Source organism: Bombina bombina, chromosome 6 (genome assembly GCF_027579735.1).
Source record: "Bombina bombina isolate aBomBom1 chromosome 6, aBomBom1.pri, whole genome shotgun sequence".
In the NCBI taxonomy this organism is placed as follows: Eukaryota; Metazoa; Chordata; class Amphibia; order Anura; family Bombinatoridae; genus Bombina; species Bombina bombina.
In genome coordinates, this window is record NC_069504.1 from 938193740 (window position 1) to 938265828 (window position 72089).

The following is a 72089-nucleotide window of genomic DNA, read 5'->3' on the forward strand; positions in this document are numbered from 1 at the left end:
GGTTTAGGGGTTAATACATTTATTATAGTTGCCGTGGGGTCTATTAGTGGCGGTTTAGGGGTTAATAACTTTATTTAGTTGCGGGGGTTCCGGGGGCGCTGGTATAGGGGGTAGAACAGTATAGTTAGTGTGGGTGCTTAGTGACAGCTTGTCAATAAAGCTGTAAAAAAGCCGAAGAGCAGCGAGATCGGATGAGTGATAACTATCACAGTCCGCAGCTCATCGCTCCGTACTTGGAGCGCTGCTTTTTGACAGCTTTTTTGATAATTTTGGCAAGATTTTTCAGGTCCGCGGCAGTGATGGTAGGCGAGCTTAGGCGGGCGTATTGGGCCGGCGAATGAGGTAAGTAAACATGTTGATAACTAGGCCTCAATGGCTGTGTGAAATATAACAGTGTTCTGCACTTCCATTTCTAAAAGAAACTGAAAAGCCCACAATTTCAGATTGAAATTATCTTTTTTTATTACCATCTCAAAGTGTTCAATGTATATTTTTATACATTGGGATTATGGGCGCAATATCATGGATACACATGCAGAGAAAAACATTTGACCTGTTTCTGATAGGAATATGGTTATAATTATTTTTATACATGGGGATTATGGGTGGAATATCATGGTTACACATCCCAAGTAACATATTTGACCTGTTTCTGATAAGAACATGGTTATAATTATTTTACTACATTGGGATTATGGGTGAAATATCATGATTACACATGCCAAGTAACCTGTATCTGATAAGATTATACGGATAATTATTTTTCTACAATAGGGGTTATTGGTGCAATGTCATAATTGCACATTACAGGGAACATATTTGACCTGTTTCTTATACAAATATGGTATCATTATTTTTTTCTACCTAGGGATTATGGGTGTAATATTATGGTTACACATGCCAAGTAATATATTTGATTTATTTCTAATAAAATTTTGGTATAAATATTTTTATATATAGGGATTCTAGGTGGAAAATTTTGGTTACACATGCAAAGGAACATATTAGACCTATTTCTGATAAAAATATTGTTATAATTATTTTTCTAAATAGGGATAATGGGTGAAATATCATAGGTACACCTGCCAAGGAACATGTTTAACCAGTTTCTGATAAGAATATGGGTATAATTATTTTTCTACATTGGGATTATGGTTGGAATATCATGGTTACACATGCCTAGAAACATATTTGACCTTTTCCTGATGGAAACATGGGTATAAATATTTTATACATGGCATGGGTAACAATGATGTATCACCCATAATCCCCATAATTGACCTGTTTCTGATACAAATATGGGTATAATTTTTTTACGTAGGGATTATGGGTGAAATATTATGGTTACACATGCCAAGGAATATATTTGATCTATTTCTGGTACAAATATGGTTATAATAATGTTTCTAAATGGGTATTATGGGTGGAATATTATGATTACACACTCCAAGTAACATATTTGACCTGTATATGATAAGAAAATGGGTATAATTATATTTCTACATGTGGATTATGGGTGCAATATCATGGTTACACTTGACAAGTAACATATTTAACCTGTTTCTGATAAGAAAGATGGGTATAAATATTTTTATATATGGAGATTATGGGTGTAATATCATGGTTACACATGCCAAGTAACATGTTAGATGTTTTCCTTATGGATAGTTTTTATAGATATTTTTATATATAACGTGATGAATATAAACACTCACGTAATGGTAAGTCAAACGCCAGGTGAAAAGATACAATTCCACAACATTAAGGACTCTATTTATCATCATAATTCTCCTACTTTGGAGCCTATAATTACGCTGTTGGATTTATTCTCTGATTTATCAACTCAATTTACACCAAAAAATGATGAAATGCGACCGCAAAATTCTGCCACTCTATTCTCTCTCACCAGGGCACACAGGTGAGCCCAATACAGCATAAAAATGCTGTATTTTGATAGTATTTAGAGAAATACTCCTAGGTAATCGCTGAAATTCATATTTATCATTATTTAGCGCCAAAGGAGATCCTAAAATTCTTCTATAAATCCAACTGTGAAAGTACTCCATAACCATTGTGGAGAGCATTGAATTTACTCCTTTATTTTCTTCAGAGAACATGGAGTTCTTTTTGATTTTTCCCTGAAAATTGTCAAAATGATGGAAATATGCCTTTACAGAGACGCCAAAGAGTTCCAAGATTGTTTCTGCCCGTTGTGGACTTGAGGCATTATCTGATAAAGAAATTAAGTGCAAATTTCGGTTAAATCGTTAGAGCATACTAAGGCCTAGATTTAGAGTTCGGCGGTAGCCGTCAAAACCAGCGTTAGAGGCTCCTAACGCTGGTTTTGGGCGCCCGCTGGTATTTGGAGTCAGTGATTAAAGGGTCTAACGCTCACTTTACAGCCGCGACTTTTCCATACCGCAGATCCCCCTACGCCATTTGCGTAGCCTATCTTTTCAATGGGATCTTCCTAACGCCGGTATTTAGAGTCGTTTCTGCAGTGAGCGTTAGAGCTCTAACGACAAGATTCCAGCCGCCTGAAAATAGCAGGAGTTAAGAGCTTTCTGGCTAACGCCGGTTTATAAAGCTCTTAACTACTGTACCCTAAAGTACACTAACACCCATAAACTACCTATGTACCCCTAAACCGAGGTCCCCCCACATCGCCGCCACTCGATTAAAATTTTTAACCCCTAATCTGCCGACCGCCACCTACGTTATACTTATGTACCCCTAATCTGCTGCCCCTAACACCGCCGACCCTGTATTATATCTATTAACCCCTAACTTGCCCCCCACAACGTCGCCGCAAGCTACTTAAAATAATTAACCCCTAATCTTCCGACCGCAAATCGCCGACAACCTACGTTATCCCTATGTACCCCTAATCTGCTACCCCTAACATCGCCGACCCCTATGTTATATTTATTAACCCCTAATCTGCCCCCCACAACGTCGCCGACACCTACCTACACTTATTAACCCCTAATCTGCCGAGCGGACCTGAGCGCTACTATAATAAAGTTATTAACCCCTAATCCGCCTCACTAACCCTATCATAAATAGTATTAACCCCTAATCTGCCCTCCCTAACATCGCCGACACCTACCTTCAATTATTAACCCCTAATCTGCCGACCGGAGCTCACCGCTATTCTAATAAATGTATTAACCCCTAAAGCTAAGTCTAACCCTAACACTAACACCCCCCTAAGTTAAATATAATTTTTATCTAACGAAATAAATTAACTCTTATTAAATAAATAATTCCTATTTAAAGCTAAATACTTACCTGTAAAATACATCCTAATATAGCTACAATATAAATTATAATTATATTATAGCTATTTTAGGATTAATATTTATTTTACAGGCAACTTTGTAATTATTTTAACCAGGTACAATAGCTATTAAATAGTTAAGAACTATTTAATAGTTACCTAGTTAAAATAATAACAAATTTACCTGTAAAATAAATCCTAACCTAAGATATAATTAAACCTAACACTACCCTATCAATAAAATAATTAAATAAACTACCTACAATTACCTACAATTAACCTAACACTACACTATCAATAAATTAATTAAACACAATTGCTACAAATAAATAAAATTAAATAAACTATCTAAAGTACAAAAAATAAAAAAGAACTAAGTTACAGAAAATAATAAAATATTTACAAACATAAGAAAAATATTACAACAATTTTAAACTAATTACACCTACTCTAAGCCCCCTAATAAAATAACAAAGCCCCCCAAAATAAAAAATTCCCTACCCTATTCTAAAATACAAATATTACAAGCTCTTTTACCTTACCAGCCCTGAACAGGGCCCTTTGCGGGGCATGCCCCAAGAATTTCAGCTCTTTTGCCTGTAAAAAAAAACATACAATACCCCCCCCCCAACATTACAACCCACCACCCACATACCCCTAATCTAACCCAAACCCCCCTTAAATAAACCTAACACTACCCCCCTGATGATCTTCCTACCTTGTCTTCACCATGCCAGGTTCACCGATCCGTCCTGGCTCCAAGATCTTCATCCAACCCAAGCGGGGGCTAGACATCCACTGAAGAAGTCCAGAAGAGGGTCCAAAGTCTTCCTCCTATCCGGCAAGAAGAGGACATCCGGACCGGCAAACATCTTCTCCAAGCGGCATCTTCTATCTTCTTCCATCCGATGACGACCGGCTCCATCTTGAAGACCTCCAGCGCGGATCCATCCTCTTCTTCCGACGACTAGACGACGAATGACGGTTCCTTTAAGGGACGTCATCCAAGATGGCGTCCCTCGAATTCCGATTGGCTGATAGGATTCTATCAGCCAATCGGAATTAAGGTAGGAATTTTCTGATTGGCTGATGGAATCAGCCAATCAGAATATAGTTCAATCCGATTGGCTGATCCAATCAGCCAATCAGATTGAGCTCGCATTCTATTGGCTGTTCCGATCAGCCAATAGAATGCGAGCTCAATCTGATTGGCTGATTGGATCAGCCAATCGGATTGAACTATATTCTGATTGGCTGATTCCATCAGCCAATCAGAAAATTCCTACCTTAATTCCGATTGGCTGATAGAATCCTATCAGCCAATCGGAATTCGAGGGACGCCATCTTGGATGACGTCCCTTAAAGGAACCGTCATTCGTCGTCTAGTCGTCGGAAGAAGAGGATGGATCCGCGCTGGAGGTCTTCAAGATGGAGCCGGTCGTCATCGGATGGAAGAAGATAGAAGATGCCGCTTGGAGAAGATGTTTGCCGGTCCGGATGTCCTCTTCTTGCCGGATAGGAGGAAGACTTTGGACCCTCTTCTGGACTTCTTCAGTGGATGTCTAGCCCCCGCTTGGGTTGGATGAAGATCTTGGAGCCAGGACGGATCGGTGAACCTGGCATGGTGAAGACAAGGTAGGAAGATCATCAGGGGGGTAGTGTTAGGTTTATTTAAGGGGGGTTTGGGTTAGATTAGGGGTATGTGGGTGGTGGGTTGTAATGTTGGGGGGGGGTATTGTATGTTTTTTTTTACAGGCAAAAGAGCTGAAATTCTTGGGGCATGCCCCGCAAAGGGCCCTGTTCAGGGCTGGTAAGGTAAAAGAGCTTGTAATATTTGTATTTTAGAATAGGGTAGGGAATTTTTTATTTTGGGGGGCTTTGTTATTTTATTAGGGGGCTTAGAGTAGGTGTAATTAGTTTAAAATTGTTGTAATATTTTTCTTATGTTTGTAAATATTTTATTATTTTCTGTAACTTAGTTCTTTTTTATTTTTTGTACTTTAGATAGTTTATTTAATTTTATTTATTTGTAGCAATTGTGTTTAATTAATTTATTGATAGTGTAGTGTTAGGTTAATTGTAGGTAATTGTAGGTAGTTTATTTAATTATTTTATTGATAGGGTAGTGTTAGGTTTAATTATATCTTAGGTTAGGATTTATTTTACAGGTAAATTTGTTATTATTTTAACTAGGTAACTATTAAATAGTTCTTAACTATTTAATAGCTATTGTACCTGGTTAAAATAATTACAAAGTTGCCTGTAAAATAAATATTAATCCTAAAATAGCTATAATATAATTATAATTTATATTGTAGCTATATTAGGATTTATTTTACAGGTAAGTATTTAGCTTTAAATAGGAATCATTTATTTAATAAGAGTTAATTTATTTCGTTAGATAAAAATTATATTTAACTTAGGGGGGTGTTAGTGTTAGGGTTAGACTTAGCTTTAGGGGTTAATACATTTATTAGAATAGCGGTGAGCTCCGGTCGGCAGATTAGGGGTTAATAATTGAAGGTAGGTGTCGGCGATGTTAGGGAGGGCAGATTAGGGGTTAATACTATTTATGATAGGGTTAGTGAGGCGGATTAGGGGTTAATAACTTTATTATAGTAGCGCTCAGGTCCGCTCGGCAGATTAGGGGTTAATAAGTGTAGGCAGGTGTCGGCGACGTTGTGGGGGGCAGATTAGGGGTTAATAAATATAACATAGGGGTCGGCGATGTTAGGGCAGCAGATTAGGGGTACATAGGGATAACGTAGGTGGCGGCGGTTTACGGAGCGGCAGATTAGGGGTTAAAAGTGTAATGCAGGGGTCAGCGATAGCGGGGGCGGCAGATTAGGGGTTAATAAGTGTAAGGTTAGGGGTGTTTAGACTCGGGGTACATGTTAGAGTGTTAGGTGCAGACGTAGGAAGTGTTTCCCCATAGGAAACAATGGGGCTGCGTTAAGAGCTGAACGCTGCTTTTTTGCAGGTGTTAGGTTTTTTTTCAGCTCAAACTGCCCCATTGTTTCCTATGGGAGAATCGTGCACGAGCACGTTTTTGATGCCGGCCGCGTCCGTAAGCAACTCTGGTATCGAGAGTTGCATTTGCGGTAAATATGCTCTACGCTCCTTTTTTGGAGCCTAACGCAGCATTTGTTTGAACTCTCGATACCAGAGTTAAATTTATGGTGCGGCCAGAAAAAAACCCGCGGAGCGTTAACAGCCCTTTTACCGCCGAACTCCAAATCTAGGCCTAAATCTTTATTTGCTGATTAAACATGACATTGATCCCAGAACTAAAAGAACAAGGGCAATATCAGGACTTTTTTGCATTTTTTGGCAACCAGTTCTTTTCAGGGTGTATCTAGTGATGTTGTGGCATGAGTCAGCCTTCATTTTGCTGCCATTTAAGGATTGTTTTGAAATCTATTCTCAAGCATCTTAAAAATGTATTTATGTTCCCAGAAATGTGCATGAATGACATACAGTAAAGTCATAATTTTACCAAGTAGCTGGTATGCCCAATGGTCTAGGTGCTATTGATTGCACCATCATTAAGGGAGGAGCAATATAGGAACCGGAAAAGCTTTCATTCACTAAATGAACAGGCTGTGTGTGATTCTAACCTTAGAATTTGGACTGTCCATTCAGGATTTCCAGGTTCATGCCATGATTTCCACATTCTGAAACAATCAGCTTTATTTTCTGCATTTGAATGTGGCGACATGCCACACGGTTGGCTATTGGGTAAATATGATATTATTTTACATTTTTTAATTCTAAATGAAATGAGGAATACGTGTTAATGAACATAGTATTGATATTACAATTATTTATTTATTTCATTTTAAATTTTTAATATGTTCAATGAAATTTATATATAAAATTCCATTAATAGATTTTTAAATTATGAATTACTTGTTAATAGTTCATTCTAGATTTTAATTCTTTTGAATGTGTAATTGACTTTATTTTTTATTTAAATTGTTTAGATGATAGTGGTTATCCATGCCGACCTTGGCTGTTGATCCCAGTCCCAATGCCTCATACCCGAGGAGAAATCAAATTTAATGAATTACACCGTAGCACAAGAAGTGCAATAGAGAGAACATTTGGGGTTTTAAAAATGCATTTTAGAGTGTTGGATCGATCTGGAGGAGTGTCCCAATGATCTCACAGAAGATCTTTATGTCCCACAAGACATTGTAAGCAGGCACTCTACCAGGGCAGGTGTACAAAATCATTTGGAAATAATTGAAAGATATTTTTCCTGTAAGTGTTTTTATATATATATATATATATATATATATATATATATATATATATATATATATATATATATATATATTTTTTTTAAATTACTAATATTTTTTTTCTTTCATCATCACATTGGATTTGAATTATATTATAATAACCATGTTTTTTCACGTTTATTTATTTTTTTCTTTCCATGTTTGAAATACATTTTAAATTTCTGTGTGATATCTATGTTGTTACCTTGACTCATTAATGTGAATAATAAAAACTGTTCTGATTTCACAATTTTTTATTTTTTTATTTTAATTAAAAATAATTAAAGCGACACTGAACCCAAATTTTTTCTTTTGTGATTCAGACAGAGCATGAAATTTTAAGCAACTTTTTAATTTACTCCTATTATCAAATTTTCTTCATTCTCTAGGTATCTTTATTTGAAAAGAAAAATGTAAGTTTAGATGCCGGCCAATGTTTGGTGAACAACCTGGGTTGTTCTTGCTGATTGGTGGATTGATTTAACTTACCAATAAACAAATGCTGTCCAGGGTACTGAACAAAAAATATCTTAGATGACTTATTTTTCAAATAAAGATAGCAAGAGAACGAATAAAAATTGCTAATAGGAGTTAAATAGAAAGTTGCTTAAAATTTCATGCTCTATCTGAATAATGAAAGAAAAAATGTTGGTTCAGTGTCCATTTAACATTTTCGAAAATAGAAGAATACTGTATTTATGATTATAAATAATGTAACAAAAATAAAATATTGACACAAATATAACTTTCAAACAAACAAAGCTTAAATAAAGTTAACCTCTTAAGGACATATGACGGAATTTTTCCGTCATAAAACAATTGAGCAAACTGAAAGCTGCGTCCTTAAAGGGTTAAAGACAACAAAGTAAAAATACTTTTTGAACTATTCACATCAAAATCAATTTTTGGGTGGATCAATTCTGCGATCTACGATTCATTCTTTCTAAAAAAAAATTATAGTAATCACTCTTTATTTTAGAATCACGTTGCAGAATATTATTCCTTTCTTTCTGCAATTGCAGTCATTCCTTAAAAAATACACTTTGTTCATTTCTAAATGACAAAGCCATATCTGTCAATGTCTTAATGTCATTGGGTCTCTCTGTTACTTGAGGCTGTCTGACTTCATCTGCTGTTTCCTCAATGTCAAATTCATTGACCATTCAATTCTCTGGTGTATTTAATTCTGGGGGTGATGGTCCCTCCTGTGTGTGTCCCTCTATTTGGGTCTCTTCATCATCGTCTTGATCGATGGTATCCTCTATGAGAGGTTCCAATGTTATTTCTACCTGTTCTTCTTTTTTAAGAAAATAAATTTAAGTTAGTAACAATATGTATCTAAACCAAAAGTATTACAATATTTCATACATACCATGGTATAATGCTATTGAACTGCCTTGCATAGTTTGTAGCAATGCTCTAATACCTCTTGAGAAAAAAAGTATATTAAAAACTTTTTTTTTATATTTCTAACTACGATTTATTTATCTGTGCACTATGTTTCATAAATAAATTTCACATTTGTTTTAAATTTTTGATTTTTATGCATCATGGTCAATGGATTTTCATTTCAATTAATGAATGAAAAACATTTCAATGATCCAAATTTATCAACAAATTTCAAATTTTAGAAAAAAAGTTATTATACTAAATTGTGAAGGTGACTTCCAAATGCTATTGCACTAAAAACTTTTCATAAATTGTCAAGGTCAACCTTTGTTTTATTTTATTTTCAATTTTTCTAAAAATCTTTTTTTTTTTTAAATCTTTTTTTTATTTTATACTAACAATAAACTGAACATAAAATGGAACATAATCACTTCAATTTCAAAATGTTTGCAGGCATTGCAAAATAAAAAATTTTTAACCAATAGGTATTACATTTTATCTATTCATCTGCAAAATTTCATACATTGGTATTCACAACAGGTTAACTTCTAAAGTTGAATTTAATGTTATCGATTTTAAAATCTTGAAAAAATCTTCAAAAATTCACTAATATTACAGTCATTTCTCAAGGTACAATAATTTAGCTTCGATAAAACATATGTTTATCATTAATAAAAATATTTGCAAAAGAACAATTTGAAATTGTTTATAAGATTGCAATCGAAATACGATTATAATCTATATACAATTTTGCAATTATTCTTAATTATTTATTTTTTTCAATTGATTTAGAAAAGAATTTCACATAGAGCTTAAATATTGTTATTCTAAAATATACTAAATATATACAGAAAAGAAAAATATTTTTTGAATTACTTACATGCACTTTGTTCTCTATCAGTATTTCCATGAGAAGTTGACACGTGGCTCCTGGGATGTACTTTCATGAAGAAAAGGTTGATCCTTCTGTGCATGGAACTCATCTTCCACACGTACATCATCATGTTGTTCTACACATATAAAATAAAAGTTTGTCACTTATTTTTGGAAAAAAAAAAAGAATTACCTCTAAAGTCTATTGTGTCCGAAGGAACTTCGAGGCCCACCACAACTGCATCACCCATCCTAGCATAGAGCACTTGTTCAAAATCAGTTAGTTCTGCCCTGTATCCTGGGCCTCCACCAGTTCCTTTTGCAGATTGTTTTTCTTGGCATACCTTTTTCTTTGATGTTCTTTTGGATATTGTTAATCCTCTCCCAACAGGCCCTTACATTCTTCAGAACGCTACCTTCGGCAGACATTGATTTACTGATTTGTGACCATATTGCCCGCTTTCCATGTGGGTTTACAGTTCTTGCCTGGTATCCAATTATCTCTTCATAATGTTCCACCACTAGTTCAACCAAAATACAATTATGGCGATGGGTAAACATCATACTTCTACCACTTTAAGGTCGTTCCTGATTGCACTGATGCCATCTTAAAATAGAGCTGTTAAAGTGCGCAAAATTGAGATTAGAATTCTTCAATAGTAAACTTTCCGTTATAAGTGCAGTTTTAAACAATGTATCGGTAAACGTTATAAAAAGGGCATAAACGTTATTTTTCTGGAAAGATCCCTATGTCGCATTTAGGTCTATCACAGTAAACTTATTTTTTATTCTTTTCCGGTCATGTGATATCTTTTGATTTTATAATGTCATGTGAAAAAATATTAATAAATATGCTTCCATTTGTTGCACAAGTGTATGTAAAAAGTTAACATTTCCATAAACACGACTAGACTATATTGATACAATAAATCTTACAAAAGCAGAGGATGTTAATATAAGTTACAATTAGTTTAAGTACATATTAACACATACTTTTAAACTTTGAAATGTAACAAATGATAGCAAAAGAACTTTAAGATATTGAATTATTTTATTACGCACAATTGCACATTTTTAAATAGAAATTACTTCCGTTATTTTGGTACAGCATTTTAGAAATTGATAGCTTAAGAGCAAGAGGGCACGATCAAAGAAATTCTCTATTGGGGAATTGTTAATAATTTCCTATACCATGGAAAAATATTTTCCTAAAAAAAGAAGGGGAATTTATACTCTGGATCAGGATAGGAGAAATAATATCCTTTGTGAAATGGTGCAAAGAGTGAAGTGTATTTCAGGACAGAAGAGGACAAGAAAGCAATGCCTCAAACGGTAAAATGATTTGTACTGGAGGCAATCCAAATTAAGGACCCTTATCCGTTGTTACTTGCGCAAATGTAAGCCTTAGACATATTTGATATTTTTTTAGATTACTATGATAATGAATGTAATTTTCATTAGGAATCAAGTAAAAATTGTTAGAATAGTCAAAATTTCATTAATCCTTTATCTAGAATAAAATGTATAAGTTGTTTCAAAAGTGAATTAACAAACATTCTTTTGCTGATAGCAACTTAACAAGATTAAAAATATATTGGTGTCATGTAATAGTGATTTGAAACTGTAGACACTGTCTCCCTTGAATAATGATAATATATTTAAGTATGTCTGTTTGTATAAGTATGTCTGTTTGTATGTTTTAGCTATTTGGACTGTATTATAATCAGCACCAAAGACAAATGTGTTTAAATGTTTGTAACCTCAAAGAATTTTTGGTGTGAACAGATGTTGTGAACATACTATATTCCCAATCTTTGAAAGAGAGTAGATTAAAAAATGATTATATACCTTGAAATGTTCATAGTATAAATGGTTTGTAAATGTAATGTATTTTATATATAATAAAAAAAATATTATACATGCTTTTCTAAAAAATATGTTTTTAATTTTTATATTATGTTGTAGTCAAAAACCGTAGAGCACCAAGATATATATGCCCGATAGATGAAAAGTCTTTGAGTTCTGGTGGACAGTTATACCCATTGCCAACAGTATTTATGGATAACGAGGGGAATGATACACCAGGTATTTATAAAAACGATCAATTGTATGTTAGATTATATGAATAAATATTCAAAATAAAATAACAATATATATTTTTTTAAAAGTCAGACAAAGGCAACAACGTCAGGAAAGGCCAATTATCGAAAACAATTCAAATGAAGCAGAATATGTTGAATTGCCAGCTATGGAAGGTAAAACTGTATATTTTTTCTTTTGTCATTTAAATTATTTTTGAATTAATAATAATATTTGTTGGATACATTTTAGATGAAGCAGAAATTCAGAGAGAGGATTCAAATCATGAGGGAGTGGACAATAATAACGATGAGAGACTACAAGAGGATGACGTTTTTTAGGATAAAATAGAGGAAGTGGTTGTGCAAGAAGATTTACAACATAGTAAGTAATAATATTCAGACTAAAATTTAAGGCTAATAACACCTACATGTAAAATATGTAAAATTCAAGTTCTATGAATTTAATTAAAATAAATTACAAATTGCTGATGATTTTATACTTAATAATTATATATATATATATAGATAGATAGATAGATAGATAGATAGATAGATAGATAGATAGATAGATAGATAGATAGATAGATTGATAAATAGATAGATAGATAAATATATCTATATATTAAATTGATATTTATTTATAAATATAGATAGATTGATAGATATATAAATAGATATATAAATATGTCTATATATTAAATTGGTATTTATTTATAAATATATATGTATACATAAATATATATATATATATATATATATATATATATATATATATATATATATATATATATATATATATATATATAGAGAGAGAGAGAGAGAGAGAGAGAGAGAGAGAGATTGTTGAATGATAGGTATGTGAGAAAATGGAGAAATATATCTAATATATCTATCAGACAAAATAATCGTAAGGTAAAAAAATATATAATTTTATATTTGACAGCTATGCAAAAAGAAGTAGTGGCCAGAGAGGTCTTTGATGACAACAAATCCAATGATTCTTCAACAACCATCAGTTATGACTGGGGTGAGTATATCAGACATGTGTTTTCCTTTAATAAAGAGATAAAAATGGAGTTTGAATGCTTTATAACCAAAAAATGTAATTTCGTATACTTACATTTTTTCAGTTTATCTTATTATGGTAAGATAAACTTAAAAATATGTCAATGTTTATAACTATGTATATTGATGACCCATTAAATTAAATTAAATTAATAATTTTATTTATTTAATTTGATATGCAATGTAAACATTTTTTTTTATTATTTTAATAAATCATTTTCATATTTCATTATTTTTTTTTTACAGTTCCTGAAGATCAAAACATTGTGATTAATAAAAAACAATTATTGGAGGTCTTATTGAAAGCTGAAACAGGACTCATGGAGAACTACTCCACATTGCGTGCAATGCGGCTTAAAATAGAAAACATGTGAAAGAATATTAATATTCTTTTTATGAATGTGAAGGAAACATTATTTTATTTTTTTATAATGTAAATAATAAAAATGTATGGTTTAAAGGTGTATTGGTGCCCTAATCAATTTATATTAAGATAAGAGATTATCATTGTAAAGACAGCATTATCAGAACAATGTAACACAAGGGAAATTTGATTATATATTGCAAAAGTCAGCAGGGGGTGTATTGAGGGTCAAAGGTATTAATATGTAAAAACCAGGAAAAAAAATTAATTCATAAGCTTTATTAACAATGGGAAAAGTGGTATTTAACAATATTTAAAAAATATACATTAATGATTCTGAAAGTATTGGTTTTTAATATAAAGGTATTAAAATCTTGATTTATCAGGGCAAAGGTTAATAGAAACAATAAGATTTAAATGTAATAAAGATTAATTAAATGATATAGCTTAAGGCTTGTAAAGCCGGAACATGTTAGCTGTTTGTTAGGGACTGTTGTCCTACCTTGATATTTTGGAGAGTGCATTCATTTTCCTTTTAACTTTGTAACCTAATAAAATGGAACTTTTATATTGTCAGTCTTTGTCAAAACTATTTTGTTCTGGATATACTTTTGCCGGATAGACAAAGACTGACTGCCCTCCTGGTGACAGCCAGGTATTAGAGCCAATTATCCTGGCTGCAAGCTGCTCCTTCTCCCTGATTGGCTGATGAGAGAGACGTCAGGAAACGAAGGAAGATGCCAGAGTACAGACCTACTTGGCGCATTACCGGAAAGACTGCTACCATTTGGACGTGAGGATCTTCACACAGAGTGACCGGATGGGAAGCCCTGATACGAGGGAGTAACGTTGAAGTATCCATACCGACTTAGGTGTCCGACATTCGGATATCCTATTTTTCGGTGGACATTTCTGGTATTTGAATAGGAGCAGTGCAGCACTTTTGAACAGCAAGCATTAGGTAAGAGAGTCTCTTAAGGCTTTTGGGGAATGCTTTTATCCCTAACTGTATGGGCTCTATAGTAAGCACTAACTGTGGACCTTAGAGGTTAATATTAATTGCATTAATCTTTCTTTCACTGGCTGTGGTATACTAACATATTTACACCCAGAGTGTTGTTTCAAGTAATTTTCGCCCCTTTCCTTTTCTGATAAAAATAATTATAACCATATTCCTATCAGAAACATGTCAAATGTGTTCTTCTGCATATGTAACCATGATATTGCACCCATAATCCCCATGTATAAAAATAATTATAACCATATTCCTATCAGAAAGAGGTTAAAATATGTTCATCTGCATGTGTAACCATGGTATTGCACCATAATCCCCATGTATAAAAATAATTATAACCATATTCCTATAAGGAACAGGTCAAATATGTTCCTCTGCATATGTAACCATGATATTGCACCCATAATCCCCATATTACAGAAATAAAACTAATATTTTCCTTGAAATGTGTAACCCATAATCCCCATGTTTAAAACATCTATTTTCTTATATGTTTCTGTCTCTGGGGTTTAAGATTACTTTTAATGAACCTTTCTTTTATCTCCTTATACCTTCACAGTGTCAGCTTCACTTACGCTCACTAACCTGTAGTGATGTCGTGAACCTAAAAAAAAACCATTGACTTCAATGGGCAGGCGCATTTTTAAAACCACAGGGACTCTTTCTGGCCACAATAGTGATGGAAAAGTTGTTTCAAGGGGACTAACACCTGGACTGTGGCATGCCGGAGGGGGATCCATGGCAAAACTCCCATGGAAAATTACATAGTTGATGCAGAGTCTGGTTTTAAGCCACAAAGAGCATAAATCACTTAACATTCCTAAATTGTTTGGAATAACGTGCTTTAAAACATCAGGTATGATGTTGTATCGATCAGGTAGTGTAAGGGTTACGCCCGCTTCACAGTGACAGACCAAACTCCCCGTTTAAAGGGACAGTCTACACCAGAATTTTTATTGTTTTAAAAGATAGATAATGCCTTTACTACCCATTTCCCAGTTTTGCATAAATAACACATTTATAATAATATACTTTTAACCTCTGTGATTATCTTGTATCTAAGCCTCTGCAAACTGCCCCTTTTTTCAGTTCTTTTGACAAACTTGAAGTCTAGCCAATCAGTGCCTGCTCCCAGATAACTTCTTGTGCACGAGCACAGTGTTATCTATATGAAATACGTGAACTAACACCCTCTAGTGGTAAAAAAACTGTTAAAATGCAATCTGAATGAGGTGGGCTTCAAGGTCTAAGAAATTAGCATATGAACATCCTAGGTTAAGCTTTCAACTAAGAATACCAAGAGAACAAAGCAAAATTGGTGATAAAAGTAAATTGAAAAATTGTTTAAAATTACATGCTCTATCTGAATCATGAAAGTTTATTTTGGCCTAGACTGTCCCTTTAACGCACCGCAAACAACTGCAAACAGTCCATTTGCACAACCACAAACTCCCCATTTGCACAAGGTTGGATACCAAGCTAGCCATGTCCCGTTCCTTGTCCTCACTGATATCATTGAAGGTCTCTTCCTCCACCCAGCCATGTACAACACCAAGGGTCCCCAAAAGTTGACAACAAGCCCCCTGGGACGCCTGCTGTGTTTGGTCTTCCACCTCCTCAAAGCCACCTTCCTCCTCTGACTCCTCTTCTTCAGACTCCTCTCTCTGCGTTGCCTCTCTCTACGTTATTATAAGGTGTGTTAAGTAGTACTATTCCTATAAGTTAAATCCCTGTTCCGTCCCCTATTAGGGGACGTGTATATGGCATGGATTTTAGGAACCGGGAGATGGAAAAAGATGCTTGGTCGGTCCTCCTACTTCAAATATGGGGCACTGTGCGTGCAATCTAATGTGCCACCAGATAGGAGTGGTGTGTTAACTAGTACTATTCCTATCAGTTTAATCCCTGTTATGTGACTTTTTTATTGGTTTGGTTTTTGAAGCCACAGTGCTGCACCAGAGGCCAGAAAAATTAGGCATGTACACATGCCTGACAAATAAGGTATTGTTGCAGCCGCTGCTGTAGCAGCAGCCAGAAAAATTGATGTTTGTTTCCCAGGCAGAAAGTGCCCTAAAACATTGCGGCTTGAACCCTAGTTGGTATAGGATAAGTCACGCAAGTCACCCGGCATTCGAAGATAAAATACAGCAGCGTGTGGACCATTTTTAGCCCAAGGCAGCTCATCTCATCAGGCCTTTTTTACTCGAATGTATAACCCAATGTCAGTCCCTTCGGGATCCATCCCTCATTCATCTTAATAAAGGTGAGGTAATCTAGACTTTTTTGACCTAGGCGACTTCTCTTCTCAGTGACAATACCTCCTGCTGCACTGAAGGTCTTTTCTGACAGGACACTTGAAGCAGGGCAGGCCAGAAGTTCTATCGCAAATTGGGATAGCTCAGGCCACAGGTCAAGCCTGCACACCCAGTAGTCAAGGGGTTCATCGATCCTCTGAGTGTCGACATCTGCAGTTAAGGCGAGGTAGTCTGCTACCTGTCATTCGAGTCGTTCTCTGAGGGTGGACCCCGAAGGGCTGTGGCAAAGCATAGGAGTTAAAAAGCTCTGCATGTCCTCCCTCAATAACACGTCTGTAAAGCGTCCTGTCCTTGCCGGCGTGGTCATGGGAGTCGTAGGATTACTTTCACCTCTTCCTATGTTAGATTCCCGTTGTGCTGTGACATCACCCTTATACGCTGTGTAAAGCATACTTTTTAATTTATTTTGGAACTGCTGCATCCTTTCCGACTTGCGGTAATTCTGTAACATTGCAGGCACTTTATGCTTATACCGGGGGTCTAGTAGTGTGGACACCCAATACAGGTCGTTCTCCTTCAGCTTTTTTATACAAGGGTCACTCAACAGGCACGACAGCATGAAAGACCCCATTTGCACAAGGTTGGATGCCGAGCTACTCATGTCCCGTTCCTCGTCTTCATTGATCTCACTGAAGGTATCTTCTTCCCCCCAGCCACGTACAACACCACGAGTACCAGATAGGTGACAATGAGCACCCTGGGATGCCTGTTGTGGTTGGTCTTCCTCCTCCTCCTCCTCCTCAAAGCCACATTCCTCCTCTGAATCCTCTTCCTAACAATCCTCTTCCAGCATTGCCGCTGGTCCAGCAAGCGATGCTGATAAGGCTGTTTCTGGTGGTGATGGTGACCACAACTCTTCCTCTTCACGCTCATCTATGGCCTGATCCAGCACTCTTCGCAGGGCACGCTCCAGGAAGAAAACAAATGGTATGATGTCGCTGATGGTGCCTTCGGTGCGACTGACTAGGTTTGTCACCTCCTCAAAAGGACGCATGAGCCTACAGGCATTGCACATGAGTGCCCAGTAACGTGGGGAAAAAATTCCCAGCTCCGCAGAGGCTGTCCTAGCACCCCGGTCATACAAATACTCGTTAACAGCTTTTTCTTTTTGGAGCAGGCGGTTGAACATTAGGAGTCTTGAATTCCAATGTGTCAGGCTGTCGCAAATCAAGCGCCTCACTGGCATGTTGTTTCACTGCTAGATATCGGAAAAGTGCGCCATGGCCGTTTAGGAATGCCTTAATTGGCCACACACCTTCCTGGCCTGCTTCACGATGTCCTGTAAGCCTGGATACTTAAGCACAAAGCGTTGTACGATCAGATTACACACATGTGCAATGCACGGCACATGTGTCAACTTGCCCAGTTTCAATGCCGCCACCAAATTACTTCCCTTGTCAGAAACCACTTTGCCGATCTCCAGTTGGTGCGGAGTCAGCCACTGATCCACCTCTGCATTTAGGGCGGACAGGAGTGCTGGTCCGGTATGACTCTCTGCTTTCAGGCAAGTCAACCCCAAGACGGTGTGACACTGCTGTATCTGGGATGTGCAATAGTACCTGCGGAGCTGGGGGGGTGCCGTTGATGTGGAGCAAGATGCAGCAGCAGAAGAGGACTCAGCCGCGGAGGTTATGGAAGAGGATGGAGTAGGAGGAGTAGAGGAGGTAGCAGCAGGCCTGCCTGCAAGCTGTGGCGGTGTCACAAACTCCTCCTCTGCAGAGCCACGCAGCCGTCAGCAGGTTTACCCAATGCGCAGTGATATACCTGCCCTGACCATGCTTTGCAGACCAGCTATCAGTGGTCAGATGAACCCTTGCCCCAACACTGTGTGCCAGAAATGCCATTACTTCCTTTCGCGCAATCGAGTACAGGTTGGGGATTGTCTTTTGTGCAAAGAAATTTTGTCCGGGTACCTTCCACTGCGGTGTCCCAATACAAATTTTTGAACGCCTCAGACTCCATTAGCTTGTATGGTAAAAGCTGGCGGGCTAACAGTTCAGACAAGCCAGCTGTCAGACGCCGGGCAAGGGGGTGACTTTGTTACATTGGCTTCTTACGCTCAAACATGTCCTTGACAGACACCTGACTGTGGGCAGATGAGCAGGAACTGCTCCGGAAGAGAGACAGAGTGGCAGATGGTTGACAGGGGGCAAGGAGGACAGCAGTGGTTGAGGTGGCTGAAGATGCTGGACCAGGAGGAGAATGGCGGCTTTGAGTTTGTGTGCTGCTTCTACTCATGTGTTGATCCCATAGGCATTTGTGATGTGTTATCATGTGCCTTCGCAAAGCAGTTGTACCTAGGTGGGTGTTGGACTTCCCACGACTCAGTTTCTTTTGGCACAGGTTGCAAATGGCATCGCTGTTGTCAGAGGCAGACACACAAAAAAAATGCCACACTGCTGAGCTCTGCGATGATGGCATTCTGGTGGTGGCAACAGCATGCATTGATTGGAATGCTGTCTGGCTGACCCCGGGTACCGATGCATGCTGTCTGACTGTGCCGCTAGCTCCTTGCGACGACCTCCCCCTGCTTCCAACTCGTCTCCTTCTCCTCCTCTCTGTCTCCCCATCTGAACTTTCCCCCTGTACTTATTCTCTTCTAGCGGGCACCCACGTGACATCCATGGACACATCGTCATCATCAACCACTTCACTTGAATCTGACAAATCAGCAAAGGAAGCAGCAGCGGGTACAACATCATCATAACACCATACGTCCATGTCTGTAATGCTGCCTGACTGAGATATATCACTGTTAACTACATCCTCTGTCAATGATGATTGCACATCACTCATTTCTTCCAACTGATGTGTAAAAAACTCCTCTGACAGATCCAGTGAAGCGGCTGTGGTGCTAGTGGTGGTGGCGGCAGGCAGGCGAGTGGTAACTTGAGAGGTGCCCGAAGATAAGCTGGAGGAGGATGGTGCGTCAAGGTTCGGAGCGGAAGCTATAGAAGATTGGGTGTCCTGTTTTATAAAGTCAACTATGTCCTCCTCAGAACTTTTCGAGTTCATGGGATGTGGCCTCTGAACACTGGGCATTATTCTAGTGCCAAAGGGAATCACAGCACCATGACCACGACGGCACCGGCGAGGTGGCCTTCCTCTGCCTGTCATTTTTTTGTTAAATGTACACTTACACTACTATTAAACAAGATATGAGTGGTGGCACTGGGCAAGTGGGCACAGTAAACGCAGTGAGCCTGACACAAAAAAGCTGACTGATGTTTCACAGTCCAAAAAGTTTTTATTTTTTTAAATGTATACTTACACTACTATTAAACAAGATATGAGTGGTGGCACTGGGCAAGTGGGCCCAGTATAAGTTGTGAGCCTGAAACAAAAAAGCAGACTGATGTTTCACAGACTCAGTACAAAAAGTTTTTTTTAAATGTACGCTTACACTACTATTAAACAAGATATGAGTGGTGGCACTGGGCAAGTGGGCACAGTATACGCTTTGAGCCTGACACAAAAAAGCAGACTGAGGTTTCACAGTCCAAAAAGTTTTTATTTTTTTTAAATGTACACTTACACTACTATTAAACAAAATATGAGTGGTGGCACTGGGCGAGTGGGGCCAGTATAAGCTGTGAGCCTGAAACAAAAAAGCAGACTGATGTTTCACAGTCCAAAAAGTTTTTTTTTGTTTTTAAATGTACACTTACACTACTATTAAACAAGATATGAGTGGTGGCACTGGGCAAGTGGGCCCAGTATAAGCTGTGAGCTTGACACAAAAAACCAGACTGATGTTTCACAGTCCAAAAAGTTTTTTTTTTTTTTTTAAATGTACACTTACACTACTATTAAACAAGATATGAGTGGTGGCACTGGGCAAGTGGGCCCAGTATAAGATGTGAGCCTGACACAAAAAAGCAGACTGATGTTTCACAGTCCAAAAATTTGTTTTTGTTTTTAAATGTACATTTACACTACTATTAAACAAGATATGAGTGGTGGCACTGGGCAAGTGGGCTCAGTATAAGCTGTGAGCCTGAAACAAAAAAGCAGACTGATGTTTCACAGTCCAAAAAGTTTTTTTTTTTTTTTTAAATGTACAATTACACTACTATTAAACAAGATATGAGTGGTGGCACTGGGTAAGTGGGCACAGTATACGCTGTGAGCCTGACACAAAAAGGCAGACTGATGTTTCACAGTCCAAAAAGTTTTTATTTTTTTTAATTTACCCTACTGTTACACCAGATATGAGTGGTGGCACTGGGCAAGTGGGCACAGTATACGCTGTGAGCCTGGCACACATGCGGGCAGGCAGGCAACTGCAATTAGATTACACAAGCAGACTGATGTTTCACAGTCCAAAAAGTTTTTATTTTTTTAATTTACACTACTGTTACACCAGATATGAGTGGTGGCACTGGGCAAGTGGGCACAGTATACGCTGTGAGCCTGGCACACACATTGGCAGGCATGCAACTGCAATTAGATTACACTAGCAGACTGATGTTTCACAGTCAAAAAAGTTTTTTTTTTTTAATTTACACTACTGTTTCACCAGATATGAGTGGTGGCACTGGGCAAGTGGGCCTGGCACACATGCTGGCAGGCAGGCAACTGCAATTAGATTAAACTAGCAGACTGATGTTTCACAGTCAAAACTGTTTTTTTTTAAATGTACACTACTGTTACACCAGATATGAGTGGGGGCACTGGGCAAGTGGGCACAGTATACACTGTGAGCCTGGCACACACGCTGGCAGTCAGGCAGCTGCAATTAGATTACACTACCAGACTGATGTTTCAAAGTCAAAAAAAGTTTTTTTTTTAAATTTACACTGCTGTTACACCAGATATGAGTGGTGGCACTGGGCAAGTGGGCCTGGCACACACGCTGGCAGGTGGGCAACTGCAATTAGATTACACAAGCAGACTGATGTTTCACAGTCAAAAAAGTTTTTTTTTTTTAATTTACACTACTGTTACACCAGATATGAGTGGGGGCACTTGGCAAGTGGGCACAGTATACTGTGTGAGCCTGGCACACATGCTGGCAGGCAGGCAACTGCAATTAGATTACACTAGCAGACTGATGTTTCACAGTCAAAAAAGTTTTGTTTTTTTAAATTTACACTACTGTTACACCAGATATGAGTGGTGGCACTGGGCAAGTGGGCCTGGCACACGCTGGCAGGGAGGCAGGCAACTGCAATTAGATTACACTAGCAGACTGATGTTTCAGAGTCAAAAAAGTTTTTTTTTTTAAAAATTTACACTACTGTTACACCTGATATGAGTGGTGTGGCACTGGGCAAGTGAGTCTGGCACACACGCTGGCAGGCAGGCAACTGCAATTAGATTACACTAGCAGACTGATGTTTCACAGTCAAAAAAGTGTTTTTTTTTTAAATTTACACTACTGTTACACCAGATATGAGTGGTGGCACTGGGCAAGTGGGTCTGGCACACACGCTGGCAGGCAGGTAACTGCAATTAGATTACACTAGCAGACTGATGTTTCACAGTCAAAAAAGTTTTTTTTTTAAATTTACACTACTGTTACACCAGATATGAGTGGTGTGGCACTGGGCAAGTGGGCCTAGCACACACGCTGGCAGGCAGGCAACTGCAATTAGATTACACTAGCAGACTGATGTTTCACAGTCAAAAAAGTGTTTTTATTTTTTAATTTACACTACTGTTACACCAGATATAAGTGGTGTGGCACTGGGCAAGTGGGCCTAGCACACACTCTGGCAGGCAGGCAACTGCAATTAGATTACACTAGCAGACTGATGTTTCACAGTCAAAAAAGTTTTTTTTTTAATTTAAACTACTGTTACACCAGATATGAGTGGTGTGGCACTGGGCAAGTGGGTCTGGCACACACGCTGGCAGGCAGGCAACTGCAATTAGATTACACTAGCAGACTGATGTTTCACAGTCAAAAAAGTTAGTTTTTTTTAAATTTACACTACTGTTACACCAGATATGAGTGGTGTGGCAACGGGCAAGTGGGTCTGGCACACATGCTGTCAGGCAGGCAACTGCAATTAGATTACACTAGCAGACTGATGTTTCACAGTCAAAAAAGTGTTTTTATTTTTTAATTTACACTACTGTTACACCAGATATGAGTGGGAGCACTGGGCAAGTGGGCACAGTATACGCTGTGAGCCTGGCACACACACTGGCAGGCAGGCAACTGCAATTAGATTACACTAGCAGACTGATGTTTCACAGTCAAAAAAGTTTTTTTTTTTTTTAAATTTACACTACTGTTACACCAGATATGAGTGGTGGCAATGGGCAAGTGGCTTGGTAGGCAGGCAACTGCAATTAGATCACACAGGAAAAAAATGATGTTCTAGCCCTAAAAAGGGCTTTTTGGGGTGCTGTGCTTACAGCAGAGATTAGATGAGTCTTCAGGACTGTAGTGGACACTGAATACACTAGCCTAGCTATCAATTTCCCTATTAAATCACCAGCAGTTACACTGTCTCTCCTCTCACTAACAATGCAGCTTAGTGTTCAGGAGCTGGGAGGGTCTGCTGCTGATTGGCTGGAATGTGTCTGCAGACTGTGAGATACAGGGTCAAAGTTTACTCAATGATGACGAATAGGGGGTGGATCGAACATTGCATATGTTCGCCCGCAGCGGTGAACGCGAACATGCTATGTTCGCCGGGAACTATTTGCCCGCGAACTATTCGCGACATCACTAACTATATCATTAACCTATCCTATTATACTAAAATTACATTAAACTACAAATTAAATTAACTATATTACATATTTAACCCTACTCAAGTTATTTAAATCTACTATTAAAAATTACTAAGTTACAAAAATTAACAACTAAGTTACAAAAAATAAAAAACACTTAGTTACACAAAATAAAAAATCAATTATCAAATATTTAAACTAATTACACCTAATCTAATAGCCCTATCAAAATAAATAAGCCCCCCAAAATAAAAAAAAAACCCTAGCATACAATAAACTACCAATGGCCCTTAAAAGGGCCTTTTGTGAGGCATTGCCCCCCAAAAATCAGCTCTTTTACCTGTAAATAAAAATACAAATACCCCCCAACGGTAAAACCCACCACCCACACAACCAACCCCCTGAAAAGGGCATTTGTATGGGGATTGCCCTTAAAGGGGCATTTAGCTCTATTTCAGCCCAAATCCCTAATCTAAAATTAAAACCCACCCAATAAACCCTTAAAAAAACCTAACACTAACCCTTGAAGATCCACTTACATATCTTGAAGACCGGACATCCATCCTCAACGAAGCGGCAGAAGTCCTCAGCGAAGCCGGCAGGTCTTCATCTAAGCCGGCAGAAGTCTTCATCCAGACGGCATGTTTTATCTTCATCCGTCCGGCGTGGAGCAACTCCATCTTCAAGACATCTGGCCCGATGTCTTGAAGATGGAGTTGCTCCACGCCGGACGGATGAAGATAGAACATGCCGTCTGGATGAAGACTTCTGCCGGCTTAGATGAAGACCTGCATCCTCTTCTTATGACGTCTTCTGAAGAATTAAGTTTCCCTTTAAATGACATCATCCAAGATGGTATCCCTTACATTACCGATGTGGGTGGTGGGTTTTACTGTTGGGGGGTATTTGTATTTTTATTATAGGTAAAAAAGCTAATTTCTTTAGGGCAATGTCCCACAAAAGGCCCTTTTAAGGGCCATTGGTAGTTTATTGTAGGCTAGGTTTTTTTTATTGGGGGTGGGGGGCTTTTTATTTTGATAGGGCTATTAGATTAGGTGTAATTAGTTTAAATATTTGATAAATTATTTTTTATTTTGTGTAATTTAGTGTTTTTTATTTTTTGTAATTTAGTAATAGTAGATTTAAATAACTTGAGTAGGGTTATGTGTTTAAATATGTAATATAGGTAATTTAATTTGTAGTTTAATGCAATTTTAGTATAATAGGGTAGGTTAATGAATATTTTAATATAGTTTAACCCTTTAATGACCGAGGACATGCAGGGTACGTCCTCTAAAATAAGACAGTTAATGCCTGAGGACGTACCCTGCACGTTCTTGCTCTGTAAAGTAGCTCCTGCTCACTTCCAGCCGCTTTACAGTTATTGCAGTGATGCCTCAATAACAAGGCATCCTGCAATAACCCTGCAAGGCCATCTGATGCAGAGAGAGCCACTCTATGGCCCTCTCTGCACCGGACACTGATGGCTGGTATCGTTGGTGGGTGGGAGCAGATATGGGAGGCGGGTGGGTGGCCATCGATGGGCCATGTTATGTGGAGGGGAGCGGGATCGGGGGCATGCATGGACGTGTGCGTGCACGTGCACGGGGGGGCGGCAGGCGTGCGCACGAGGCGGGAGCGAGTGGGAACCGCTACACTACAGAAAAATGTAATGATAATAAGTGGGAGAAAAGGGTGGATTTACAATTTTAAAACAATCTAAGGGATCTGGGAAGGGGGAGGAAGGTACACTACAGAAAAGGGCAAATTTTTTTTTAAAAAAGCATAATTTTTTACTAAACTGGGTACTGGTAGACAGCTGCTAGTACCCAAGATGGCGCCCATTAAGGTAGAGGGGGAGGGTTAGAGAACTGTTTATAGGGGGATCAGTGAGGTTGGTGGCTAAGGAGGGATCCTACACAGCAGCATATGTAAATATGATTAAAAACACACACAAATAAACCAAATATACCTTTTATTTTAGTTCTGGCAGACTTTCTGCCAGAACTTAAGATGGTGGGGACAATAGTGGGGTGAGGGAGGGAAGAGAGCTGTTTGGGAGGGATTAGGGTGTCTGATGTTTCAGGTGGGAGGCTGATCTCTACACTAAAGCTAAAATTAACCCTGCAAGCTCCCTACAATCTACCTAATTAACACCTTCACTGCTAGCCATAATACACGTGTGATGCGCAGCGGCATTTAGCGGCCTTCTAATTACCAAAAAGCAACACCAAAGCCATATATGTCTGCTATTTCTGAACAAAGGGGATCCCAGAGAAGCATTTACAACCATTTGTGCCATAATTGGACAAGTTGTTTGTAAATAATTTCATTGAGAAACCTAAAGTTTTTGAAAAGATTTGTGAAAAAGGGAATGTTTTTTTTTATTTGATAGCATTTGGCTGTGCAATAGTGGCATGGAATATACCAAAATGGTCTTAGATCAATACTTTGGGTTGTTTACTATACTACACTAAAGCTAAAATTACCCCAAAAAGCTCCCTACATGCTCCCTAATTAACCCCTTCACTGCCGGGCATAATACACATGCGGTGCACAGTGGCATTTAGCGGCCTTCTAATTACCAAAAAGCAATGCCAAAGCCATATATTTCTGCTATTTATGAACAAAGGGGATCCCAGAGAAGAATTTACAACAATTTATGCCATAATTGCACAAGCTGTTTGTAAATAATTTCAGTGAGAAACCGAAAAATTGTGAAAAAATTTGTGAAAAAGTGAACGATTTTTTGTATTTGATCGCATTTGGTGGTGAAATGGTGGCATGAAATATACCAAAATGGGCCTAGATCAATACTTTGGGATGTCTTCTAAAAAAAATGATATACATGTCAAGGAATATTCAGGGATTCCTGAAAGATATCAGTGTTCCAATGTAACTAGCGCTAATTTTGAAAAAAAGTGGTTTGGAAATAGCAAAGTGCTACTTGTATTTATGGCCCTATAACTTACACAAAAAGCAAAGAACATGTAAACATTAGGTATTTCTAAACTCAGGACAAAATTTAGAAACTATTTAGCATGGGTGTTTTTTGGTGGTTGACGATGTGTAACAGATTTTGGGGGTCAAATTTAGTAAAAGTGTGTTTTTTCCATTTTCTATCATATTTTTTTTTTAAAAAAATATAGTAAATTATAAGATGTGATGAAAATAATGGTATCTTTAGAAAGTCCATTTAATAGCAAGAAAAACGGTATATAATATGTGTGGGTACAGTAAATGAGTTAGAGGAAAATTACAGCTAAACACAAACACTGCAAAAATGTAAAAATAGCCTTTGTCCCAAACGGACAGAAAATGGAAAAGTGCTGTGGTCATTAAGGGGTTAATGTAGTTTAATGTAATATTAGTATAATATTTAGGGTAGGTTAATTAATAGTTTAATATAGCTTATTTTAATTCTAAAGGTAAGTTTACATTTATTATAAGATAGGGATGAGTTAATATTTAATGTAAAGTTAGCGGGTTGTTAGGTTTAGGGGTTAATAGCTTAATTTAGTGTATGGCAATGTGGGGGGCTGGTGGTTTATGGGTTAATAGGTTTAGTAAGTGGTAGTGATGTGGGAGGCCAGGGATTTAGGGGTTAATACATTTATTTAGTTGCGGAGGGCTCAGGGAGTGGCGGGATAGGGTTTAATATTTTTATTTAATTGCGGTGGGGTCCGGGAGCGGCGGAATAGGGGTTAATAAATTTTATTTAGGTGGCAGCGATGTTGGGCCGCAGATTAGGGGTGTTTAGACTCGGGAACATGTTAGGGTGTTAGGTGTAAACGTAACTTTTATTCTAGCATAGAAATCAATGAGATATCGGGCAGCAGCGAACATAAGCTTTCGCTGCTTTCAGACTCGCATTGATTCCTACGGCATCCGCAGCCTCCAGAGTTGCGGATTGAAAACCAGGTATGCTGGGCCGGAATATTGGCAAGCGTACCTGTTAGAAGTTTGATAACTTGCAAAAGTTGTCAGATAGTGCCGAATTTGTATTCGGAACATCTGTAATGACGTAAGCATCGATCTGTGTCGGATTAAGACCGGCGGATCGTATGTTACGTCACAAATTAAAATTTTTGCCGGTCTGTAAGCTTTGAGAAATAGGGCGAATCAGGCTCGCCACAATTACGCTGCAGAATTCCAGCGTATTTGCGGTTGACGGCTTGATAAATAGGCCTCTAGGTGTTCAGTTGTGTTAATCTGCTGAGTGCATATTTTAATTGCACTTAAGCGCAAACATTTACTATCATTTTTTTATGTGCTCTAGTAAGCGCGGTTGTGATATTGCTTATCGTGACCTTCGCTAACATTATTGCACCACTTGTAATTTAGCCAAATGTAATTAAGCATGGAAAGGAAATTCTAGAATGTCTGTAATATGCATAAAGCTGTCCTGAGGAAAAAGTATGCCCACTATAATTACAGAATTTGCAGACTTTATGGGATTGCTGGGTTTTATCTACACTGAGTGCAGGTAAACATTCAATCCTGTATCTTTAAAGAAATAATAGCTATTTTACCTGTTTTCATAAAATATTTGAAATGTAGGATATTTTAAAATCTTGTAAAAAAATCATATTTGTGTTGAATAAAAATAATACTGAATTAATACAATATGTATTTTTTTTTAAAGGAAAGAAATGCTATTATACTTAATAATTGATAGAGGTTATCATGAGGGACCCTCATCAAATAACCTTTGCATAACCAAAAGTTATATGTTCAAACTGTACTAGTATATACACTATATGCAGGTCACTGTTCATAAATCATTGATCAAAACATTTCTTGAAATACAACTCTCATTAGGCTCTGCAGACTTTCCAATATTTTTGGTAGGAACGTAAAATAGAAAGAGGCTGTAGATTAATCTGATAGATATGTAATATAAAAAAAGGTATTCATTTTCTAAGATTATTTGATGTTACTTAATTTGTTTTACTATTTTTACATTCCTAATTGTAAACATTCATTAAAGCAGATATGCTTATTAAAAAAATACTGCAAACTTGACATGTAATTAAATATTATTTTATTAGTTTACTACTTGATAAGCCTGCCCAGAGGGCATTCTATGTGTTGTAAATACAACCCCTCCAAGCTACAAAAAAATAAAAAATAGAAATACAGAAAAAAATAAACACATTATCCAAAATAAAAAAAATAAACCTAATCCCTATGAAAATAAAAAAGTCCCCCCAAAATAAAAACACCCCCTAATCTAATGCTTAACTACCAATAGCCCTTAAAGTGCTTTTCGTAGGGCATTGCCCTAAGTTAAACAGCTCTTTTACATTAAAAATAAACAAAGTCCCCCCTAACAGTAAAACCCCCCACCCATCAAACCCCACAAAATTAAAAAAAAATAACACTAAAAAACCTAATCTACCCATTGCCCTGAAAATTGCATTTGTATAGACATTGCCCTTAAAAGGGCATTCAACTAATTTTCACTGCCCTTAAAAGGGCATTCAGCTCTTTTGAGATTTGCCCCCAAAAAAACTAATCTAAAAAAACAAAACCCTCCAAAATAAAAACAAAACCTAACATTAAAGCCCCAAATAGGTACTCACGGTTTCAGAAGTCTGGCGGAACAGGTCTTCTTCCAGGCGGGTCCATCATCTTCATCCCCAGCAAAGGTGGCACGGAGCAGAGGTCCGGAGTGGTCTTCCCAGATGTGGCTTTCCTTGGTGGTGGTACTCGGCAGTGGCGGTCCTCAGTGGCGGCAGTCCTCGGCGACATGGAGGCTCCTCTTTATCTGATGTCTGTGGTATACTGAATATTGAATGCAAGGTACCGCAATCAATTTGGGGTACCTTGCATTCCTATTGGCTGCATTTTTCAAAACAGTTAATAGGATTAGAGCTACTAAAATCCTATTGGCTGTTCAAATCAGCCAATAAGATTTCAGTAGCTCTCATTCTATTAGCTGCTGAATTTTTCAAAACAGCCAATAGAATGAGAGCTATTGGAATCCTATTGACTGTCCAAATCAGCCAATAAGATTTCAGTAGCTCTCATCCTATTGGCTGATTTTGAAAATTTCAGCCAATAGGAATTCAAGGTACCCCAAAAAATATGGGGTACCTTGACTTCTTTCTTCAGTGTGCGGTGGACAATTGCATGAAGAGGAACCTCCACGCCTGTGCCGAGGAGCGCCACCACCGCTGCCGCCGAGGAGCGCCACCGCCACCAATGACTCCACCGAGGATCGCCACTTCTGGGAAGACCACTCCGGACCTCCGCTCTGCGCCACCTTCGCTGTGGATGAAGATGATGGACCCGTCTGGAAGAAGACCTTCTCCGCCGGACTTCTGAAACCATGAGTACCTACAGGGAGTGCAGAATTATTAGGCAAATGAGTATTTTGACCACATCATCCTCTTTATGCATGTTGTCTTACTCCAAGCTGTATAGACTCGAAAGCCTACTACCAATTAAGCATATTAGGTGATGTGCATCTCTGTAATGAGAAGGGGTGTGGTCTAATGACATCAACACCCTATATCAGGTGTGCATAATTATTAGGCAACTTCCTTTCCTTTGGCAAAATGGGTCAAAAGAAGGACTTGACAGGCTCAGAAAAGTAAAAAATAGTGAGATATCTTGCAGAGGGATGCAGCACTCTTAAAATTGCAAAGCTTCTGAAGCATGATCATCGAACAATCAAGCGTTTCATTCAAAATAGTCAACATGGTCGCAAGAAGCGTGTGGAAAAACCAAGGCGCAAAATAACTGCCCATGAACTGAGAAAAGTCAAGCGTGCAGCTGCCAAGATGCCACTTGCCACCAGTTTGGCCATATTTCAGAGCTGCAACATCACTGGAGTGCCCAAAAGCACAAGGTGTGCAATACTCAGAGACATGGCCAAGGTAAGAAAGGCTGAAAGACGACCACCACTGAACAAGACACACAAGCTGAAATGTCAAGACTGGGCCAAGAAATATCTCAAGACTGATTTTTCTAAGGTTTTATGGACTGATGAAATGAGAGTGAGTCTTGATGGGCCAGATGGATGGGCCATGGCTGGATTGGTAAAGGGCAGAGAGCTCCAGTCCGACTCAGACGCCAGCAAGGTGGAGGTGGAGTACTGGTTTGGGCTGGTATCATCAAAGATGAGCTTGTGGGGCCTTTTCGGGTTGAGGATGGAGTCAAGCTCAACTCCCAGTCCTACTGCCAGTTTCTGGAAGACACCTTCTTCAAGCAGTGGTACAGGAAGAAGTCTGCATCCTTCAAGAAAAACATGATTTTCATGCAGGACAATGCTCCATCACACGCGTCCAAGTACTCCACAGCGTGGCTGGCAAGAAAGGGTATAAAAGAAGAAAATCTAATGACATGGCCTCCTTGTTCACCTGATCTGAACCCCATTGAGAACCTGTGGTCCATCATCAAATGTGAGATTTACAAGGAGGGAAAACAGTGCACCTCTCTGAACAGTGTCTGGGAGGCTGTGGTTGAGGCTGCACGCAATGTTGATGGTGAACAGATCAAAACACTGACAAAATCCATGGATGGCAGGCTTTTGAGTGTCCTTGCAAAGAAAGGTGGCTATATTGGTCACTGATTTGTTTCGGTTTTGTTTTTGAATGTCAGAAATGTATATTTGTGAATGTTGAGATGTTATATTGGTTTCACTGGTAAAAATAAATAATTGAAATGGGTATATATTTGTTTTTTGTTAAGTTGCCTAATAATTATGCACAGTAATAGTCACCTGCACACACAGATATCCCCCTAAAATAGCTATAACTAGAAACAAACTGAAAACTACTTCCAAAACTATTCAGCTTTGATATTAATGAGTTTTTTGGGTTCATTGAGAACATGGTTGTTGTTCAATAATAAAATTAATCCTCAAAAATACAACTTGCCTAATAATTCTGCACTCCCTGTATTTGGGGCTTTAGTGTTAGTTTTTTTTTTTAACTTAGGTTTTTTTTTTGCACTTTGAAAAAGAGCTGACTGCCCTTTTAAGGGCAATGCCCATACAAATGCCCTTTTCAGGGCAATGGGTAGATTAGGTTTATTACTGTTAATTTTTTTGTGTACTGATAGGGGGGACTTTGTTTATTTTTAAAGTAAAAGAGCTGTTTAACTTAGGGCAATGCCCTACAAAAAGCCCTTTTAAGTGCTATTTGTAGTTTAGCATTAGATTAGGGGGTGTTTTTATTTTGGGGGGCTTTTTATTTTCTTAGGGATTAGGTCTAATATTTTTATTTTGGATAACGTGTTTATTATTTTTTGTAATGTAAACCTTTTTTATTTTTTGTAATTAGATTAATCCAATGTAATTTTTGTTGTATTTTTTATTGTAATGCAGTTTATTTTTATTGCAATTAAGGGGTTAATTTAGGGGGTGTTAGGTTAGGGGGTTTAATCATTAAGTTAGTTTTTTTCATTGTGGGGGTGTAGGAGTTAATTGGTAAATTAGGTTTAATGCGTGGTGGGGGGTTTAGGGGTTAATAATTTTATTAGGTAGTTGGTTTTTTTTCTTAATACTTCGTACAAGCTGTTTTTTTATATAATTATTGCAGGCGCTTAGTTTTTTCTTTAAAACTTATTGCGGGCAGTTATTTATGTTTTTTAATACTTATTGCGGGTGGTTAGGTGTTTTTTTCATAATTATTGTGGGCATTTCTTTTTTTTTGTAATGCTCCGTTTGCCTTCGCTGCATCCAGGTGTATTCTACATTCTGATTGCTGCCTCGCGCTGCCAACATTCCTTTGAGGATGTGTGTGCAACTGCCGACGGACATTACAAACACAATTATAGTTTAGATACTCAAAGGAAGGCACAATTGTACATTTAGCTAAACTTACATTATCTAAGTATGCTTTAAAATGTATTTGTAATTACAGGTACAACAAACTTATTCTTAAATCCAACCTTTTTAAATAATATTTATATTTTTCCACCTGTCACAAGCTTATCTGCCAGAGTATTTGATTTGATTTTTTATTTTATTTGATTTTTGTGTTCTAAAATGCAAATGCTAGTCTATATTGATTTAAAACAACTATTACCTTTCTGTACTGTCTTTCTTATGATACTATATTGTCGATTTATTAAGCAGCGGATGCTGCATCAAAGTCTCATAATTTCAGGTCTGCCTGAAACAGAAGTTAAAAAGCAGCTGTATTTGACAGCCCCTGCTAGCAGCTGATTAGCCGTCAGTAAGCAGGGGGCGGCATTGCACAAGGATTTCACCAGAAATGCTTGTTCAATGTTAAATGCCAACAGTGTATGCTGTCTGTATTTAGTGAGGTTGAGCGGATATGATTCGCTACAGCGAATCATGTCCGCTCAACCATTAATAAATCTACCCCTATGTATACAAATGTATTCAACATAATATAAAACTTTACTTTAGGTTGCCTGTATAAACTGTATTATGGCAAGTAAATATTACCTAAGATAATGCTGTTTACGTTTGGTTCCATTCGCTCTCCAAACTGTCCCATTTAACAAATGCTAATATTCCAAAATCCAAACTATTCAGAAATGCAAACCTTTTCCTGTCCCAAGCATTTTTTATAGAGAGGTTCCTACCAGTATTACTTTTTATATCATTTTATTTATTCTGCTCAAACAACCCAAAGGATATAACAATTTTGTGAACAAAACATTTTTGAAAACGGAATGTACGTAAACATACAAGTATGTGTGTACAGAAAAAGATGGAATATGAATGAACAAATGAAAGAATGACCAAATTAATGAATGAATGCATGAATGAATGAATGAATAAATGGTGTGCTTAAAAATCTGTTGGTGCTCTACAAATTAATGATAATAATGATTGCTTCCCCTTACAAATATACATGTATGTGGTAAGACTAGCCAGATAAATAGATTTTGGAGTATCTGAAATAAATTCAGTGCATTGTTTTTCTTTACGACTTTTTGTCTGTATTTTGATTGCATGAATATTGGCCCAGGTTACATGCATGTGATATTAGCACTCCACTTTGTAATACCAGCTCACGATAATGTGCGCTGGTATTACAAGTTAATCGCAATGCGCATTGCTAGGAAGCATCAGAACTTCATGCAGTGAAGGAGGTAATTAGCACAGCGATGGCAGCATTTTTTAATAGAAATTTATATGATTATATACATATATAATTATGTGTTAATATGCGTGTATACACATATTAAAGGGACAGTCAACACCAGAAATGTTGTTGTTTAAAAATATACTGTAGATAATCCCTTTATTACTCATTCAGCGCTGCGGAATCTGTTGGCGCTCTACAAATACCTGATAATAAAAATAATAATTCCCCCATTTTGCATAACCAACACTGTTATATTAATATACTCTTTACCTCTGTGATTAACTTGTATCTAAGCATCTTCTGACATCCCCCTGATCACATGGCATTTTATTTATTATCTATTGACTTGCATTTTAGCCAATTAGTGCAGTGTCTGCCACAATCCACGGGCGTGATCACAATGCTATCTATATGGTTTACATGAACTAGCTCTCTCCTGTTGTGAAAAGCAAATAAAAAAGCATGTGATAAGAGAAGGCCTTCAAGTTCTAAGAAATCATCATATAAGCCTTCCTAGTGTTTACCTTTCAACTATGAATACCAAGAGAACAAAGCAAAATTGGTGATAAAATTAAATTGGAAAGTTGTTTGAAATTACATTTCCTATCTGAAACATAAACATTTTTTTGGACTTGACTGTCCCTTTAACACATAAATATATATTTTTATAACCGTATACATATATATTTACATTGTGGCCTATGGGAACACACAGACCGCAATGTAAAGACACTTTTCAGTGCCGTTTTTTTCTAACACCCCACTCCTACAAACTGTAAAGCTCCAAAGCTGTCTAGAGCAGTTTTTTTATTAAAAAAAAAAGCTAGTTTTTTTTTAATAAAAAACTACAATGTCCTCTATTTTGAGGGCATTTGGGGTACTTATAGAAAATTAACAAAAGATCTAATCTCTGGTTAATTTTCAGAGCGCTAATTGTAATGGCTGGTTAAATATCGTGATCCTACAAATGGCAAATTTGCCCGTTTGCTGGAACAACAATAATTTAGCACTCCACATGTAATCTAGCCCATTTTTTATGTTTGTTTTAAAAAGTTTTGCATAACACTGTTTCACATAAATACTGTATACAGATGCTAACTAGACATTTCTAATCTTTTATTCTAAACTGCTTTTGATAAAATAAAATAAATGTTTTATTTAATTTACTTTTAGTTTTATTTAATTAGCACTCTCTTTTATTCATACAAGTGTGTATGTGCACAAAAAGATAGCATAAGATGATTGATGATGATGAATGAATGAATGAATGAATGAATTTACCCTTAAAATATAGATGTACATATAGTGGAAATCTGAAAGACTCTAAAGTAAACAGTAAATACATGGTAATACATATAGAAATATTCAGGCCAGTGACTGTCAATATTACTGAAATATGCTATCAATATAATTTCAATTATTTTTCTTTCCAGTGATTCTTGAAATGACTTCTGAAAATCTTGATTTCACTTTTCTGAATAAAGTGGTTAATCTGGTAAAATGGTGTCCAACACCAGTGCAATATTTGGCTTCATTTTGTTGTAATGTGCAGATTTAATTGTGTGTGTAGTAGTATTTGGTCATTTTCCACAATATAATATCAGGTGTCAGATTAATTGCTTTTTATCATGAATATGTTTAGTTAGTGGGAATGTTTGTGCTGTTCTTAAATATATGTTAACACAATTTGCAGTTAATTATATTGCAGTGTTTAGCACCATTCTGATTGATGTTTTTTATGATCCAATATTTTTTGGGCTAATTTCCATTGGAAACATTTCTTGGAGTGTGGTATCCTTTGTTTAGTGGTGTAAATACTTTATTAATTTAAGCACATTCAAAATAAAAGGGATATAAGGAACTATTAATGGGATATGTGTTGTGTTTTTCTTGTCTTAACATTGTAACAGGTGTTCATCTTGTAATTTCTTAAAGGGACATGAAACACTTTGAAATTATGATATAATTGTTTTAATAATTTTAGCAATATACTTTAAGTGTTTATTTAGTCTGTATTGGATTCTCCAAATAAGAAGACCATAGGGAAGTTTTGCTATTCAATAGAAATTGCAACAAACAATTGCTACTCAAACTGTGTCGGTGTGTTTGAGTAGCGTCCAAGATGGCTGCATTTTATGGCAGGACACTGGAGCTGATAAATCCACTGTTTACAATCCAAACCTATTTCAAGTGATTTTGTTAAGATTAGAAGATGCTGAAGAACTGAAAAGATGAGGTATGCAGTGGAGGTAATATCAAATATTAGGCCTTCAACCCCCACCACTCCTAGTGTGCAGAATTAACAAGAAAAGCCCTTTTTGGAAAGGGTCTATCTCAGTACAGAGGACAAAAAGACAGCCTAGACCTGAGTTACGGGAACACATGGAGTCAATAGGCACATGCGAACAAAAGCTAACATTTATTCTTATAGAACAATTTTTACAGTTGGGCGAGTGCATCTGTGCAGCCTTTATACAGATAGCTGTGTCGGAGGAGGAAGTGTCACAGTCTACTTAACAGGAGAAACAAGTACATTTTCCTTAGGTACATGTGGTGTCTAGTAATGGCAGTGAAGAACACCCACACTGGAATCCGGGATATCATAGATATCAGTTTCTCAGATCAGAGTTGTTTTTCAGACTGTGTGAGCGACAGGGATGACAAACCTGGAGAGAATTAAACAACAGACTTCTGGAACTATTATAACACTGAAATGCATAATTCCCTGCATAGTCAGAGAGATTGCAGACATGTTAGTCTTCTTGATGGGACCAAATCCTGTGCTTACACTGATTTAACCACCTATGGGCCCCAGTCCCTTCTGGTCCTTTCCTTTAGGTCACACCAGAGAGTTGGCATAGATTAAGAGGACAGTTATGGAGTGGGTTGAATGCATCTGAGTAGCTAGGTTATAGCACTGATGTCTTTGTCCCTCATTTTCCTTTAAAAATGATGATCTTATGATCTGATATAAAACAGTATTGCTTTTTACAGAATAGTTTTACAGTTATCTCTGTGTTAGAGTTCCTGCTTAAGTATATGTTGACTATATACTGTATGTCTGTATTCACCAATCTACATACAAGCTAGAGAAGAGTAATTTGCTTTCTGCAGAGACAGCTATACATTTTTACTATACAGTGTACACTAGAAATGTACTCATTCTGTCTACCTTTGATTTAAATCTCTACATGAGACTTGAAATGTTTATTATTCTATATGTATGTAAGTAATATGGTTGGTAATATGTTTTATTGTCTGATTACTTTTTTCTATTCAGCATTGTAGGTCTTAATCGTTAACCTGTATTGTTAATTTCCTATGATCTTATGCTACTCTCTCTCTTTCTCTCTCTATATATATATATATATAGTTTGGTCGGTAGCGCACTCCCACTTGCCTTAAGTTATAGTACCAGGGTGCAGAAGCCATAAACAAAACAATATAATTGTCACGCTCTGTTGTTTTCAAACACAGCAACCTTTATTCTGTGACGTTTTCTTGCATCCACCCCTTCCTCAGACACCCATAAAGTGAAAAAACAGTGCATAAATACATAACAGACCCCTCCCCTTTCTACACAACCAATCAAAAAGTTTAATTAACAACAATTAATTAATTAGGCTATTGCCATAGTGACAAACATATTTCAAAACATAAGGATATGTCATACATATCAGGTATAGCAAAACCATGTGCATGAATAAAAACATGATTTTCATATTATATCCCGTGCAAACTTTATGTGCATATCATTTAACCTATCAAGAATGGAGACGTGCTTATCCTGATATATATGTAGCCTTCAATATCCAACCCCATGTATCATTATTATACTGATAAGTCAGCCTGTATAAGGGCTATATGGCACAGTGTATCACATTACCTTTAATTTCCTTCCTATACATACTTTAGTCACATACGACATATATGTTAATACAGAGGACTTAAATGCTTATTGATCAAAAGTGTATCAAATGTAGGCTGTATTGGCTACAAAAGCAACTGTGTATAATGTTCTCATTGTGTGTTACTACATTTTCAAATATTTGCAGCATCGTAAACTCACCACATCAGAGGAATGGGGGGGTGTAACACTGCATCATCAAGTGAGTCCCAAAACTGGCCAATCGACTCCCAGCTTTCCCGGTGATGAGTGAGTAAACCATCCACCTACCACGGCAGTCTATTTCTTAACCCTTGCTGTTACGTGTGGTATAAGGTGTCAAACAGAAAAACAGTATTGCATTATCACAGCACTGGAATGATAGTCCTCCCTATCTAAAACCCTGATCCTAGTAACGTTATCAATTACAATTATGAATTTAAGCACTGTTTTTTTTCACTTAATGGTTGTCTGAGGAAGGGATGAATGCCCTGAAACATCACAGAATAAAGTGCTGTATTTAAAATCTAGAGAGTGTGACAATTGGATTTATTATATATATGTCCCGGTGAGATATATATATATATATATATATATATATATATATATATATATATATATATATATATATATATATATATATATATATATATATATGCTATTATGCATTGATGATATAATCCTTGGTATTTATGATTGAATTTAAGGAACTTCTATAGTGTTTTTGCTCAACATAATTTCTGTTGGTGTACTTGACAGAATTGTTGCCATTCTAGTGTTGCTAGCTAGGTCAGAATTGTTGCCATTCTAGTGTTGCTAGCTAGGTCAGTGTAGAGTGCACTGAAGGGTTTAGAGTTAATAATTTTTACTCTAAACTAAATTCTTTGATTTCCAACTCTTCCTCACTGTTTCAATTGCTCCCCTTATGTACCTTCTTATTTAAGCCCTAGGTATATTTATGTTATGCATAATGCTTCTATTCTTACTAGACATCTGATTGTCATACATCAGAGGTAATAGTTATGTATATATTGTTTGGCTGTACTACTTTAGCTTATATAAATGATCCGCTGTTGGGTGCCAGGGTAGCATGTTATTGCCTTTCTTTTTTTTCTTTCTTTTTTTTTCTTTTTAAAATATCTTTTATTGAGAGACCAACATTGATGCAGGAAGATAAGATAACTATGTATAGCAAATGCAATACAGAGAAATGTGTACATGTCATTTAAAACATACAATCCAAAGATTTAACTGAGCTGCCGCCCCCATCAGCAATAATGAAAGAGACTGTTAGTCCAATTGAGTTGAGTGCTATCCCAGCGAATTGTTTCATTGGAGGTCTTATGGTAAGAGCTTGTCCCTTTTGTAGGTACATGAAGCAGAGGGAGCGGGCACTTGATAACATGAAATCATTAAATACACTTACAAAAACAGATACAAATACAGTTAGGTCCACAACAAATAACAATAATAACTGAGGTATGGAGGACCTCCATTGATCTTGTGTGAGCAATTGTTGTCAAAATATTTGTACGGCTACCTGTCTGCTTTAGGGAGTCATTGAGCGCAGGCGTGTCAAGGCGGAAGAGAGGCATAGGGAAGGAGGGAAAATTGGGGGGTAGAGGGGAGGGGGAGCTAATTTCCCCTTACAGTATAAGGTATGGAATCCAAGATCTGTCTAGTCAGTCACGCGGTTCTAGAGGTGTTCCACCTCATGAGCATCATTTTGTGTGTACCTATCTTTCCTATCTTAAGAAAGTGATATCTCTCAAGGGCTAATAATGAGTCAACTTGGTCTGTCCACATGGCCAGTGAAGGTGTTTCTTGTGATTTCCACCTCTGTAGGATTAATAATTAATCAGGTTTTAACCTTGTCTTTAAAGTTTGGTAGCTTGTTTAGAAGTAAGATATATGGATTAACTGGAAGTTGAGATGAGAATGCTTTGTTCATGTGTGTTATAACATTATCCCAGTACAAGCCTAGTCTAGGGCAAGTCCACCAGATATGCAGAAGGTCAGCAGTCTCGCCACAATTCCGCCAACATTTGTAGCTAGCGTGCTTATAAATTCTCTGTAGTCTTTGTGGGGTAAGGTACCACCTGGACAAAAACTTATAGTTCATCTCCTGTATTTTAGCTGAGACCGAAACTTTTTTGTGGTGTCTGAAAATTTTTCCCCAGTCTTTAACGGTTAGGTCATTGCTTAATTCTTGTTGCCACTTGTGGCAGTAGGAGGGAAGGGATGCTTTCTCTGTGTCCGACAAAATCCTGTAAAGGGAGGAAATGGTGTGGCGTAGTGGATATGGTAACGAACATAAGGACTCATACGCTGTAAGAGATCTTGTGAGAATTCTTTTTTGTTTGTGTGAACTTAGATAGTGAGATAATTGTGTGTGGGTGTACCAAGAAGAGGGGATCCAGCCCTCTATCTCAGTAAGCCTTTGTCTTGTGCTAAGCTTACCATTCTCAATAATGTTTTTCCAGGTATGTGCGGGTAGTTGGGGGGCATATTTAGGATTGTGTTGGCAAGGGGGGAGGAAATGGAGTTCAGGGTTGTTTATTAGAGGGGTCAATGGCTATGGCTTGGAGATAACATGGGTGCTCATCGCTAGCAGTTTATCCCACTGTGAGAAGAACTCTGTGAGGAGAGGGTAACTGTGTATGATGGTGGGTCTGCTGGAGGCCTGAATCCATCCCAACCAACCCGTGTTTGGAATATTGAGTATATCCCTGTCCAGCTGTATCCACTGTTTGCTGGCTGAGTTGTGGCACCAGTCTATAAGTCTCTGAATTATTGCGGTAAGCCTATATCTCTCTAAGTCTGGCACTCCCAAACCCCTTTGTCTCTAGTCATGTATAGAGTCTTTTTAGGGATTCTCGGTTTAATAGAACTCCAGATTTAGTGTTCTATGTTTCCTTGTATTTGTGTTATGAGGTTTTTGGGCAGTGGGATTGGTAGTTATTGTAATAGGTAGACAACCAGGGGTAGTATGTTCATCTTAACTACATGGATTCTGCCAATCCATGAGAGTGATTTAATTTTCCAGCCAGATAAATCCCTAATTATGTTAGTGTGTAGCAGTTTATAGTTTGCAGAGAAGAGGGATTGCATCAGTGGTAAAAAATATACCTAGGTACTTTAGCTGTGTGGATTCTCTCAAGCCTTCTATAATATGAGGCATGGTGTTTATGTTTAATATTTCTGACTTATTCAGATTTAAATGGAAGTTGGAATGTGTACAATATTCTTTAATTGTTTCCAGCAAAGGGGGTAGTGATCGTTCTATATCAGTTATGGTAAGGAGAATATCGTTGGCGTACATCGCCAGCTTATATTCCGCGCTTGGTGTGGGGACGCCTTTTATAAAGGGGTTTGATCTGATTTGGTGGGCTAATATTTCAATTGACAATGCGAATAGAAAAATCCCAGTCTACCCTGTCAAATGCTTTTTCAGCATCGGTGGAGATGAGGGACAAAGGGAGATGATTGTTTTGAGCATAGTCCGTGAGCTGTATAATCATTAGGGTATTATCCCTTGCCAATCTACCAAGGATGAAGCCCACTTGGTCTGGGGAGATTATCTTGGTAAGTAGAGGGTTTAGCCTATTGGCTAAAATTTTTGCAAAAAATGTTATGTCTGTATTTAGTAGGGAAATGGGGCGGAAGTTTTGGGGGACATTTGGGGATTTGCACAGTTACGGTGTGGGCCTCTAACATCGTTTTGGGGAAACCCCCCGCTCTGTCCAGTGAATTAAATATTTTTTGTAATTTAGGGGCTAGAATGTGCAGATATTTTTTATAGTATTTGGCTCCGAACCCATCTGGGTCAGGGCTCTTATGATTTTAATGGCCATTATTATTTCTTTGGTATCGATAGGGGAGTCTAGTTTTTGAGATTGTTCGTCCGTCAGTCTAGGCAAGTCTACATTTTCTAGATATTTAGTCAGGTTGTCTCTTTTAAATTCAGTTATGTGTTGCTGATTGGGTGTTCCTGCCAGGTTATATAAAGATGAATAATATGTTTGGAATATGTTCGCGATAGATGGACTGTCCATTTTATCCAGCCCTGCATTATTTGTAACTGTGTGTATGTGCGTTTTGAGTTGTTTCCTGTGGATTGCTCTGGCAAGGAGTTTGCCAGATCTATTCCCCTGTTCAAAATATCTTTGTTGTAGGGTAAATGCCTGTTTCTGGTGTTCATGTTGTAAGAACTTGTTTAACTCCGTTCTGGAGTTCGTTAAGTCTGCTAGTAATGTGATGTTTCCCGGGGACTGTTTATGTGCTAGTTCTAATGCTCACGTCCTGTTTAAAAGGGATTCATATCTGATCCTGTGTTGTTTAGTGAGTCTAGCCTTGTGCTTTAGGAACTCTCCCCTGTGGTTATTTATTAATCTAAAACATAAGTCCAATTTAGTTAAACGCCAAAACCAATACAAAAAAGTTGTGAAATAAACTCTATGAGAGGGTCTCCATTATTTCCAAACAGTTTATTTGTATTGGTTTTAGTGGTTAACCAAACTAGACCTATATTTTAGACTAATAAATAACCACATTTAAATGTGGTTATTTATTAATTTAAAATATTTTTACTTTACACTAAATATAATTCTAATTTAGTAATCTCTATGGTAATACAACTAAAACCAATCCAAATAAGTTGTGAAAGAAACTGTATGAGAGGGTCTCCATTATTTCCAAACAGTTTATTTGGAATAAATATATGTTAATAATAAGATAAATATTTAAAGGTATATATACACATCTATTTTACAGCAAAACAGTCCACATATTTAAGACAGGGCAACTCTACTACAAACCCAATTTGTGCAATACTGCTACACAGAATACAGTATTATCCCAGAAATACTTAGCCAGATTTGCTGTGTCCAACATCATTCATCTTTTCAGCAGGAGCAAGATAAGGTGAAGAGAGAGAGATAGAGAGTGTTCCAGTTTTTATACCCCAATTCAATAGGGAGTGGTTTATCAAATGCCACTCAAAGGCTATTGGGAGTATCCTACTTAGACAGACACTAAGCCAAATAACTACTTGTATATTCAATTTTAAAACCAGCTATGTGAATTGCCAGGTATAACATCTGTTATATATTTTAATATCCCAGTGATAAAATGTCACCACATTCCCTCACTTTTCTTCTCCTATGTTGCCCCATTTTCTAATTATACCCACAGTACAGAAGAACACAGTGGGAGTGAAAACCTTACAGGGAAAATTCTCCCACAATCCCTTAGGAGTATCATTCCCTCGGCGATATGAGCTCTTCTGTACTTTCCTAGGACTGTCAATTCCTAGTCTAACTTTATACAATTCATTAAAAAATATATTTAAAATTATACATAGAAACACAAAATCCTAAAAAAAATGCTAAACCCCATTAGCAATATTTATACAATGGTCTTAAAATTGGGAAAAATTAAAAGTTCGTGTATGAGTGTGTGTACACTAGATGGGTATGCGTGTAGAAAAATCTTTATTAATAAAGTGTGAATTGTGCATGTAAAACAAAAGTTATAATGGTTCACTGAAGTTCTTTGTTGTCATCTTTTGGCATCTGGTCCTTGCTTTTTCTTCTCTCTTTGAACCACTTTGTTTTTTTCCAAGACCCTCAAAGGAATGAAAAAAGATTAAAACCAGGCATATATTTACTTCACACTACAACACTCCATCTGCAGTAGAAATCACATTCACAGTTATTAACTTCAAGTTGGGATGTGCCTCTCATTGCATCATCCCACTCGCCCCCTTACTTAAACTCCTATATTATTATTAACTCCTTTATGATATATATTATTTTGACCTAATGCCCAATTTTACATCTCCATTGTGATACATTTTATACTTATTTAATTATTTGTCCAACGCCACCATTATAGATTCTTGGTTAGATCAGTCCTGATGACACCTGAAAAACAACAATCTATATGTGTTATTGGGGAAAAGCTGGAAGGAAAGGTGAGAAGCCTTCTATCTTCAATGGTTTTCATCCTGCAAGATAAGACTTCAGACAGTTTACATAAAAATTGTATTGCATGTGGCCTCCCAAAACTAATCACAATGGAGGTATCTGTTATTTGTTTTTGGTTTTTTTAGAAAGAAAATGCATCAATTAACTATGCATTCTAAACTTAATGAAAAAACACTTAAAATTATTCATTTGAACTTAAAACTAAAGTACACATTACACGATACAAATGTACTGCAAACAAATATGCTTATAAACAAAAATGAATGATTTAATTTGAGCCCTCCAGCTCTGTCAGTTGTTTCTTTAGAAACCCAATTTCATCTCTCATTCTCCTGTTTTTTTGTTTGAGTTCCCAATAACTTAAGTTGGCCGTATTGCTTATCTCATTTGGCCTCAGCCTCCAATTTTTACACTTGTTTTCTCCTCTGTTAATGTCGCCATTTAAATTCCTGTCTCTCCAGTTTCCTGTATTTGATGCTCTACTATTCTGATATCCCCAAACATGTCTCCTTTTGCCCCTCTATGATTCCTGCCTGTGAATATTTAGATTATTCTCCATAGACTGCTTCACTGCAGAAATTGCCTTAATGGTGTATGGGTGATAATTCCACTACTTCTCAGCTCTAGTGAGCACTATATCCAAGTTTGTGGAGTTTGGATCATACAGCTTTACAAACTCCTGACATTTTCTAGGGAGACCAAACTAGACCTCCGGTATTCCCATTTGGAGAGACTTATGTTTTAATCCACCCTGTATGAACGATTTTTCTTGGTCATCTAATATTTTGTTAACAACCGCCTGAATAAATTGCAATCTTGTAAGTACAATTCAGAATGTGTGGTGTGTTTGTTGTACTTACCTACACTTGAGTCTGTTTGCGCTTATGTGTTTCAGAGATTTGGGATTCTATTTTACTCGGGGAGGCACGCAGGACACCTTCGGTCATTTTGCAGCAGCAGGTCTCGTATAAACATTACTATATAGTTGCACTTGTTTGCACTTTTTGTGTTTTTTCTGTAGGACATTTGTTTGTCTTAAGGAGTTTATGTTTTATATTTCTTCTACCTTTTTGTATTTGAATTTTTATTTGTAAGCTTGTTTAAGTTCATTTTTATAAGTGTTGTATGTATATGCTCATCTATGCTTGCTAAGGAAGACAAGTAGACATTGATTACAGGTAGCTCTTAAATAATATACATAAATTATTTTTATTAATCTTTTATCAATTTTTTATTATTATCTACTTCTTTGAATTTGTACTTATTGCTTTACATCACAGAAATATTGAATCATCCCAGGCAGTTAGCGCTGTTTAATCAGTGTGTTTTGTAATTTTCTAGGGAGAGCTTCAAGTACCCTCTGTATGTGAGCTGGTGACCCCAAGACCATTTGGGTCTTTGACTGGCGCAGCACACACCAGAATAAAACTCTTTTTGCTCCTTCAAATGGTCCATCTAGAGGTCTCATGGTAATTTCACTAATCTCTTTTTCTAGACTAGTAAAATTGAAAAAGGTTTTAACTATTCTCCCAGCCTGATCAAATATGCTTGAGGTGAATCCTAATAACTTGTTGCCATAGGGACCCATGACATTTTGAAGCAGTTCTGTCCATTCCTGCATGCTCATACCTAATTTTATGGTTTTTTCAGATCCCTTGTGAAACCAATGTGAGAAATTATTAAAGCTGTTTGTGGGGATTGTGCCCCACCATTTCTGCAAAATGTCTTTATCTGCTACAGTCATTGGCCTGGTCTGATTTGAAAAACCTGTAGGAACTTTCAGGGTGTTAAAAATCTCAGATATTATGACAGGGGCAATTGGAACAGAACTTGGGTTTTTAGTGGGGCCCACTTGCATTTTATCTTGTTGTATTACTTGTTTTGGCTCTTTCTTTTGGGGCAGTAAGTGATCACTATCTGAATTGTTCCCAGATATATCACTAAATATTTTTTAATCTTGTTTTATTTTCATTTGTAACTCAATAATGTTATTTGAGTATTCTTTTCTGCTGTGTTCTGTTAATTTTAATTGACGTTATAATTTACTGATCTGTATGGTGTTAGTTAAAGCAGAAAGCTTAATACAATCTCTGTCAGTCTGTGTGTTATCTAACTTTAATTTAAGGTCTTTATTTTGCTCTGTCAGGTCTCCAATAATGTTTGCTAGTCAACTTATTGTTGAAATCACTGCCTGCGCTATTATAAATGTTCTTTTATTATTATTAATCTTTTTAATAAATACTACCTGTGTTAGAATCTCTAAAACACTTTCACATTTTTGGTTCTTAGCTACTGGGATGAGGAATGACCATTGTATTTATGAATGTAATTGCTAAAATAATCACAGATTTCCTGTGAAATATACTTTTTTCCAGACATTTATAACAGATAGCCGTTAGAACTAAAATAAAAAATTATATATATATATATATATATATATATATATATATATATATATATATATATATATATATATAAATAAGTATACTAGAACAGACTCTGAATAGTGTGTCTCTCACAGCATTTTTTTTCCAAACAGTTTATTTGGAATCAATATATGTTAGTAATAATAGAAATATTTACAGGTATATGCATATACACATCTATTTTACAGCAAAACAGTCCACATATTTAAGACAGGGCAACTCTACTACAACCCCAATTTGTGCAATACTGCTACACAGAATATTATCCCAGAAATACTTAGCCAGATTCTCTGTGTCCAACATCATTCATCTTTTCAGCAGGAGCAAGATAAGGAGAAGAGAGAGAGATAGAGAGTGTTCCAGTTTTTATACCCCAATTCAATAGGGAGTGGTTTATCAAATGCCACTCAAAGGCTATTGGGAGTATCCTACTTAGACAGACACTAAGACAAAGAACTACTTGTATATTCACTTTTAAAACCAGCTTTGTGAATAGCCAGGTATAAAATCTGTGAGCTATATTTTAATATTCAAGTGATAAAATTTCACCACATCCCCTAATGACACATTTATGTGCCTCCCATAAGTTGAAATTTGATGTTTCAGTCTCTTCGTTAAGAAGGAAGTATTCTGTCACAGTTTTTTCTATTTCTGAGCTAACAATTGGGTGGTCCAGGAGGGTATCATCAAGCCTCCTTTGGAATGGGGACAGAGGTTTTTCTGGCCAATTTATTGTGCAGGAGACCGGTGCGTGTTCAGACCAGGTGATAGGCTGTATATGTATGTTTTTTACCATAGCTAAGATGAGCGCATCGGTTAGTATATAGTCAATGCGCAAATAGGTATTGTGCGGATTCGAATAGAATGTATAATCTGACGTGTTGGGGTGAAGTATGCGCCAGGTGTCGTAAAGAGTTAAAGAGTGAAGCTGGTTATTAATACTTTTAATATCCCATTTCGGAATGGATGAGGAACCCCCATGTGTGTCTATGCATGGGTCTAGGGATTTTATTTGACAGTTGTCGAATAAATGATTTTTTTGCCTGGTTAGGAAAATAAACATTTATAATCGTAACGGGTCTGTTGTATAGCAACTCAATCAGAATTAAAAGTCTACCCTCAGTGTCATATTCTAAATGCAATTTTTTGAAGGGGATATCTCCTCTAATGAGTATACCCACTCCGCTTTTTTTTGTAGGGCCCGAGGAAAAGAATGCTGTAGGATATTTGTGATGGACCCATTTAGGTTCCTTACCTTTTATAAAATGTGTTTCCTGTAAAAGTATAATCGCACAATTTTGTTTATATAAATCAGTGAGTATAATGTTTCTTTTTTGTGGAGTGTTAAAACCCCTGACATTAATTGTGGAGAAAGTTATAGTCTGGGTTTTGTCGTAAGGAGGCATTATGTGGGCCAGCACCTGTATTGCCAATATGAAGTAAATAAATAGCCAGCCAGGATCAAATTTGTACATGTTGGTTGTAGCTATTGTGCTTTGTGGGAGAGGGGGAGGGGAGAGGAAGGCTTGTGAGGGGTAGAGGGATGTGGTGCCTCCTACACTTGACTGAGCCACAAAGCATTGTTGAGAAAAGTTTGAACAGTATATGAAACCGTTACAGTATTATAGTGAAGCTCCTCTCACCTTTCAGCGAAAAGCTTTCAATAAACAGTTGCAGCACAACAAGAAGAAAAGAAATACAGATTCAACAATGCAAAATTTAAATTACTAACAATAAGTTACGGGGAATGAGACCTTACGTTGCCTATCTGGTTGGTGAGCATTTAATATGTGGGTCTATTACATTATAAGCAATTATTGGTAACTAGTGCCGAGGGGTTGCAAAAGCTACAATGAAAGAAAGGGGTGGAGAAGGGGGCGTAGTGCTGGATGGCAGTCATAATATGTCGAGCCACATCGTGAGACGCGATGGACGATTAATTCAAGCTGTTATGCCTAAAGCTGGTTAGATATTAATTAAGAGTTGGCTTATTTTGTGTATATGATAGCCAGATATATTGTCTAGTCTATTATTTTAGGTACTCCTATTGAAGAGCATAACGTAACTGCTATCTTTACCATCCTGTATCTCCCATAATCAAGGGGAGTGTGGTATTTTACTTGCTAATCACCAGGTCCAGCCTGAAATGTCGCGTCTTATTAGAAGCGGGGCAAATGGCCATGGTGTTATTAAATGTAGGTGCTTCATCATCTATAAAGGGTTACACTCAAAACAGAGAAAAACATTAACACAATATATAAAACGCATAACAGAATAAACAATCTAAACCATTAGTATACAATCTACTTATCTGTCTGTCGCAAGTTCTTGTCCTGCCATTGGGTTGGCAAAAAGTTCCTGTAAGGCCATGTCTCACAAACCTCCTGAAACCTAACCAAGACAGGCCCGTTTGGAAACAGAGGTGTAATGAATCTAACTGTAACTGTTAAAAGTTTGATGACCTCTCCTGGATCTATGAATTCAAGGATCGCAGTCATGTTAACCATGCAGGTCCTGGAGAGTCAATCCAACTTCCCAAATCCTGCTGCATCATCTTTCGTCCATCGGATCCTGCCCCGTAGGAGCTGTTGACCATGAGCTAGAATTGGATGGTGTGTCAGAAATTTCTTCATTCCTCCGGTTGGATAATTCGTTTAGGTATGTGACATTGTTTAAAGGTGCTCTGGTTTGAGGTACTGGCCCTGAGGTCAAGTGCGTGTCCTGATCAATACCCAGCGTTTTATAAAAGTTTGGGAGGTATTGTTCTGTTCTGAAGACTGCCGTCTGCCTGTTGTTATTGGCAATAATACTGAGGGGGAATCCCCAGCAATAGGGGATTTTGTGATGTCTAAGTGTCTCTGTTATGTATTTGAGCTTTTTGTGCTTCTGCAGCGTAGCAGGTGATAGGTCTGAGAAGACCTGTAGTGTAAAGCCTGCATGTGTTACTGGTTCCTTGATTCTTGCTCCTTTAGCAATGTCTTCTTTGTCTACAAATCTCAAAAAGCGTATTATTACATCCCTTGGAGGGGCTTTAGTGGGTGTCCTGGGGCGCAGGGACCTGTGGGCTCTTTCTAGTTGGATATCTGGAGAGCATGGGGTATTTTTAATTACCCTAAACAGATCTTGTAAGTAGCCATTTAATGCTGATGGGGACACTGACTCAGGGATGCCTCTGATCTAGAGGTTGTTCCTCTTACTTCTGTTATCAGGGTCTTCGATTTTGTCCAGAAGGAAAGTAATAGCTTCATTTTGCTGTGATATGGTCTGGGAGTTACCCTTCACCTCAGCTTGGACTGTTGTTTGGGCATGCTCTAGGGTATCTACTCTGGTATTGAGCTGTGATAAGTCCTTTTTAAGTTCCCAAAAAAGACCCCTAACTTCAGACAAGACTTCCCTAATGTCTTCTTTAGAGGAAATACATTTTAAGTCTTCCCTGGTGATAATAGAGGTACCCACTTGTTCCATCTCCTGACTGTTGCTCTTATTTTGCGGCTCTATAGTCTGTGGCCCATGATCAGTGGGCTGATCCGATGGGGTGGATTGGGGCTTCATATAGTGGCTCATAAGTGAAGATTGGGTACGTTTACAGAACATAGATTAGGATATATAGGAGCGCCACTGGCTAAGATATACCACAGGAGTCAAAATATTAAAATCAAATATTTATACAAGTCTTTAATAATTGACAAAAAATGACAAAATTTGACAAAAATTAACAAACATTTTAACAAATGATGAGATCAGAATGTTGAACCAAACTAATGAACTCACTATAGTACAAAATCTAGGGAAAATAACCCTTTGATTCCTACTACATGAATATAATCCAGAAATGGATTGGTACAGCTCATAAATTTAAAATAGAGTCGTGAAACGTAAGTGTCAATATAACCATAACAATAAAAAACTGATTTCAAATAAAGAAAAAAATGAAGAAAAAAATGATATATAATAGTGAAGATAACAATCCAATTAAGGATTAGTTTCTTAGTAAAGGACCCATATTTTTGAGCCTCAAAATAAATTCATTTATCAAATTTAGAATAGATAGTGATAGAAAATGGGATAAAAAATGTATACATATATAGGAACAAATCAAATCCCTGCAATATATAATACTCTTGAGTGTAATGTGCAATAATATAGTACAATCCAAAAATAAGTGAATTAAAGCAATACAATCAAATTATTGAGTCAATGCAATACTTTCAAAGTTGGGTGGGTCTCACCATTTATAAACCTAAAACTCAACTAGGCTGGTACCAGCTGTAATTCTATTAGCTTTGGGACACACTGGTCTATTCAAATAATAAACTTACATAATAATTGATATAAATCTAGTTATAAATTCATATCAAGTAACAAATTAGATAATAAACTTTTCCAATAATTGATATAAATCTAATTATAAATTCATATCAAATTACAAATTAAAAAACAATTAAACCATTTTGAATGATCGAATGAAATTATTGTAAGAAAAAATTGTCCAAAAGATATTGTCCAAAAAATATATCAAATCCTGATGAAATGTAAATGGTAGTTCCTTCCTTAAAAGAAAAAGTCCTTGAGTCTATTGAAGTCCAAAGTCCTAATCCTTTGATAGAGGTGTATATATAAAAAACCTAGAAAAAAGGAAAAAAAGTGCACTAAACAAAATGTGCTTACTGGGTATGGACTATTGGAAATAGTCTTACCGTTCAAAAAGCCCGGTCCTGGATATGATTAGCCTCTCAATCTTAATTTTCGGATAGTCGTCTACGCGTTTCGGCCCTCTCAATGGGGCCTTTTTCAAGACATGTGGAGGCTTAATCAATGTTGACCTTTTATATATTTTTGTATTGGGCGTTTCACAAAATAGCGCCAAAAAATTGCGCCAAAGAAATCCCGCCGAAAATTGAGTCCGATATTGCCAGTTTGTTTGTTGCCACTCTGTCTCACTTCCGCTCAACAACCGGATGTCTATGTTGTAGGTGCTTCCGGTTTTTTACCACTTCCGGTATCGCGGAACGGGCAAGGAGAAACAACAAATTTTCGGCTAGACCGGATGTCAATATGTGCGGTTCTTCCGGTTTGAAGAAACCATTTTGGAAAAGGGCAAATTTTGACTGATATCGGGCTAATATATCCAGGACTTACAATGTTTATCATGTATATTTATTTCCATGGCAATATAACCCTATTTTATGTTGTATTTTTCAGTATCTCATATATAATAAACTTAAATACCAATTGAAATAAAATCGTTGTTATATAAAATTCATAAGTGGAGTGAGTATATGGACAATTAAAAAATAATAAAAAATAAAGATTGCAAAATTATATATATAAAATATATATATAGAAAAATATAGAAAAATATAAAAAATATAAAAAATATATATAAAAAATATATAAAATATATATAAAAAATATATATATAAAAAAAGATATTTAATATCTTGGAGGGATTAAAGATATTTTTTATTTTGTATTTAACTTCCAATGTGTTTAAATCTAAGTCTAAATTAATTAATCTAATGATGGATTTGTGCATGATATTAGGTATTATCTAGACTGAATTCAATGCTGGATTTGTGCATTATACTTTCATTAGATATTGTTTACTACCTTTATTTGGCTAATCAACAATATCTTTTTCTTTGAGAAGATACTGAGACATATTACTCAATATGGATTACTTTTGATAAACTCCAATTAGCTTAAAAAGTTTACAAATGAGGTTCACAAAGTTTCTTAATCTAATGTTAGACATCTTTTCTTTACTGTTGAATAATCAGATGAATTTTATACTGAGACCTATAAGTATTTTTCAGATCTTAAAGAGAATGCTAGGACCTATAGATTTCTTTGGATTGCCCTATGTGGGTTATTTTTGTGGGATTCAAATTAAGTTTAAACTGAGGTTCAAGAAATAAATGAGAAAGATTGATTTGTTTATCAGAAGAGGTGGACGATCTCAAAGTCAGCATTGAGACCTTTTGGATGGATACAGTCCAGGTTAAAGATCCATTTTGATTCTATTTTCAATAATTTTGATTCCATATCCCCTCCTCTCCAATCTTTATTCACTTTACATATTCCCATATATTTCAAGCTCTTATCACTTCCATCATGTACTTCTTTGAAGTGTTTATAGAGTGGTAAATCAACCTTCTTCCATTTGATCTGTAGCAAATGTTCCCGGATTCGGTCTCTCAGTTTTCTAGATGTCTGGCCCACATATTGCAGGCCACATCCACACTCGACCAAATAAACTACAGAATGGTCAGTACATCTTATAGTTTGTTTAATGTGAAAGACTTCATTTGAAACTTTAGACTTGATCGTGCTGGTTTTTATTCCATGTGAGCATGCTTTACAAAAATGGCATGGATAGAAACCGCATAATTTTTTGCCCATAATGTCTAAGGAATTTTTAGCTTTATTTTCTTTGGGTATACTTGGAGCCAGAATGGATTTTAGATTATTGGCCTTTCTATAGACAAAATTGGGTTGTTCTGTTAGATGTTCGCCTATAATATCATCATTTCTGAGTATATGCCAATGTCTCTTGGTTATATCTTCAATTACCTTTTTCCTTTCACCATATTGGGTTATAAAAGGAATTTTCAGGCCTTCAAACTTGTCTTTAGTTGGTCTCACTTTGTATGTGAGAAGAGAATCTCTTTTTATGTTGTTCACTTCTGTGATGGTCTTATCCACAAGGGATTCATCATATCCTCTTTCCAAGAATCTGGTTTTTAGCATTGATGATTGCTTGGTCCACATTTCTTCACTTGAACAATTTTTTCGGATTCGTAACAATTGTCCTTTCGGGATATTCAATATCCATTTCTTATGATGGCAGCTTGTGTGATGGATATAATTGTTCGAATCTACTTCCTTGAAGTGGGTGGATGTTACAATTCTTCCCTTTATCACTCTTATGTCCAGATCTAGAAAAGTGATGTGATCCTTGCTGATGGTGTTGGTAAATCTTAAATTGGACTGGTTCAGATTCATTACTTCTAGTGTGTGTCTTAGATCTTCTTCACTCCCCTTCCAGATGATTAGGAGGTCATCTATATACCTTTTATATAGGACCAGGTCCGCGCCCGCCGGACAGGAATCCCAAAAAATAGCTTCCCATTTTCCCATATAGAGATTGGCGTAACTAGGCGCGAACCTGGTCCCCATGGCTGTCCCACACACTTGTCGATAGAACACATTATCACAATAAAAATAGTTATGTTGAAGGATATATTCAATTCCGTCCAGTATGAACCTCTTTTGGGTTTGTGGCATACTGTCATCTTTATCTAAGAAGTGACTAATGGACTCTAATCCCTTCTCATGTGGGATTGAGGTGTATAGTGATGTTACATCACTAGTGATTAAGATGTAGCTTTCATCCCATTCCATGTCATTAAGAATATTCAATACTTCGGTGGAGTCCCTTAGATATGATGGTAATGATCTAACGTATGGTTGAAGTTTTTTATCTATATATTCAGATAAATTGCTCGACACCGATCCTATGCCTGATATTATTGGCCGTCCGGGTGGGTTGGCTAAGTTCTTATGAATTTTAGGCAGGTGATACAGTACTGGGATCTTGGGATGTTTCACGCTTAAATAACGGAATTCATTATTGTTGAGGATACCCAATTCGTTAGCTTCAGTGAGTAGATCGTCGAGGGTTCTCTTGTATTCATTAGTTGGGTTGGCTTTCAAAACTTCATAGGTAGCTTTGTCTCCTAAAATTCTTCCAGATTCTTTCTTGTAGTCCGTCTTGTTCATTATCACGATCCCCCCACCTTTATCGGCCGATTTAATGACTATGTCGTGGTTCTTTTCTAATTTAGATATGGTGTTGAATTGTTGGGCACTGAGATTTCTTTTATATGCCTTGTTTGCTTTTAATTTCTTTATGTCGTTGCATACCATTGTTTCGAATGTTTCGATAGCCGGTCCTTTACAGTGGGTGGGGTAGAAATGCGACTTCGGTTTCAGATCAGAGTGTTGGAATTGGTCCTCTGTTGTGGTGATTCCTGAGGAAAAAGCACTTCTCTCTATTGGTGACTTTAAGAAATATCTCTTCAATGTGAGTTTTCTAATAAACTCCTTCGTATTTAGATATGTTTGGAACTTGTCCAATCCTCTGGAAGGAGCATATGAAAGACCCAACCCTAACAATTCTTTTTCTTCGCTTTCCAAATTTATGTTACTCAAATTAAAGATTCCTTTAACATCCCCTTTTCTATCCTTATTTTTATCTTTTTCATCTGTGGCTTGTCCAATTTTTAGTGTTTCTGATGTTGTTTTGACCAGATGGGGTCTGTTCTTATATCTAGATCCCGACCTTCGTCCCCTGTGTGTCTTCTTTTTACTGGGGTATCCACATCTTCCAATGCAATCTGCTTCCTTTTCCCTCTTTGTTCCAACACTGGAGGATCGTTCCGGCCCATCTCTAAAAAAGGAGTGGTGGATGTGGATGCTGCATAATTATCGTCTCTAGGTGTATCAGTTGGTTTTCTTATGTTTGGAGTTGCCAGAGGGGAAAATCTGTTGGTTACCTCAATGGTGTTGTTTCTCCAATCTTGGTGTGGTCCCCTATAATTTCTTTGGGGAGGATGGTTCATCATCTGGTCACTATATTGGTAATCGCCCTGTTGGTCTCTTGGTCGATGTTGTTGGTCGAAGTCTGAATTGCCATACCTTTGTGGGAACTGCCCATGATTTCCTTTATTCATAAATGACTGGTGAGATCTAGGGTTATACCCATTAAACCAACTTAATGGTTGGTAATTTCTTCTTGATTGGTATTGAGATGTGTTGTAAGGCTCATAGTTCCCATAGTTCCCATAAGATCTATAATGCTGACGGTAATTATTATGCCAATTTTCTCCATGTGTGTTGTAACCTCTATGATTTCTATTGTTCACATAGGGTCTTTGATATCCCATATTTGGATTTTCTCTTTGTTGGTAGTCTTGATTATTATCATCATATGGTCTTCTTAATTGTGGTCTATAGGAGGAGCTGTTTGTCATATTTCTATGTGCTCTTTGTCCTCAACAATAATGAATTCCGTTATTTAAGCGTGAAACATCCCAAGATCCCAGTACTGTATCACCTGCCTAAAATTCATAAGAACTTAGCCAACCCACCCGGACGGCCAATAATATCAGGCATAGGATCGGTGTCGAGCAATTTATCTGAATATATAGATAAAAAACTTCAACCATACGTTAGATCATTACCATCATATCTAAGGGACTCCACCGAAGTATTGAATATTCTTAATGACATGGAATGGGATGAAAGCTACATCTTAATCACTAGTGATGTAACATCACTATACACCTCAATCCCACATGAGAAGGGATTAGAGTCCATTAGTCACTTCTTAGATAAAGATGACAGTATGCCACAAACCCAAAAGAGGTTCATACTGGACGGAATTGAATATATCCTTCAACATAACTATTTTTATTGTGATAATGTGTTCTATCGACAAGTGTGTGGGACAGCCATGGGGACCAGGTTCGCGCCTAGTTACGCCAATCTCTATATGGGAAAATGGGAAGCTATTTTTTGGGATTCCTGTCCGGCGGGCGCGGACCTGGTCCTATATAAAAGGTATATAGATGACCTCCTAATCATCTGGAAGGGGAGTGAAGAAGATCTAAGACACACACTAGAAGTAATGAATCTGAACCAGTCCAATTTAAGATTTACCAACACCATCAGCAAGGATCACATCACTTTTCTAGATCTGGACATAAGAGTGATAAAGGGAAGAATTGTAACATCCACCCACTTCAAGGAAGTAGATTCGAACAATTATATCCATCACACAAGCTGCCATCATAAGAAATGGATATCGAATATCCCGAAAGGACAATTGTTACGAATCCGAAAAAATTGTTCAAGTGAAGAAATGTGGACCAAGCAATCATCAATGCTAAAAACCAGATTCTTGGAAAGAGGATATGATGAATCCCTTGTGGATAAGACCATCACAGAAGTGAACAACATAAAAAGAGATTCTCTTCTCACATACAAAGTGAGACCAACTAAAGACAAGTTTGAAGGCCTGAAAATTCCTTTTATAACCCAATATGGTGAAAGGAAAAAGGTAATTGAAGATATAACCAAGAGACATTGGCATATACTCAGAAATGATGATATTATAGGCGAACATCTAACAGAACAACCCAATTTTGTCTATAGAAAGGCCAATAATCTAAAATCCATTCTGGCTCCAAGTATACCCAAAGAAAATAAAGCTAAAAATTCCTTAGACATTATGGGCAAAAAATTATGTGGTTTCTATCCATGCCATTTTTGTAAAGCATGCTCACATGGAATAAAAACCAGCACGATCAAGTCTAAAGTTTCAAATGAAGTCTTTCACATTAAACAAACTATAAGATGTACTGACCATTCTGTAGTTTATTTGGTCGAGTGTGGATGTGGCCTGCAATATGTGGGCCAGACATCTAGAAAACTGAGAGACCGAATCCGGGAACATTTGCTACAGATCAAATGGAAGAAGGTTGATTTACCACTCTATAAACACTTCAAAGAAGTACATGATGGAAGTGATAAGAGCTTGAAATATATGGGAATATGTAAAGTGAATAAAGATTGGAGAGGAGGGGATATGGAATCAAAATTATTGAAAATAGAATCAAAATGGATCTTTAACCTGGACTGTATCCATCCAAAAGGTCTCAATGCTGACTTTGAGATCGTCCACCTCTTCTGATAAACAAATCAATCTTTCTCATTTATTTCTTGAACCTCAGTTTAAACTTAATTTGAATCCCACAAAAATAACCCACATAGGGCAATCCAAAGAAATCTATAGGTCCTAGCATTCTCTTTAAGATCTGAAAAATACTTATAGGTCTCAGTATAAAATTCATCTGATTATTCAACAGTAAAGAAAAGATGTCTAACATTAGATTAAGAAACTTTGTGAACCTCATTTGTAAACTTTTTAAGCTAATTGGAGTTTATCAAAAGTAATCCATATTGAGTAATATGTCTCAGTATCTTCTCAAAGAAAAAGATATTGTTGATTAGCCAAATAAAGGTAGTAAACAATATCTAATGAAAGTATAATGCACAAATCCAGCATTGAATTCAGTCTAGATAATACCTAATATCATGCACAAATCCATCATTAGATTAATGAATTTAGACTTAGATTTAAACACATTGGAAGTTAAATACAAAATAAAAAATATCTTTAATCCCTCCAAGATATTAAATATCTTTTTTTATATATATATTTTTTATATATATTTTATATATTTTTTATATATATTTTTTATATTTTTTATATTTTTCTATATTTTTCTATATATATATTTTATATATATAATTTTGCAATCTTTATTTTTTATTATTTTTTAATTGTCCATATACTCACTCCACTTATGAATTTTATATAACAACGATTTTATTTCAATTGGTATTTAAGTTTATTATATATGAGATACTGAAAAATACAACATAAAATAGGGTTATATTGCCATGGAAATAAATATACATGATAAACATTGTAAGTCCTGGATATATTAGCCCGATATCAGTCAAAATTTGCCCTTTTCCAAAATGGTTTCTTCAAACCGGAAGAACCGCACATATTGACATCCGGTCTAGCCGAAAATTTGTTGTTTCTCCTTGCCCGTTCCGCGATACCGGAAGTGGTAAAAAACCGGAAGCACCTACAACATAGACATCCGGTTGTTGAGCGGAAGTGAGACAGAGTGGCAACAAACAAACTGGCAATATCGGACTCAATTTTCGGCGGGATTTCTTTGGCGCAATTTTTTGGCGCTATTTTGTGAAACGCCCAATACAAAAATATATAAAAGGTCAACATTGATTAAGCCTCCACATGTCTTGAAAAAGGCCCCATTGAGAGGGCCGAAACGCGTAGACGACTATCCGAAAATTAAGATTGAGAGGCTAATCATATCCAGGACCGGGCTTTTTGAACGGTAAGACTATTTCCAATAGTCCATACCCAGTAAGCACATTTTGTTTAGTGCACTTTTTTTCCTTTTTTCTAGGTTTTTTATATATACACCTCTATCAAAGGATTAGGACTTTGGACTTCAATAGACTCAAGGACTTTTTCTTTTAAGGAAGGAACTACCATTTACATTTCATCAGGATTTGATATATTTTTTGGACAATATCTTTTGGACAATTTTTTCTTACAATAATTTCATTCGATCATTCAAAATGGTTTAATTGTTTTTTAATTTGTAATTTGATATGAATTTATAATTAGATTTATATCAATTATTGGAAAAGTTTATTATCTAATTTGTTACTTGATATGAATTTATAACTAGATTTATATCAATTATTATGTAAGTTTATTATTTGAATAGACCAGTGTGTCCCAAAGCTAATAGAATTACAGCTGGTACCAGCCTAGTTGAGTTTTAGGTTTATAAATGGTGAGACCCACCCAACTTTGAAAGTATTGCATTGACTCAATAATTTGATTGTATTGCTTTAATTCACTTATTTTTGGATTGTACTATATTATTGCACATTACACTCAAGAGTATTATATATTGCAGGGATTTGATTTGTTCCTATATATGTATACATTTTTTATCCCATTTTCTATCACTATCTATTCTAAATTTGATAAATGAATTTATTTTGAGGCTCAAAAATATGGGTCCTTTACTAAGAAACTAATCCTTAATTGGATTGTTATCTTCACTATTATATATCATTTTTTTCTTCATTTTTTTCTTTATTTGAAATCAGTTTTTTATTGTTATGGTTATATTGACACTTACGTTTCACGACTCTATTTTAAATTTATGAGCTGTACCAATCCATTTCTGGATTATATTCATGTAGTAGGAATCAAAGGGTTATTTTCCCTAGATTTTGTACTATAGTGAGTTCATTAGTTTGGTTCAACATTCTGATCTCATCATTTGTTAAAATTTTTGTTAATTTTTGTCAAATTTTGTCATTTTTTGTCAATTATTAAAGACTTGTATAAATATTTGATTTTAATATTTTGACTCCTGTGGTATATCTTAGCCAGTGGCGCTCCTATATATCCTAATCTATGTTCTGTTTTTTAGACCTATTTAGGGGGTCTTTATTATAGTGAGCAGATATCAGTCCTGGGCGCTGGTTACTTATTTTTATACAGAATTGGGTACGTTTACAGGGCATTCCAGTGGGTAGCGCACACTGTATTGCATGGCGCGTGGGATATGGATTGTGCCAAGAGGATCAAAATGTAGAAGTGTACCACCGAGGCTTTACGTGTAGTCTCAATTTCATATTAGCTTAGTTTACAAGTTTGCCCGTCTAATGTAGATAACAAGAGGGTTTTAGGCTTGGAACTGTTGGGCTCAACTGTAGAGGTTCCACTGTAGTGCTGTGATTTGCTTGTAGTTTATCCCCATATGTACCCACGTGGCTAGTGTGATGAGGCCTAAGGTGTCAGCACGGTATAGTACCTACAACTTTACCTGATGTAGTTATCTGGGCCTTTTCTGCTTCTGTCTTTGGCGCATCTCAAGCGGCTTGTTATGGGCAAGTGCAGATGTCCAGGGTCCCCCGACTTGGTGACCTGACCTTTTAGTGCCGTGTTGTGCTCACCTGAGTGACTGGAGTACTGCGCGTCTCGGGCCCTGCAAATAGTAGAGATCATCCAGAGTGCTCCTGCATCTGCTTACACACACCCTCCGCTCAGACTCTTGCTTTAATGTACTCTTAGTGAACCTGTGCCATCCTGGGAGGTGCCCCTGTTTTGCCAAGTGAAAAGGAGGCTTGAGTCTGCCTTTTGTGTTGCGCAGTTATTTTGGCACTGCTCCATTATCTCTCTTGATCCACCCGTTATTGACTGGGATGAGCAGTTTTGTGGTGTCTAACTGTCGCCAATCTTTGTAGCTTAGCTTCCCCCTCTGCTTTCATATAAATAAAATTTGTAAAGACTGCATATTTTGTCACTGCAAAGTTTAGGTCTACAGAGCTGTCTCAGTGTGCGGCCCTTAACCTGGGCTGCTAGGCTCTACCCCCTCAATATTGCTTTTCTATAAAAGACAGCTGAACTTAATATTTCTAAGCAAAGTCCAGTGTGGTCTTACACTAAATATCTTGACCCTATTTAGTAATGTGTCTTTATAAATATTTATATTAACAACTACATATTATACAGAATCGATTGTAAGCCTACCACACTATTTACAGGTCTCCTTTTAAATTGCTCCAATATAATATTTGATTTGATTAGTCATTTTCCCAACTTTCCAAAAAATAAATATATTACACTATTTCTGAGACTGAGGACACATTTAGAAGCAGTGGTTATAAAACCAGTTCTAAGATCAGTTCTTCTTAATATTTTGGTTGCAGGCAGTCAAAGAATGGACTGTTATTGCAAATGTTTCTACTTAAAAGTGGCCCTTATAGATTGGATATGAGGGTTCCATGGTTGTGCCCATAGTGGTCCTCTGTATTTGTGTATAACATTTACCTTCAAATGCAAAAAAAAGTTGTGATGCAAAATATAATAATTTACTGATATCAAAAAGTGTACATGGTTATCAGGAATGTCCAATTGTTGACAGTGGTTTCAGAAGAACGCTATTTTAATAATGATAAAAATTACAATTAGCTATTTAAGATCACTATCTATCTATCATCTATCTATCTATCTATCTATCTATCTATCTATCTATCTATCTATCTATCTATCTCTCTATCTATCTATATATATCATCTATATCTCAACATACCTTTATAAATCAAGTCTCTACTAATAAAAGCCATCTGCTCATTAGCACAATAATATGACTTTTAAGCTCTTTGTCAGAGTATCTATTAGTTTACTTAATGCAATGAATCTAAGCAAAATCTGCCCTATTGTATCTATACACAATCCAGATGTTATAATGAATGGTGCAGCTGTTTGAGCAACACTATTCTAATTCTTACAAAACCAAATCAGCTTTTTTCTGTTCAGAAAATCAAATTAGCTATTTTGGATCACAATAATTTCCAAAATCAAAATAAAATTGTAATAACCATCACATTTGAATGTTAATAACAATTATTCTAACTTGTTACTGGAGAGAAGGTGTACATTATATAATTATTGGACATGAAAAATTTTTCCTATCATGCATGTGAGAGAAAAAAAACAATAACGGAATTTTGATGTATTATATCTGCAGATCTAATGGCAAATATAGGCAAAAAAGCTAAGCAACAAAGCTAAGTATCCCAATTGTCAAACCCATCAGACAAATCCCCAAATAAAATGTAACAGGACATTAGGGAATATAGGACTAGTGCGGTTAGTCCAGGAGTAAAGTACCTCCTGTACCTTAACACAAACCAATAAACTTACCATTCATAAGAAAAAACATAAAAAAATACACCATAGTGGAAGAAAAGACTGGATGACAGTCGTGCTTATTAAAGATAATATATAACTGACTAAACTTTTAACATTAGATGGCAGCATGTGAGCCTCTAACTATTCTGAACAGCCAAAGGCCAGTGGCCCTACTGGAGGTTGCTAGGAGCCCATTCTGCCCCAACATAGGCAACAAGGCTTCTGGAGGTTTTATAACTTACTTTAAAGGAGGGGAAGGGCACTCAAGGTCCTCACGTGCTGTATTTGCTTCTTCTGAGCAGCCTGGCCATTACCCCTCAAGATCTCTGTCCTCAACACATGCCGCAACCTCGCAGAGTAAGATGGGAACTCCAAACCCTAGATATCACCTGGCATTGTAACCAGTTAATGGGTCTAGGAGAAGCCAAATCTTAAAGAACACATGCTTGAGTAACCTTGCCTGAGCTATGGTAACATATATTAGCTACCCTATGGAAACTTTAAACACTCATGCCGCCATCCTTAACATCCAGGAGGGAGGATAACTTGCAGATCTTCCAGAAGAGAAGAGGATCAGGCCTGCTAGAATTCCTGCTTATGAAAGGTAAAGCTCTCTACAACCCATGAACTGCAACATAGTTGCAAACACTACACTCCTCCTCTTTCCTTTCCCTCCAAATCTATCTGTCTCTATGCTTAAATTAAGAACCTCTTGCTATTATTATATTATTATATATTAAATAGTTTGTATAGGTCAAGAATTTTTTTTTTTTTTGGGGAGAAGTCATTTATCGAGCTCAATATAGAGACGTGAAAAGAACAGCTATATTGATAAAGGGAGTGAATATCCAAGATTAGAACAGGTTCTGACTGTTTGTCTATTTTTTTCTATATTATATTATATTATATTTGTTTGTTTTTTTCGAATGTATCAATACTATGGTTAAAAATGAGCAATTGTAATTTGCAATAGCATATATGATTGACTTATTACTTGAAACATCTCTGTATTAACATGAAATTCAAATAAAAATTATTTAAAAAAAAAAAAGAACATCTTGTTTTTCTGTAAGATTTGCACTTGTATCACACTCCCTAGAGAAAATAAAAAGCCAATTCTGTAACATGCAAACGATGCATATCAAATAACTGGCATAAGTAATGAACAGCATTTTGAAAACATAAATTACAATTTTATTTTTTTATTGACCTCTAGGGAGCAAGGGAAAAAGCACAATTTTTACACAAAAGCAAGAGGTATTTGCTGTTTCTTTAAAAATGAGTGTTGTACTAGCTACATATTTATTATTGACTATTTTTGAATTGTCATATCAAAGGCATGTCATTTATGCATCTTAATAATTAATTAATTCTTTCAAATTCCATCCCAATTGGTTCAGCCAGTCAAAGTTACAAATATTTTAAAAACTATCACATAGCAATGGATTGCAAAAGGAATTTAATTATTTGTGGGCATTAAAGACTAAGTATAACCCATGCACATTTGTTAAAAGGACAGGACACCCTAATTTTGTTCTCACTTTTAATTTGTTCCCAATTATACTTTTTTCTTGCTGGAGTATAGTAAATTGTTTACAAATAGCTCCTTTACCCCCTTTTCAGCATTTACAATAGCTGATTTTGGTAACCCTATCTATACTGAACATTTCTATACCCAAGTATAGTTTATAGAAAAGCTAAGTAAATATAGTCAGAAGAATAAATTACCTTCCCAGTGGGGGGTAGGAAAGAAAAGTATTAAAATGTTAATACAATTTTCAATTGTTCTCTTTAAAGGGACAGTCTATTCCAGGATTTTTATTGATTAAAAAGAGAGATAACCCTTCTATTACCCATTCCCCAGTTTTGCATAACAAACATGCTTATATTAATATATTTTCTACCTCTTTGATTACCCTTATTTCAGTGCTTTTGAGAGACTTGCATTTTAGCCAGTAAGTGCTGAGCCCTAGATAACTCCACGGGAGGGAGCACAATGTTATCTTTCAACAAAGAAAACCAAGAGCACAAAGCAAATTTTATGATTAAAGTTAATTCGAAAGTTGTTTAAAATGCAAGCCCTATCTGAATCATGAAAGTTTAACTTACACTAGACTGTCCCTTTAAGTATTTGGCTTGCATATGTATAGAAAGTGACAAATAAGGAAATCTGATTTGCCTGCAATTTCAGTTCATTTTAATGGGTTGTGGTTTCCAAGAACAATTTCTCATAAATTTGATACTCTGATCTGGTATAACAAGTCATTGGAAAGGCATTAAGGGCAAAACAATTGTACAGCATATAGAAACATTAAATATAATAGCATTGCATGATCAATGCATACTAAAATGACAAGGTCACTTTTAGATGGGCAGTAGATGTTTTTATCTGATAGACTTCTAAATTTACTTCAATTTTCTGCCCCCTGAATTATGTGAAAGATGTCAAACAACCACAGACTCATGTACATATATTGCATCAGAAAGTGTGCAAATAAAAATAATGCACAATTTGATAAAGTAAATTAGAGACTCTTACAATTGCATTCTCTGTCTGAATCATGATTTTTTTTTAGGTTTATAATTTTTTATTGCCTTGGCATTGACAATATAGAACCGAACATATGTCAATTTACAAAAATAAATATATTACAGACATAATGTTATATGCGCTACACAACCAAACAGCAGTTTTGCAAGCTTTGTAAAACTGCTAGCAAATACTATGGTGAACGATTGGCCAGCATAAATAAGTCTTGATAGGGCTGTTTAGATTGAAATATCATAATAAAATTCTTAGAAATAGATTGCTCATGTACACTTTCTTCTCAGCTATAACAGTTTAATAATGGTAATACAAATGGTCAAAATACTTTAATATCTCATTTTAAACAAAGTTGAATGCCTCCCAAACTGATCAGGGTCAATCTTGTACCCAAATGAGGAGATATGACACGGGGGAGAACCTTGAATGATAATGATGGTCACTCTTGGACCACTAATAGAATAAGTTATATAGCATAAAGGAGTACCAAGGGGGTGTTGAACACATATATAATGGCATAATTAAACAAGCTAATGTTAAGCTGGGAAAACTTAAAGTGAGGTTGCATAGACTTAACCATTCTAGTTATACCCTCTATTTTGCTAAAGATCAGGACATTAACAGATCGTTATGAGCATGTTATGGCCTAGACTAGGCAGTAGGAAATAAGGAGGGTCTCTGTTACAGCTCAGGATATCACAAATACATGTTTAAAGTAGGGTTAGCAGGTAATGAGAAGTGAAACAGATGGAAAAAACTAATAAACACTGGGTTTAGTTAAAGCAGATTCACGTTGCAGGGATATAGGTGGATGTTAACTATGTGTACAGATATCACTTTGATCTGTCTATGGGGAATTTTGGTATATGCCGTTGGTATAAAAAATAAATTACCACCACACAAATCAGATGTATTAGGGAGATATTTAGGTATCTAGCGATGCACTGAAGCAAAGGCATTGATATCTAGAATGTGTAGTTACTGACTATTAAGAGGGTTGTATTAGAAAACACAGCTTTATTGAATACACAAGGGACTATAAAAGGTGCAAATATGTACCTCTGTGCATGTCAATCAATAAGACCATCTATACATATCTAAAGACACATATCTAAAGACACAGGCTGGTGCAATATATCTCAACATTTAAAACATAAAATATAAAACACAATAAAAAGACACAACTAGTTAAACTATGTAATCTGAGCCAACGGGTAATGAAAAGATCAATCAACTAGAGAGAGTAGCACATTTATCAGCCTACGTGAAATCGTGTAGCCTAAATAGGCTTTATGGTAGTCTCTGCTCAACCCACTCTGGAGATAATAAAGTGGTCTGCATGCTGTGGATCACGGAAGAGCATTAAAGTCCGGGTCGGTTGGAGTCACCACAGGACAGTTAGATTCATTCTGCTTAGATTACTATAAGGCCTTGAACCCAGACCGACCTGTGTCTCAAAGCTTGTGCTGTTTAGTTTTTTATATCTACCAAGTTCATGGCTTTCTTGCTCTGCTGGGAGCTGATCACTAATGTTCCAATCTTTAAAGCTATTGCTGTTGCTTATCAGGAGGCCGGCCGCACCATCTTGAGGTACAGCTACTGAAGTTTCTGCATGGAATCTCCCTGGATTTGCAACAGTGGTAGGGTTGGCGAAAGCAGGTTTGTTCTCGAGTGGTGTAGGATTATGCTGCTGTGAGAAGCCGATTCAAATGTTGTCTACTATAGGATAGTAAATATTTGCAGTGACTTGAGATTCTGTGCACTGTGTTGTGACGTCTCCTTTCTCAGTAATCTTAAGTGTACAACTTTCTCCCTCCTTGCTAGTGACTATGATGGTATGTATGAGTTCTTGGAAGCTGCTACACACCTGTAAATCCAGCTTCATAAGTAATGCTTGTATCAATGAGTGGTGGTCCGTCCTCCATGTTCGGATTGAGAGATGTAATGTGGTCTCAATTTTCAGCAGAGTTATCCCTGCTCTAACCCAGGTGGCCGGGGGGGGGGGTGTTGGGAGCTCGTGTGTAGGCCTCCCCATATGCTCTCAACGTGCTGATTTAGATCCCTGAAGGTCCAGATGAGAAGCTTTTAGTACATATTGAAATGATAGCATCACACAGTTGCTGCATATTTCTTGGCTGCACATCTGTGATCCTCTGTTGGATTGAGATCTGATGACTGTGGAGGCCAATTGAGTAAAGTGAATTAATTGTCATTTAAAGAAACCAGTTTGAGATGATTTGAGCTTTGTGACATGGTGCATTATCCTGCAGGAAGTAGCAATCAGAAGATGGGTACACTGTAGTCATAAAGGGATGGACATGGTCTGCAACAATACTCAGGTAGGCTGTGGTGTTTAAACAATGCTCAATTGGTACTAAGGGGCCCAAAGTGTTCCAAGAAAATATCCTTAACAGCATTACACCACCAGCCTGAAACGTTGATACAATTCAGAATGGATACATTCTTTTATGTTGTTTACACCAAATTCTCACCCTACCATCTGAATGTCGCAGCTGAATTGAGACTCATCAGACCAAGCAATGTTTTCTCAATATTCTATTTTCCAATTTTGGTAAACCTATGTAGCCTCAGTTTCCTGTTCTTAGCTGACAGGAGTGGCACCTGGTGTGGTCTTCTGCTGCTGTAGCCCATCTGATTCAAGGTTTGGTGTGTTGTGTGTTCAGATATGGTATTCTGCATACATTGGTTGTAATTAGTGGTTATTTGAGTTACTGTTGCCTTTCTATCATCTCAAACCAGTCTGCCTATTATCCTCTGACCTCTGACTTCAACAGGGCATTGTTTTCCCACACAACTGCCGCTCACTGGATATTTTCTCTTTTTTGCACCATTATCTGTAAACCCTAGAGATGGTTGTGCTCAAAAATCCCAGTAGATCAGCAGTTTTTGAAATACTCAGCCCAGCCCATCTGGCACCAACAACCATGCCACGTTCAAAGTCACTTAAATTCCCATTCTGATGCTCGCTTTGAACTTCAGCAAGTCGTCTACACCACATCTAGATGCCTAAATGCATTGAGTTTCTGCTATATGTTTGGCTGATTAGCAATATGTGTTACCAAGCAATTGAACAGGTGTACATAATAAAGTGGCTGGTGAGTGTATATACGTATAGATTTATATTGTACCAAAATTCCATTATATATATATATATATATATATATATATATATATATATATATATATATACAGTGCGGCAAAAAAGTATTTAGTCAGTCACCAATTGTGCAAGTTCTCCCACTTAAGAAGATGAGAGAGGCCTGCAATTTTCATTATAGGTATACCTCAAATATGAGAGAAAAAATGTGGAAAAAAATCCAGTCACTACTTCTTCCAATATCTTGTAATATGATTTTTTTTTCTCTCTTGTCCCCCTCTCTGCTGGGATGTTACACTGGATGGGTTACCCATTTCAAAACTAAATGATGCGTAGTGGTTTGAGCACTCCCAGTTTGTTGACACTTTGGGGTGCTACCTTGGTGTGTGCCGTCATATGGTTCGTTCTACTATTATATATCCTCTAGTGTTGGCTCTACATACTCCCCCCTCCTAGTGGGACATCCACTTGAGGTGTGTCTAATGGCTGATGGACCCCATATATTGGTTTTGAGTTTCCACATCTGTATACTGGTAGTCATGTCTTTGACTATGTATTTATGGTCGTTTGAGGAACGTTAATTTCTGGGTTTTCACATCTGCACTCTGTTAGTCATGTCTTTGACTATGTATTTATAGTCGTTTGAGGAACGTTAATTTGCTCTGCATTATAATGAGAATATGCGATCCCATCCTTATTTTGTTGTATACTCTGGTTTATACAGTAGCTGAATGCAGTTACCTCTGGTTTATTATGGCTTCCATTCTTTATCTACTATGTTATTTACATCTGTGACACTTGCCAATTCTAAGCATCCATAGTGTATGTATTTATGGTCGTTTGTGGAATGCTAATTTCTGGGTTTTCACATCTGTACACTGTTAGTCATGTCTTTGACTATGTATTTATGGTCGTTTGAGGAACGTTAATTTGTCCTGCATTATAATGAGAATATGCGATCCCATCCTTATTTTGTTGTATACGCTGGTTTATACAGTAGCTGAATGCAGTTACCTCTGGTTTATTATGGCTTCCATTCTTTATCTACTATGTTATATGCATCTGTGGCACTTGCCAATTCTAAGCATCCATAGTGTCTGCTGTTGTGGTAGCAGCTGAACATGGTTATAATTGAGTTAATTAGAGTATCCAGCACTGTCTACACTTCTCTGTAGTTGATACAGCTGCTAAAGGTGTGTTTTTGACGCACCCCTATTGCCAACCAATGAGAGCCTGGTGATCAGGGCTTGAATAGTTTCCGGTTTCTGTTAATGGCATTCTGTTTTGCTGGTGGTGTTGTGTGCGGCTGCAAGTCGCCGTTGTGAGGTAATATAATTTGTCTGCTTCTTAATATTGTTGCCCAAAACATGGGGGTTGTTTATGTTTTTGCTAGGGCTGTGGGTACCACATGTAGTTAACGGTGGGTGTTTAACGCATAAGACATGCAGCTGACATGGGACAATAATCATGCTATAGTGCGGTCTGCTTACATATTGCCCGAGTTTAATCTATATTTGTGGACTGGAAAGTTAGACTACCTATTGAGCTTATACCATCTGGGGCACGTATTAACGGCAGTGTGAATTTGCAAGGTTGTAACTACTGTCAAATGTTGGTAAGGTACATGTGTATATACTTAGGGGGTACTAGTGCAATACTAAGGTTTGCACATGACTGTAGACCTAGTTGAGTCTTTTGAAAGTGTTACGAGTGCAATACTAAGATGTGCACATGCTTGTATATGTATATGTGGTTGTGGTTTTCTTTGAAGGTAGGGTCCAGTGTGACTACTGCACGCAATGTCAGGTTGTCAGATGCGAGATAAATGAGCATCAGGAAGTGATATAGTGCCTTTTTGTTGCTAAATGTATAATGTATGGTGCACCTATCTGCTTTGAAACATTAGAACAACTGTATATGGTCTCAGAGCCTGAGGCGGTTTCTAATGAGGTATGGGGACTTGCTAGTCTCTTTTGAAGGGTCTTTTATGTATATGGCAGGCCAGCGTATACCGGACTTTGCATAACACATAAACTGTGCAGCCGTATGGTGTTTTACCTACAATTGGGTTACATACGCTTTGTTTGCTTGCTAAGATTATAATATATACCCCACCAGTGTATATCCAGAGCAGATTGAGAGTATTGGAGGGACTGTATTGTTGTATCTCCTAGCGCTATGTGTATGGGTTTGCCTTATTTTTATTTTTATTTTTATTTGTATTTTTTCTATGTTTATTTTCATTATTTGTGGGTTTATTTTTCTGCCTGCAAACAATTTGGTGGTGGGATTACGTATTGATGTTGTGTTTTTAAATCTGTTATTTTTTCTTCTTCGTTTAACAGTTGTTCATCTGTCTTGATGAAGGCTTCTATGTAAGCCGAAACGTCGACCTATCCTTATGACTTTCTAACGTTGTTGTTATAAACAATAAACTAACTTTGATGTATATAAATCCTGAGAGTGCCCTCCCTTTCCTAGCTCTTATCTACAATCCATTGAGGATTGCCCCCAGGTGCTTCATTATTAGTTGAATCTGGAGTGCTGGAACACGTGCTAATTGGATAATATATATATATATATATATATATATATATATATATATATATATATATATATATATATATATATATATATATATACAGTGGGGCAAAAAAGTATTTATCAGTCACCAATTGTGCAAGTTCTCCCACTTAAGAAGATGAGAGAGGCCTGCAATTTTCATTATAGGTATACCTCAAATATGAGAGACAAAATGTGGAAACAAATCCAGACAATCACATTGTTTGATTTGGAAAGAATTTATTTGCAAATTATGGTGGAAAATAAGTATTTGGTCAATATCAAAAGTTCATCTCAAAACTTTTTTATATATCCTTTGTTGGCAATGACAGAGGTCAAACGTTTTCTGTAATTCTTCACAAGGTTGTCACACACTGTTGCTGGTATGTTGGCCCATTCCTGCATGCAGATCTCCTCTAGAGCAGTGATGTTTTGGGGCTGTCGCTGGGCAACACGGACTTTCAACTCCCTCCAAAGATTTTCTATGGGGTTGAGATCTGGAGACTGGCTAGGCCTCTCCAGGACCTTGAAATGCTTCTTACAAAGCCACTCCTTTGTTGCCCGGGCGGTGTGTTTGGGATCATTGTCATGCTGAAAGACCCAGCCATGTTTCATCTTCAATGCCCTTGCTGATGGAAGGAGGTTTGCACTCAAAATTTCACAATACATGGCCCCATTCATTCTTTCATGTACATGGATCAGTCGTCTTGTTCCCTCTGCAGAGAAACAGCCCCAAAGCATGATGTTGCCACCCCCATGCTTCCAAGTAGGTATGGTGTTCTTTGGTTGCAACTCAGCATTCTCTCTCCTCCAAACACGACGAGTTGTGTTTCTACCAAACAGTTCTACTTTGGTTTCATATGACCATATGACATTCTCCCAATCCACTTCTGGATCATCCAAATGCTCTCTAGCATACTTCAGATGGGCCCAGACATGTACTGGCTTAAGCAGGGAGACACGTCTGGCACTGCAGGATCTGAGTCCCTGGCGGCATAGTGTGTTACTGATGGTAGCCTTTGTTACGTTGGTCCCAGCTCTCTGCAGGTCATTCACTAGGTCCCCCAGTGTGGTTCTGGGATGTTTTCTCACCGTTCTTGTGATCATTTTGACCCCACGGGGTGAGATCTTGCGTGGAGCCCCAGATCGAGGGAGATTATCAGTGGTCCTGTATGTCTTCCATTTTCTAATTATTGCTCCCACAGTTGATTTCTTCACACCAAGCTGCTTGCCTATTGCAGATTCAGTCTTCCCAGCCTGGTGCAGGTCTGCAATTTTGTTTCTGGTGTCCTTTGACTGCTCTCTGGTCTTCACCATAGTGGAGTTTGGAGTGTGACTGTTTGAGGTTGTGGGCAAAAAGAAGGAGTAGCGGAGCACTGGAAAAAGTATAAAACATCAAAATTTATTGGTGTCAAATAAAAAGCAACAAACAGGATAAGGGTGCTATTCCTCTAATAGGAGTCAGCTCGAATAGCTGCTGACATATTTCGGGATTCCGCCATTATCAAAGCTGCTGAACTGTGTAGGGAATACACCGCCTTTTAAAACACAGTGGATGACTCCTATAGGGTAATAGAAAAGAAGCAAAATTTTCATATTAACCGCTTCCTGTCCCTAAGGGACTTGTCTGAATAAACAAACAAGCAAAGACCTGTATATTTAGTGTAATGCCTAAACCAATACACCACTAACATAAAAAATAAGCTTAAGGTTAATGTATGTCCCTATAATAAATACATAGTTAGTGTGGTACCTAGACCAAAACCTTACTAGCATCAAAATAAACTCATAGTTAAAGGATGTCTGTAATAAATACAAAGATAGTGTGGGGCCAAAGTGTCAATTTGAAGGCATATGTTACTAATATCAGTAACATAAATATGCCTAACAAGTCGATTCAAGTAGTAACCACTAATAGCACTTAGTGTACTGTACACATAAACTATTGACCACCTACTTTTTTTGGAAACTATGCAATTACATACTGTTCCTATAGCACAATCAGGGCAAGTGTATGAAGGTTAAGACATATAAATGAACTTCTTAATCTCGGAGTATTAGAACCAGAAGTGGCTGCCTGCTCCTTTTTTATTTATTATTTTTGGAATTCTGTACTATTTGATAACTGGTCCAAAGTATGTTTGGATCATGTACGCTGTGATATTGGTACATTTCTTGTGACTAGTCAGCCTTTTCAATATATCAAACAAGGTAAAAAGAAATAATAAGGGGCATCAGTACTCAGACTATATATTTATCTAGAATACTGTCTGTAGTCAAATTTAGGCCATATTCAGGGGGCATATGTACTCAGACTGTGTATTTATCTAGAAAGCTGTCTGTAGTCAAATTTTAACCATATTCCACCCCACTGCTAGGGAGAGAGTGGAAGGCTGACCTCATATAATCACTCCCAGTAATTGATCAGGTCATACATGGAGTTTAGACCTGATGGGTGTCTTGTTTTCAATGTAAAGATCCAAAAGATGTCACGTTTAGATAGCAATTTATCTCTATCACCCCCTCTTGGTGGTCTTAGTACTCTCTCAATGCACGTCCACCGAAATGTCTCTGAACTTTTGCCATGCATAACCGAAAAATATTGGACTAGGGGGGTGCTTGCTGTTCCCACCCTAATGCTTGAGAGGTGCTCTCTAATTCTTGACCTGACCTCCCTGGTAGTGAGACCCACATACTGCTTGGCACACTCTGTGCATGAGGCCAGGTATATTGTGTAAGTTGACCTGCAGTTGAG